The sequence below is a fragment of the Peromyscus leucopus genome, chromosome 20, assembly GCF_004664715.2.
Source record: "Peromyscus leucopus breed LL Stock chromosome 20, UCI_PerLeu_2.1, whole genome shotgun sequence".
NCBI lineage: Eukaryota > Metazoa > Chordata > Mammalia > Rodentia > Cricetidae > Peromyscus > Peromyscus leucopus.
The window spans coordinates 44,414,338-44,485,068 of NC_051080.1; the positions used below are offsets into that span (position 1 = coordinate 44,414,338).

General features: G+C 48.6%; 1 protein-coding gene and 2 long non-coding RNA genes across 5 annotated transcripts; 1 reads left to right on the forward strand and 2 right to left on the reverse strand.

Moving 5' to 3' along the window:
- Positions 1–3,659: 3,659 nt before the first annotated feature.
- On the reverse strand, positions 3,660–5,703 carry LOC119086317 (MAGE-like protein 2). The gene is made up of 3 exons (XM_037197293.1): positions 5,594–5,703; positions 4,841–5,489; positions 3,660–3,722 (listed from the first exon to the last, which is right to left on the reverse strand). The coding sequence occupies exons 1-3, from the start codon at positions 5,701–5,703 to the stop codon at positions 3,660–3,662; spliced, it is 822 nt and encodes a 273-aa protein (XP_037053188.1).
- Positions 5,704–6,837: 1,134 nt separating this feature from the next.
- On the reverse strand, positions 6,838–44,965 carry LOC119086384. Of its 3 annotated transcripts, XR_005089666.1 has the most exons (4): positions 44,232–44,964; positions 19,308–20,915; positions 18,957–19,176; positions 6,838–15,272 (listed from the first exon to the last, which is right to left on the reverse strand). It is a non-coding gene; the product is annotated as an uncharacterized LOC119086384 (long non-coding RNA). The 3 variants fall into 3 exon arrangements; XR_005089665.1 differs by lacking the exon at positions 6,838–15,272 and having other exon boundaries at positions 18,553–19,176; positions 44,128–44,965; XR_005089664.1 differs by lacking the exon at positions 6,838–15,272 and having other exon boundaries at positions 18,553–19,176.
- A 17,720-nt stretch (positions 44,966–62,685) lies between these two features.
- Positions 62,686–65,328, forward strand: LOC119086326. Its single transcript, XR_005089574.1, has 3 exons — positions 62,686–62,871; positions 64,255–64,468; positions 64,997–65,328. It is a non-coding gene; the product is annotated as an uncharacterized LOC119086326 (long non-coding RNA).
- Positions 65,329–70,731: the final 5,403 nt, after the last annotated feature.

Genomic DNA, 70,731 nt, shown 5'->3' on the forward strand with positions numbered 1-70,731 from the left:
ATAGAAAGCCCGAGAGGAAGTACAGCCCTGTGTGTTTATCGGTCCTGACTTAGGCCTCTCTGCCACATTATTACTTCTTTAGGATGTTCAGTGAACAAGCCTGTGTGGCATAGACTCTCCCTGCCTCTTTCCCCCAGGAAGTCCAGTTTCTGCTGGTGTCCCACAGCTAGCTGACCTTGCCAGACTTCCTAGATGCAGCCACAGTGGAGACATTCTTCTCGTGGCAGGCTGCGAGGGTAGACTGGAGTTGAGCTGTCTCAGTACTCCTGTGGACACTCAGTGCTGCGGGCAATCGATGCAGAGGTCTGAACCGGCCTTCACTTATTGACAGTCTTGGCAGCAAGTCCAAGGTTGTGTTCATAATTTAGCATCCTGATTGAGGTGTGCGCTCCTGTGAGTGAATGAGTCACTTGGGTCCCACCGTCTCATTTCTTTTTTCTGATGGAAGGAGACAGGCAGCCTGGCCTTGGGAATTTTAAATTGCATCAGGAAAAAGTGCAGTCCTAATTCATATCCACTTTCACGCTGTGTCTGCTGGTCCTGCTGTTCACCGAGGGCTTGCAGCAATCTTACTTCTTGCTAAGTCACAATGAAAAAGCAGGGCAGGATCGTTGGGACTTAGAAAAGAATTTGCTAGAACATGCAACAGAACTCCTTCCCCTACCCTGTTGGGGCTGGGGGAATGGCGGATGTGTACCAGTGCCCAATGGGAACAAAGCCTCTGCAAAGAGATAGTGCCTGCACCCTGTAAGGTTCCCAGAGGCCCTGGGGGAAGAGTGCATTTGGGTACACCACCAAGAGAAAGTGACTGAGGCCAGCCTGGGTGAGTCCCCAGCCCTTGCTGCAGATGAGCATCCTTGCTGGGTCCAATTACATAAAAATTAAATGAGGATGCCGGGGAGAAGGAAAAGGAGATGCAGGAGACAGCCCCAGAAAATGCTGACTGTCAGGTAGGAGCTAATAGGAAAGTCAGCCACCAAAGACGGTTCCGGGTCAGAACCACCGACAGGAAGGAAGCATTCATTTCTTGGGTTGTTTCCAGAAGTTTCCTCCTTTATCTGGAAGCTTTGCCACTGAGCGCATTCGTCCAGACTAAACATCCTTCCAGGCTGCGGAGTGTTCTTCCCTCAGCCGCGTCCCCACAGGAGCCTCTGGTCAGTGCGGTCTCTGGACAGTCCTGCCCCTGCGCAGTCTCTCTGGACAGTCCTGCCCCTGCGCGGTCTCTGGACGGTCCTGCCCCTGCGCGGTCTCTGGACAGTCCTGCCCCTGCGCGGTCTCTGGACAGCCCTGCCCCTGCGCGGTCTCTGGACAGTCCTGCCCCTGCGCGGTCTCTGGACGGTCCTGCCGCTGTGCGGTCTCTGGACGGTCCTGCCGCTGTGCGGTCTCTGGACGGTCCTGCCCCTGCAGCTCTCAAGGGACAGCTCCGCAGCCTCGTTTGTCCAGCTGGGCTTCCATCAGCCCAGCCCTTGCTTTGGAAGGACCTCCTGACCTCAAGGCCTCTCTCTTCCTCTCCCCCCACTTGCTCTTTCAAATGAGGAAGTGCTGCGTGGCCTTGAGAAAGTGAGGAGGAACTTACCAGGAGGACAAAGGGAGGCCTTGTTCCAGGAAGAGGAAGCAGTAATACAAAGGTCCCAAGAAAGCAGATAAAGAGAGCCAGAAACTGGGCCAGTGTTGAGGTGGGGACCTAGGGCTCTCGATAGCTTTTCTTGAAAATGATTTTTTGTTTAGTCATTAAAATGGTCAAAACACTTACTTTTTAGTTCTATGTACGTTTATACTAATTGTTACTCTGATCATAGACAAAGAACTAATCTTGAAATTGATAAAAAAGTTGGAGAAAAATTAATAAGAAATCAATTTTTAAAATAGTCAATAACCCCACAGGGGAAAAAATGAGCAAAAGACAAGATCACTTCACAGGAAAGAACAACTGACTTAAATACATACAAGACATTTGACCTCAGCTCAATAAGAGAAATACCAATTAATTTTCTGCTGAACTATCATTTTAACCTATTATGTTGACAAAAATTGAAGACTCTGCTAGTGTCTTCTGCTGGCACTTTCAAACACTGATGGTGGAAGTGTAAATTAGCCTGGCTCTGTGGAGAGCAACTTGGCATTATCTATCCAAATTGTAAAGGCTTTGGTCAACAATCCTCCTCCTCTCTGGAGATTTCATTAAAGAGATACACTATGTGTGTGAGAGGTGACGTGTGTTAGGAGTATTAACCACAGCCTGAGGTAACACTAAGTTTAGGCAGCAGCTCAGTGGCCATCTAGAGAGAATCATCAAAGAGATTCTGGCCGGATCATACAGTGGAGTGCTGTGTGGCCAGGCAGAAGATGTGTTCATTCAAACAGAGTTCGAAAACAAGCAACATGCAGAACAGACTCTATAGTATGATGTGTGTACAGTAGAGTTGGAGAAAGGAAAATATGTGCATGTATTTTCTTGTAGAAGTTTAAAGGACATTGGGATGGGTGCAAAAGAGCTAAATGTTCTCTCCTATGAACGAATGTGGAAGCAGGGTGGGACCAGGCAGACGGTGAGGAGACTTCTCGTAGACCCTGCTGCATCTCCTTAGATTTTTGAATCCTGAAAATATGTCTATCCTATTCTAAGCATTGTCCTCCCCATCCACAACGCACACACAAATAAATTCCTTTTCCTGGAGTCTTTTTTCAGAGAAGTTCTCAGTAGCCTGGCTGACAAGCTCACAGATCATCCACTGCAATTTTTTAGTGTAAAAACAAACAAACAAAACCAAATTACTCCAAAACAATTCATAAATGTCTTTGGCAGCTGCTCTGGCTGTAAGTAATTATGACTCCCACTAGGTTAACAAGGGTCCTCCCTCTCCTTGTCATCTCCCCTTTGTCCCTCCCCGCTCCTCCCCTCCTCCTTGTCATCTGTCCCTCCCCCTTCCTCCTCTCTTTCTGTCTTCTTCTTGTCCTCCTCTGGAGGGATTGATTTAGGTTCTCCCAAGCATTTCTTTCCCAGTCTGGTCGTGACTTTCAGGCTCTGGAGTATAGACCGAGTCTGCCCTCACTCTGGTGTCTTTGTTCCTTGGCCATTCCTCCCCTGAGATGACTTGGCCGAGAAGTGTGTGAGAACCGGTCACTCAATGTGCTTTGCAGTGACTCATTCAGACCCTGTACTGTGCTCATGGCAAATGTGTCTGCCCAACACGGACACTTCGGTAAAAACTCTTTCCAACAACTTCTGAAAATCCTTCAAGCAAGGAACCGATGTGCTGGAGAAAGAGGCGGCAAGCTGCTCACCAGTTTCTCCGAAGGATGTTGGGAAGCAGTGTCCAGAGATTCCAGGAGGTGAATGGTGTCAACTCCACATGTGACAGTGGTACTATCAGATGCGCTACTCAATTGCTCTCTGTAGATTCTTAAATTATTATTGTGTGTGCATATGATGAGTGTGTGTGTGTGTGTGTGTGTGTGTGAGTGTGTGTGTGTGTAGATCAGAAGACAACTTCCAAGCATCATTTCTCTCCTTCCGCCATGGGTTCTGGGGATTGAACTCAGGTTGGTAAGCTTGGTGGCAAGTGTCTTTACCTGCTGAGTTATCTCATTGGCCCCATTGCTCTCTTTAGAAGGCACCAGCAAGCTGGTCTGGCGGCACCGGCCTACAGTTCCACTTTTCAGAAGGCTGAGGTAGGATCACAAGGCTCCAGATCAGCCTGGGAGAATTCATGAGCTCCTGCCTGAAAACAAAAAGTCAGAAGAGGGTGGAGCTGGTGAGGAGTGGAACTCATTGGTAGAGCTGCTGGTCTGGTCTTTGAACGCCTGAACACTTAGTGCTATGAAGCCATCAGAAGGTCTTCCAGGAGGCCCTTAAGTCAGAGAGAGAGAGAGAGAGAGAGAGAGAGAGAGAGAGAAGAAGAAGAAGGAGGAGGAGGAGGAGGAGGAGGAGGAGGAGGAGGAGGAGGAAGAGGATGATAGAGATCAATACTGAGTATCTTGGGTCAGCTAGATGGCTCACTAGGTAAAGATGTCTACCACCAAGCCTGAAGCCTGAGTCCAATCTCTAGGACCCACATGGCGGAAGGAAAGAACTGATTTTTTTTCAAGTTGTTCTCTGACCTCCCGATGCGCACCCCCTAATACACCCCCCACCCCGTGTGCACACATACACAAATTTTCAAAATAGTAAGCATCTTCTATCATTCTCCACCTTCTTGTTGGCAATAAGATCTGTCACTCAACCTGGACTTCACTGATTGGCTAGACTGGCTGGCCAGAGAGTGGGAGGGATTCCTCTGTCTCTCTTAAAACAAGGTTTTTGATTTTCCGAGACAGGGTTTCTCTGTGTAGCTTTGCGCCTTTCCTGGGACTCACTTGGTAGCCCAGGCTGGCCTCGGAACTCACAGAGATCCGCCTGGCTCTGCCTCCCGAGTGCTGGGATTAAAGGTGTGCGCCACCGCCCTGCTGCTGCTGGTTTTAAAGCTGTGTGCTATCACCCCACAGGAGGGATTCTTCTGTCTGGGACTCCAGACACTGACAAGCAGCTTTTTACATTGGTGTCTGTGGGAGACCAACCCTCACCACTATTTACCCCAGGAACTCTTGAGGAATGAGAGATAAGAGAGTTAGAAATAGAGAGAAGAGAAACAGAAAAAACACAGGATAGACTCGGGTGGGCCTGGATTTATCCACCACCTCGACTGTCTCCGCCCTAGGGTATTTATAGAATGCCAAGGGGTGGAGCAAAAGCCCCCCCCCCCCAGCACAGCCAAGTGCAGACCATCTCAGACCCCTGCACTCAGGCCCGTGGTCCAATCATTCTCTCCATGCAGACCTGCTGGGTAAAGCCACGAGGAACCCGAGGATGGGTTCCCGCGGGTGTCGGGGAACTGAGAGTGGGCTCCCGGGGGTGTCGGGGAACCTGAGAGTGGGTTCCCGCGGGTGTCGGGGAACCTGAGAGTGGGCTCCCGCGGGTGTCGGGGTCTGAGAGTGGGCTCCCGCGGGGTCGAGAGTGGTCCGGGTGTCGGGTCTGAGAGTGGGCTCCCGCGGGTGTCGAGAGCCGGAGAGTGGGCTCCCGCGGGTGTCGGGGAACCCGAGAGTGGGTTCCCGGGGGTGTCGGGGAACCCGAGAGTGGGTTCCCGGGGGTGTCGGGATCTGAGAGTGGGCTCCCGCGGGTGTCGGGGAACCCGAGAGTGGGTTCCCGCGGGTGTCGGGGTCTGAGAGTGGGTTCCCGCGGGTGTCGGGGTCTGAGAGTGGGTTCCCGCGGGGTGTCGGGGTCTGAGAGTGGGTTCCCGCGGGTGTCGGGGTCTGAGAGTGGGTTCCCGCGGGTGTCGGGATCTGAGAGTGGGTTCCCGCGGGTGTCGGGATCTGAGAGTGGGTTCCCGCGGGTGTCGGGGTCTGAGAGTGCGTTCCCGCGGGTGTCGGGGTCTGAACTCTGGTCCTCATGCTTGTTCAGCAAGCTCTTTTTTGGCTGTGCCGCCTTCCTGGCCCCTGTCAGCCCAGGTGCTCTGTGGATGGCACCTGTCACTCAGCTTTAAGCTCTTCTGTCAAGCAGATCCTGCAGGGAGGGTTGGAAAGCGCACGCCCGGCAGATGACTCACTCAAAGCTAACTTTCGGTAAGAGGTTGGCTCATCTGTGTGCAATGCTTCATCCTCAGGGTGAGAGGTCTGTGTCTGTGATGGCGCTGTGGTCCTCAAGCCCAGCGACCGCCTGCTCAGCATGTTTATTCTCTCACCACACCTAGCCCTTGACTTACTGAATCAAGGAGTGAGCAGATAGTTGTGTAGCTCTCTAGCCCTGGGTTTAGATCATCTGTGCCCCAAAGAACTTTCTGTGATGGTGTTCTGTGGTACTCCAGAGCTGTGCTGCTCAAAGCCAAAGCCATCCCATACTGCAGCCATGTGGCTCCCGAGACTTGAAAAACAGACGTGACTTGTGCAATTGGGGCACCAAATTTTCTTTATCAGTTTTACTAAATGGTCAATTGTGACTGGTGGTTACCATGGTGAGTGATATAGGTTTAGGTCATTTGATATTTTAGTTAGGATTCTATTATGGTAATAAAATACCAGGATCAAAAGCAGCTTACAGAGGAGAGTGCTTATTTCAGCCTATAATTCTCGGGTCACACTCCATCAGTGAGGGATGTCAGGACAAGAACTCAAGGCAGGAACCTGGAGGCAGGACCTGAAGCAGAGGCCATGGAGGAACGTGCTTACTCCCCTGCTCCCCATGTCTTACTCAGCTTGCAATGTTTTTAGCATGCAGGACCACTTGCCTGGGAGTGTCACACACCCAACAGTGGTCTGGGCCCTCTTACATCCATCACTAATTAGGAAAATACCCCACAGGCTTGCCGTAGGCCAATCTGATGGGGGCATTTTCTCTATTGAAGTACTTGATACTCAGGTAACTCTAGCTTGTGTCAAGTTGACAAAACCAACCATGACTGGTGAGTGGCTATTTGTTTAGTCTTGAGAGACAAGGCCTCATGTATCTTAGTGTGGCCTCAAATCCACTATAGAGTTGAGGGTGACCGCGAATGTCTACACTTGCTCTGTAGAGGTGTGCGCCATCATACCTGGTGGCGAGGACTGATCCCAGTGCATCGAGCAGGCTAGGCAGGACTCCGACAGTTGAGCTATCCTCGGACCCCAGATTGCTGACTTAGTGTTTGATTTTCTAAACCGATAAGTTTTTTTTCAAGCTTCCTAAACTAATTCTTCATTTCACAAGGCCCAGAAACTTCCAGCAAGTTTTGGAGGCAGTGAAAAAAACACAGTAGCACTTCCCATGGTCGCCCCAGGCAAACAGAGGCCAAAAGGAGAGAGTGAAGAGATGCTGGTTCCACCTGCTTTTTTTTTTTTTTTTTTTGACAAAGCCTTGAGTCCCCTGGGAGTGAAAATAGTCAGCCTCTTGATTTATGAGTCACCCAAGAGCCACCCGACAACTGTTCCAGGCCCCCGCCAGCAGGCATCACAGAGTCAGGGCTGAGGGGCTGAGTCAGCAGCACCATTTCTCAGAACAGGTGTGCTTTGGCAAAACTCCGGGGAGGGTGCTCCACCCAACCCACCTTCTGTGCAGGGAGGCAAGGCAGCCCAGTGCCCGGGAAGAGGTCCATTCCTGTTGAGGAATGTGTGAGGCGGGGAGTCACCAGGGCCCTAGATCCAGAGACACTGTAAGGTTTAGATCCAGGGGTAGTTTTGTACACTACTTGTCCATCTGGAGACCACTTCCCCTGGCTGTGGGTCAGGAGCCAAGCAGCCCTCCAAACAGACAAACAGACGTGGGCCCTGCTGGTTACACCCATCGTTGCCACCGGCAGAAAGCGAGTGCTGGGACTTCACAGTCACAGGTAGGAATATGCCAGAGAGGACGCACCTGTGTGTGTCTATGCACTGGCCTGTGCCGGCTCCCACAGATGCCACTGTGCTCTGTCGCAGGGTACAGGCAGACTGCACACCCAGAGTCAACAGTGTTTGCAGCAGCCTGCAGAATGAAAGTCGTTCCTCTTTGCTTTCTGAGTTAGAAAATCCATAAAAAGCAAACCCTTGAAGCGCCCACAGCGCCTGAGTTCCCTCAGCTGACAGCATCCTCTGCTCTCATTCCTCAGATCTACAGACCGAAGACGCCTCTCCCTAGCTTGACCCAGTCCTGTGGTAGCAGTGTCTCCTCTGGCATGGCTCAGAAGACTGCGGCACTGAGGCCCTGGTGTAGAACTCTTCAGGTTCCTGAGACCCAGGGCAGGATCTGGGTGAGGCATCATCTGGAGCTCTGAGCTGTTTTAACACATTCAACACACCCCAGCAGGCAGGGTGGGCGAAGCTCATACTGTTCATGATGTGTGGGAGAAACTTTGATAACCAGTTGGATGAACAATGCTTCATCCAGGGCTCTGGGAAGTGTAGAGGTCCCCTGTTACTCACACGGGCACACCTCACTCTGCCTTTGCTCTGGTTCTTTTCCTAACCACATCCTAAAAGCTTTGAGGCAGGGGCAAGCCTGGGTTTGAAGAATTACTGGTGCCCAGGAACCCGATCCTTGCAAGAATAGCGCACAAACCACAGCTGGGAACGAAGCTCCGTTGGGAGAGTGCTTGCCTAGCATGACCCAAGCCCTGGGTTCATACCCAGCACCACGTGGGTGCAGTGACGCAGTAATCCAAGTACTCTACAGGTGGAGCCCGGAGGATCAGAAGTTAAAGGTCAGTGACTCTAAGGCCAGTCTGGGCCCCAGGAGGTCATGGGACCCTGTCTCAAATAGGAAGCACAGACATTGTCAAAGTCCAGGGTCCCTTGTCATCCAGGTTCTGCTTTTGAAATCCCATCTGTGTCCAAAGTCTGTGGTCTCCATCACTGTGTTTTACCTCAGAGCTCTTGGCCCTTCAAATGGCAGGGCTATTTCTGTCTTCTGTGTGACCAGAGGGCTGGAGTGAGCAGATCTCCTGGGCTGTCTGGAAGATTCCTTTCTGGTTTCCTGGAGAAAGGCACTCTCCCCACCTACGGAGCGTGTCTCTGTGTGTATCTTTGGCTGCTGGAGATTAATTCCTGTAGAAATTATTTCCCAAATAAAGAACACATATAAAGGTCATCTCTGTGTGCTGTGGTCACAGAATTGTGGCTTTTGATGCTTACAAAAGAATTAGCTGGGTGGTAGCGGCACACGCCTTTAATCCCAGCATTCGGGAGGCAGAGGCGAGCCCATGGGCCATGAGAGACAGCAGCTCATGGTGATGAAGAGGGAGGCAACCAGACGAGACTAGATTCCTGTGGAAATATGAGCTGGACCTTTCACTTGATATGGATTCAGAATTCTTTTGGTTCATATTTTCCCTCCTCCTCACAGCATAGCACAGCCCAGTTTTTACTGTCTATCAAGCACACTAAAAACCCATCCCCACTTTCATTCTAGAATACTTTGCTTATTCTTTCCCACTAGGCTGCCTAAGTTGGGTTTTCCACTGGACCTCAGCTGACTGGTTGACTAATCACAGGAGAAGCTCTCACAACCACGGTTAACCAGGAGCAAAGCTCACCCACCTCCATTCCCTGGTAATGTCTGGTGATGCCTGGAGATACGCTCTGGGGTACCAGTGAGAATGGGGTGGGATGCTGGCACCCTTATGGTTTGCAAGTTTTGGTAACACGGGCTTCTGTGGCCTGTTGAGAGAAGTCCTGAGCCTTTGCTGTGGAGGAGGGCACACCAGGAAATGAGTGAGACTTTTTGAGTCAGGTGACTCTCTGGAGAGGCAGGGGTCAGCACAGGGCCCCTCAAAGCAGGATCTGATAAAAGGACATGTTAGTGTTTGTCACAGGCTCTTTGCCGAGATTGCTTTTCTTTTTTATTGTTTCGCTGGAGGCCATCCAGTTCTCTTTAAGAAATAGTTGCTGGCTAAGAATCTGGCTCTTCCCCATCCTCAAGGTCAGGCCAGGTCTGTGACGGTAATCTGCTTGTCTGGAGAGGAGGTGGTGTTAAACTAGTCTCTGAGATGGTGATGGTCCATGTGCCCCACTAACCTAACACTAGTCAACACTGGTAAAATTCTCTGAAGATTTCACATATCCTGAACCCACATGTTATGTTGTTTATAATCTCCTGTTTTCCCTTCTAAAGTCTAATCAAAATACATTGCAGTCAATGAACAACTTAATTGGAGTTTTTAAAGGTTTAAGTTATACCCAAGTACACATTTATAATAAAATGCACGAGCTGTTTCTATGTAAAAATATATAGTTAAAATATAGTGTCACTTATTCAAATTAGCAATTAGAAACAGACTAATTTTTCATAAAAATAACTTGGTAAGAGACTGGTTCAAAAGCCCAAACATTTTCAGTGACATCCCTCAAAATATGTGGTAGTCCCCGCGCTGAGGCAGTGGGCTGGCTTCAAAGGCCGCGAGGTTCGCTGCAACATGTGGGAAGGGCAAACAACCCCTCCTGAAGCCCAAAACCACCTTTAGAAAGTGGAGAAGTGCCGCCAATATTGAATACATCCCCAAGAGCAGTAGGTTTACCACCCCAGCACGTGTTAGGAGGATACACAGGGCACAGTGTCAGGTATATGGGCGGAGAAGGAGAAAGGACAATTCAACAGGACCCTCTCGGAGTTCAAGAATAGTGGTCAACACGTGACCAGCAGCCACCATGCAGCATCCTTTGAACAGTGTTGACACACCTCGTCCTGACAGAAGGGGCAGCTGGGTCTCTCAGGGGTGGCTGTTGCCTAGGCACATCTGCTGTTTTCCCAGGTGAAAAGCAGGGTGGACAAACATTCGACTGTAATCCTTTTCACAGCACAGTCCCACCACACTGATGCAGTTTATGATAGAGAGGGCAGAGGGCAGAGATCAAGGGGCAGAGGGCAGAGGTCAGGGACTGACAGACAGGGCAGAGGGCAACGGGCAGGAACTCTAGCTCTGGAAAGCAGCATTTTCTAGGGACAATGAGCAAGAGTAGTTATAATTCTTTAAGTCTGAAATCACTCAGCTCTGGAAGGTTCTGTCAGGGCAGGAAGCTAAGGAAGGATGAAAGGAGGAATTGCTTTTGGTCCTGACACAGATTGAATATCAACGATAACACACACACACACACACACACACACACACACACACACACACACACACCAGTCATCTCAGGGGCTAGAGGTGTTCCTGTGAGGTCACTCATTTCCAGGTTGAGGTTAACCAGTCGAAGCTGTTGCTGGAATTTCTCACTGCGTTTTTGTACAGGGCTTTGATCACGTGGTCAGGCAAGCTCCTGGGGGCACTTTGTCAGTTTTGGAAATCCCTCCTCTACAGGGGTCCTCACGGGTGCCGCCCTCAGGTCCGGTGCCCGGAGACCTCCACATCCCTCTGGCCGGATTTTGTCCTGGTTTCTGGTTGGAGTCCACAGAAGTCTCCATCTTCACCTCTCTGAAAGATTCTGGCAGAACCACCAACAAAAGTACAACACGAGATCGGATTTCTGCGTTGTGCTGCCTTCAGAACAGTGACAACTTCCCAAAAAATGTGTCTGTGGGCTGGGGAGGTGGCTCTGAGGCAGGGCACATGTGTGAGGCCCAGGGTGTTTATTTCCCAGTGTCATGTAAACACAGACACAGGAGCACATCACACACACACACACGCACACACGCATGCACGCACGCACGCACACACGCACACACGCACACACGCATGCACACGCACACACGCACGCAGAGACATGTATACACAAAAGAAGGTGAGTAGGCAAGCCTCCTTCTAACTTGATTCCCATGGTCACAGCCAACTTGGACATGAAAAGACCAGCTGTCTGAGGTTCTGGGTGTTTTCAGGCTGAGGCCACGATTGCCCAGAAAGATAAACATAGGCACAGAAGAAGGTGTGTGTGTAGGCTTCCTACCCAACTCATGGGGTTCCCATCCTCCTTTCCCTGTGGGGGACACCATATCACAAAGGAGGGTGATGGAGCTGGAGGCCCCATCCTGGATGGAGCAGGCCTCCTTGGGGAGCTCGCCGCTGCCCAGTTGGGCAGTCCACGCTGTGTCTTGAGCTGACCTGGCTAAGATGAGAGGCAGAGAGGACTCTGCTGTCTCCATGGGGGGGTTCTGAACAGAGCTGCAGAGCTTCAGGTACTGGGCGCAGACCTGGGAGAGCTTGAATGAACCCTGCAGACCTTCTGAGGCCCTCTCCTGACTCTCCTGCTGGCCTTAGACACATGGCGGACCCTGGTAGTGAGGCTGTGCCCTTTGGGCCTAGTGGTCATCTTTGAACTTCGAGATGAACTTCTGAAATAGGAAATAGATATGCTAAATATCTACCAACTGCTTCAGGAGGGCTCCTGAGGCTTGCTAGCCAGCCAATCTAGCTGACCAGGTAAGTTCCACATTCACTGAGAGACTCAGTCTCAAAAAAGAAGGCAATGTAAATAAATACTCCTTCACTGAGAGCACATGTCTCAAAAAAATAAATAAATAAAATAAGGTGATGTAAGCAAATACTCCCAGTGTGTCTAATAAAAACTAATGTTATCATGTCAAACTGGCTTGCAAAATTCCTAAAAATTAACAGTGGGCTCTTACAACCAAACTGGACTCCAACTCATTACTGACTCTAGCCCAGATCAACAGGATTGAAACTGACCCAAGACAGAATATTTGCTCTGGAGCCAGACAAGCCTGAACAGGATGCCTAGCACATTCCAGTTCCCCCTTCTATGTCTCCTCGATTCAAAACCCATTTGTACACGGGCGCCAGTCCAGGCTCCATCCATGAGGACAAAAGGCTTGCGCTTGGTTCAGTGCAGGAGAGGGAGGTGAGACCCCACATGGGAAGCATTTTCTGTACCCCCGAGTCTGTCCTGAGAGCTGGGACAGACTCAGAGGATCGTGACCTGCTCACACAGGCCTCCAGACTGAGCAGGTTGGAACCTAACGGTCCACTAAAGAAGAAGAGAGCTGAAGAAGAGAGCGAGCGATGTGAAGCAATGCTCTGGATATTTGATCCAACACGGTGCTGAGAAAGGGCAAGGAAGAAACAAACGATGGGGTGTGGACTCAAAGCACCGGGCGTGCACCATGTATTTAACAGACAGCTATGCGTCTTCTAGCAGAAGGGCACACAGCAGGGTTTTTCATAAACCTAATTCACATCTAGGGTCCTTTCTACCCTAAGAGTTTTGCTCCAAGTACAGACGTACAGAAAAAACCTAGATGTTAGATGAGATGTAATTACAATTACCTGTAAAATGGACACCCCAAAGCTGAAGGTCTCTGTGGTGAAGCCTGGCTGACAGAGCCTAGTTGGCTATCCCGGGTTCCTGAAAGTGCTATATGGTTTCCTCCTGTCTGTCTAACTTGAGTGTTGGCCCCTGCACCCCAGTTACAGAATCTAGGGGTAAGAGGTGGAGGTGGGGGTAGGACAGTAGGAGTGCTTACCCAGGGAGGAAGGATGCAGGACGAGGGGCATTTTTGGAAGCAGCCTCCGCACCTTTGCTGATGTCATGCTAGACTCCCTCCCCAGCAAGGATGAGCTGGGACAAGCTCTGAGAGGAAGACATACCAGACAAAATGGCATGGTCCTCTCTCTTGTTTATGGAGAGGGAAATGTGCTGGGGTGCCTCGTGGGAGATATTTTTTGGGTATATGGGGGGCTGAGAAGAAGTAAAGGGTGCAGTGATTAGTGGAGTCCAGGTTTGGGGACACCACGTGAAGGCCCTGAAAAGCAGTGTCTACCCTCACCTTCATCGTGAGATTCAGGCAGCAAGTTCCCTAGCACACCGGGAACTCCTCAGCCCTCCCATGCAGCTGGAGAAGATGTTGCTGCACAGGAAAGGATCTGCAGCCAGTGCAGTCTGTGGCCTGCAGGAGGTGCCTGCCTGCTCTCAGGAAGCAGCCAGAGTGTGGAGCCTGGAATGAGGGGCCAGGAAAGGGTGCTCTGGACCAGGGATGAGGAGCTAGGGAAGGGTGCTTTGGACCTGGGATGGGGGAGCAGGGAAGGATGCTCTGGACCAGGGATGAGGGGCCAGGGAAGGATGCTCTGGACCAGGGATGAGGGGCCAGGGAAGGATGCTCTGGATCAGGGATGGGGGGCAGGGAAGGATGCTCTGGACCAGGGATGAGGAGACAGGGAAGGATGCTCTGGACCAGGGATGAGGGGCCAGGGAAGGATGCTCTGGACCAGGAATGAGGGGGCAGGGAAGGATGCTCTGGACCAGGGATGAGGAGACAGGGAAGGATGCTCTGGACCAGGGATGAGGGGGCCAAGAAGGATGCTCTGGACCAGGGATGAGGGGGCAAAGAAGGATGCTCTGGACTGAGGATCTTTTGAATCCTACTTGGCATGGGGGTGGGGCAGCTATTTTGGGGTGAGAGGTAGATTAAAAGGATGCTTGAAAGAGAATAGAGTAGCTGGTTCATCTGGCTTGTTCATTCTAAGTAAGCAGGAAACAATGATTTGTAAGCTTGTGTGTGTGTGTGTGTGTGTTGTGTGTGTGTGTGTGTGTGTGTGCGCGTGCAAGTGCACATGAATGTATGCATGTGTGTATGTGTGTGTATGAATGTGTGTGTATGTGTTTGTGGTCACAAGAAGCAATTTGAGGAAACAGCCAATCTTATCTTCAGCAGCCTCTATACTAGTCACAAATAATTTGCTTCATGTCATAAGTGGATCCATTGGTTAACTCTGATTTATTGATGAATTGGATTGTTGACTTGCCGTTCTTGTTTGCTGGTTTCTGTTAAAGATGTTGAAGAATGAAATGTGTGATGGACCAGTCAGGACTTCTCTCCTCTTTTTAATTCCCAAACAAAATAAAATCCCGCTCAAAGAAAAGCGGTTCATTCTCCCTTTCCTCTGCTATTCCATTGTCTGTCTCTGCTTCCTCTCCATCCATTTTTCCCTTTTACCAATCTACTATGTTCATTCATTTACCCGAGCATTCAGCTGAGCAGTTAGGCTAGTCTGAGTACATAAGCCAGCCATTGGTGTCTCTGCGCAAACAACCAACTTCCATCTTCATTTAGTTTGGATAAGAATTCTCTAAGCATTTTACCCAAAGGAAGCAGGTGTTTTTCATGCAGGGAAAATGATTAATTTCAATATTCACAGCGGATGAGAACTCTCGTATGACCCTGGGCTTGGCCAACACGCTGCTGCGTGTGGTTTCTTCCATCCAGGAAGGCTTGTGGTCCCTGTTGTGTTTTATCCCTCAACTCCCCGGTGGTGGTCCCATTGAAGTGCACGTCTCACGGGCTCCCTGTCTTCGCCCTAGCACTCACTGCGCTGCTTGAAAGCAGGCAGTGCAGGAATCAAGAGAAAACGCCATATGGACTCTCTGGCGGGGAGGGGGAAGGCAGGGTGTGTCCACAATGCCTCCTGCGCCACCTGCAGAGCGAGTCAGTGGGACCTCACTAGGAACCGAAGGGAATGGTGGAAAATTAAAGACAGGACAAAAAGGGACAGACATAAAACGGAATGCGAGGCGGTTTTCGATTGGAGATCTGGCAGAGCAAAGCGGAGGTTTCCCTTGGCGTCAACTCGATTTGCTGCCCGAGCACATCCCCTGCATTCTTACCACATGTGTCTGTGTCCAGGGACTGTGAGCAAACTCCATGCTGCCTGGGTTTATGGCATGAACCCCCTGCCTGTATTCTGGCTCTGTGTGGGCTTCCGGGGAACAGCCGCTGGCACCTACGGGGTGCAGGGCACCCCAGTCTGCAAGGTTCTCACCCTGCAGCCTCACACTCCTCCACCGCAGTTGCCATTTGCTGCAGGAAAACGAAGGGGTGGGGGCTGGTCTCTCCTGAGTCCCTGTGATGAACATTGAGAATAATAAGTTCTGACTGCAATAACCCTTCCGAAAATGAAGCAATTCTCCGCGGAGCCCGCCCTCCTTTTGATTCTGCCTACAAATTAAGTATAAATTGGAATCTCTGCTCTTTCCTTCCTGGTCCAGGCTAAGCAGCAAAGCGGCACGGAGCAGGGAGATTTGGCAGTGGAGTGTCTGTCAAAGGCCTGTTTACGGTTGAGACCTGCCTGCCCTGGGGAGTGGGGTAATCTCTTCTTAAGCTTCTGGATTTCCGGGAGGAAAAACAAGAAAACAAGGTGCGTTAGCAAAGGTGCACGAGTCTCTGGGTGTTTGCTCTTTGTAAAGAGACCTCGGTAAGGCTGCTGTGTGGCTGAAAACAAGCCTGTGTTGAGGCTTCATTTCAGAAGATTCAAAAACACCAGAGCTTGGGAGAACAAGAGGCAGGAAGAGAGCAGGGAGGGGATGGGATGGAGTCACAGATACAAGCACCAGAAGCTTGATCTCTGGAAAGATGATTCCCGCTGAAGCTTTCTGCAGAGTGAGAAAGAAACCTCTGCCTTTCCCTGTTCTCACCCTTCCCTGCTCTCACCCTTCCCTGCTCTCACCTTTCCTTGCTCTCACCTTTCCCTGCTCTCACCCTTCCCTGTTCTCACCCTTCCCTGTTCTCACCTTCCTTTCTCACCCTTCCCTGTTCTCACCCTTCCCTGTTCTCACCCTTTCCCTGTTCTCACCCTTCCCTGTTCTCACCCTTCCCTGTTCTCACCCTTCCCTGTTCTCACCCTTCCCTGTTCTCACCCTTCCCTGTTCTCACCCTTCCCTGTTCTCACCCTTCCCTGTTCTCACCTTTCCCTGCTCTCACCCTTCCCTGTTCTCACCCTTCCCTGTTCTCACCTTTCCCTGTTCTCACCCTTCCCTGTTCTCACCCTTCCCTGTTCTCACCCTTCCCTGCTCTCACCCTTCCCTGTTCTCACCCTTCCCTGTTCTCACCTTTCCCTGTTCTCACCCTTTCCCTGCTCTCACCCTTCCCTGCTCTCACCCTTCCCTGTTCTCACCCTTCCCTGTTCTCACCTTTCCCTGTTCTCACCCTTCCCTGTTCTCACCTTTCCCTGTTCTCACCCTTCCCTGTTCTCACCTTTCCCTGTTCTCACCCTTTCCACTGTTCTCACCTTTCCCTGTTCTCACCCTTCCCTGCTCTCACCTTTCCCTGCTCTCACCCTTCCCTGTTCTCACCTTTCCCTGTTCTCACCCTTCCCTGTTCTCACCCTTCCCTGTTCTCACCCTTCCCTGCTCTCACCTTTCCCTGTTCTCACCTTTCCCTGTTCTCACCAGCTCTCTCTCGTAGAGATGTGTCTTTGTTTGCTGGAATGCCCTTTCCTGCCCATTGCAAGCCACCTGTTCTTCGGGGCTTATTCAGTGCCCTCTGCCCTGCAAATCCTTCTTGGGTATCCCTGAGTAGATGTATAATTGTATAATTCCTTCACTTTCTGCAGTTTTAGAAGACTTTTTTCATTTATAATTTTTTGTTTTTGTTTTTCAAGACAGGGTTTCTCTGTATAGCCCTGGCTGTCCTAGATCTTGCTCTGTAGACCAGGCTACCCTTGAACTCACAGAGATCTGCCTGCCTCTGCCTCCCAAATGCTGGGATTAAAGGTGTACACCACCACACCTGGCTTCATTTATAATTAAAAAAAAAAAACCCTCTAATTATGGTTTCCTATTATGTATATATACATAACTAAATTTACCATAGTCACCATTTTTCTGTATGTGTACAATATGTGTGTGATGTGTGTATGTGCATATGCGTGTGTGTGCATATGGAGGCCAGAGATCAGTATTGGGTGTTTTCCTTTGTTGTGCTCCACAATATTTTTTGAGGCAGGGTCTCTCACTGAAGCTGGAGTTCACCAATTCTCAAGACTAACCAGTTGGTGAGCTCAGCAATCTTCCTGTTGCTGCTTTCCAGCACTGGAATTAGAGGCACACACACCATGCTTGGCTTTTTATGAGGTTTCTGGGGGTGCAAGCTTAGGTGCTTATGCTTGCCCAGCTGACATTCTGCTGATCAGAGCTGTCTCCCCAGCCCTCCATCTACTTTTAGGGTGCAGTTGAGAAGTGCTGTGCAGAGTCACATCATTTCCAATCAAGCTCCAGATCATCTTAGAAAAAAAAGAAAACGAACCTCTTAACCTATTAGAACCTATTGCGTAATAGGTTTACTTATTAAAGACTTACTACTTAGCTAAGCCCACACTCCCTGGCCCCTCAGCTGGGACAACCTTTGGCTGTTTTGCCTCTAGAGGTTTGGCTGGTCTAAGTATCTCCTAAAAGAAACCATACAATAGCTGTCTTTTGTAACTGGCTTGTTTCACTGCACACCAGTTGTCCTTAAGGCCTAGCCACGCTCTAACATGGGGTAGAATTACCTTCTTTTCCAAGAATGAGAATTGGGCTCATTTTCTAGGGACCTACATAACCTGCTGTCTTATTTTTAAACTATGTATATACATTTTATCTTCTTTATAGGGTTCTAAATTTCTGGAGGAGAAGTGCTGTGGGATGTTCTGTATGTCCTGTGGGAGCCCGTTCTTGGGTTCCTCGTGGCTTTACCCAGCAGGTCCGCATAGAGGATGATTAGGACCACGGGTCTGCGTGTAGGTGTCTGAGATGGTCTGCACTTGGCTGTGCTGGGGGGATGGTCTGTATGGCAAATGTGTTGCTCTGATTGGTCAATAAATAAAACCTGATTGGCCGTGGCTAGGCAGGAAGTATAGGCGGGACTAACAGAGAGGAGAAATAAAAGAACAGGAAGGCAGGAGTCACTGCCTGGAGCCGCCACCAGGACAAGGAAGATGTAAAGTACCAGTAAGCCACGAGCCACGTAGCAAGGTATAGATTTATGGGAATGGATTAATTTAAGCTATAAGAACAGTTAGCAAGAAGCCTGCCACGGCCATACAGTTTGTAAGCAAAATAAGTCTGTGTTTACTTGGTTAGGTCTGAGAGGCTGTGGGACTGGTGGGTGACAAAGATTTGTCCTGACTGTGGGCCAGGCAGGAAAACTCTAGCTACAGAGAAGCTCTCAGTCTGTAGTTTGAGTCTCCACTGCATCTGTTAACCTAATGCATGGCAGAGAGCATGTGCCATCTAAATTTGTGGTGAGAGAATAAAAACAGTTGCTGCTGTAGCCGGGTGGTGGTGGCGCATGCCTTTAATCCCAGCACTTGGGAGGCAGAGCCAGGTGGATCTCTGTGAGTTCGAGGCCAGCCTGGACTACAGAGTGAGTTCCAGGAAAGGCGCAAAACTACACAGAGAAACCCTGTCTCAAAAAACAAAACAAAACAAAAAAATTGCCGCCATCTTGTCTCAACTTGATTCTTCTAGCCTTTGACGCTCCCCATCATCAATAGCCCTAAAAGGCTCAACAGCAATGCAAAGAACTCCAAAAGAAGACAGAGCAGAAAGAGACTGGCTGGTCTCACCAATGTCATTCCTATCTTGTTACCCATCATCCTTGAATTAGCCCCTTGTCTCCTGGCTGGATCTCTCTGCTTCCTTTGGGAAATGTCTCCTTTGAGACTGGAGAGCTGACCCAGTCATGAAGGAACTGGAAAAGCCGGAACGGAAGAGAGAAGAGTGAAGGAGCAGTTCATACAAGCAGCAACACTGGGATTTAGACTTTTTACCCTGCTAATGTTTGGCTATGAAAGTCATTGCTTTTGAGAGGTATTTTCTGATAAAGATGAAGCTGGGGATCGAAGGACTGGGGAGTCTTCCTGCAGCTCCCCATGGTGGAGGTGTCGTCCTCAGTACCGATGTGCAGAGGTGGGGTGGGCACCATCCTCATGACCAGGCTCATGTCACTATGAGAGTAGGTGGTCAATTTCTTATTGTGGGAGGGGGTTCCTGTAAAATAATGAGTTCATGTGGCTGTGTGCTAGTACATGTTTATATGTAGTAGACATGTGCAAGTACATGTCTATATTCATGGTACTTGGGAGGCAGAGGCAGGAGGGTATCACAAGTTCTCAACCTACCTGGCCTGATTAGTGAGTTCCTGACCATCCAGGCTACATCTCAAGACCCTTTTTCAAGGATCAAACACTGTCCAACCAACCAATCAAAGGTGACTGACCACTGTTTCCTCTTCTGTCCTTCTACCTCTTGTCATAGGGATGATGTATCCAAAAAGTCCTTGACAGGTGAGGACCTCTCGACATTGGACTCCTCAGTGTCCAGAGCTGTAGGAAATACAGCACCTTTCTTCATAAATTACCCAAGCTCAGATATTTTGTTACAGCAGCCAAAATGGGCTGATGTTACCTAACAAACAACAGGAATTTTCTCTCCCAAGATGTCAGTCTAAAATTTTGCTCATTACACAATGCAGGAACAATAAGAGAAAAGTTGCTAGAATCTGGCTAAGAGGGATCTTGGAGAACTTAAATGTAACTTCCTGCTTTGTCTATAAGAGCTATTTTTGGAGTTATTTTACTTAGCTCATAACTACCACCCCCCATTGTTCTTCCGTAGTCTGATGCAAGAGGAATCGTGGCGTGCACGGATGGAGTCAAGCAGCCCTGCATTGATGGTAGTGTGACCTGTGGCAGCCACGTCTCCTCACAGAAAATGTGGGGACTACCATCTTCCTGGAAAGGCTGCGTTTTCAGGTCATTCCATGCTGTAGGTGGCTGCCCCTGTGCAGGAGACTGGTGAATCAGCTTCGTTTGGATCCAAGACTCTGTGCCCACACTTGATGCCCAGGCTTGTCCTTCTTCTAGCTTCCCATAGTCCCCATGGACACTATGGTGGCTCATCCTTTTGGAACAGAAGGACTCATTACAGAACAGTATTCTGGTGTGTAACAAGGCTCTTTTAGGCCCAGGGAAGCCTTGCTTGAAGATGGAATTTTCAGATGCACAAGAGAACTCATACAAGAATGAAATACTCAGATTTCTCTCCCAGATGGTTATCTCTGCTGGGAGCCAGTTTCTTTAGTCTGCAATGTTGCCAGGGCTGGTGGAGTTTAGCCTTCAGAAGAGTCTTCAGCTTCTTGACACACATCGGACCCTCATTCTTTCTTTCATGCCCGCACACATGCAGTCATTTTGAGACAACGTCTCACATGTCCCAGGCTGGTACTTGAACTTGCTGTAGAGTTAGTGACATTGAACTTTTGATCCTCCTGCCTCCCAGGTGCTGGGATTTCAGGCTTGCATGACGACACCTAGTTTTGTGCAAGGCTGAGGGAAAAACCCTGCAGGCTACCAGCCTAGCCTCACTCACAGCCCTTCCCATCACTTGTGTTGGAAACGCCTTCTCCTCGGGACTGGCACACAGGCAGGTGCCCAGCTAGCCGGACAGAGACAGAGCTGGGCAATCTCTGCACCAGTGCTGGAGCCGGTGCCTCACCAGTCCTGGACATACTGTTTGTCAACTCTTCCTTCTTGGAGACCAGAGAAGGAAATGGCTGCTTCTCAGCAAAGGAAGTGATTTGCAGAGGCTTCAAGGAAGCAGTTTTAATCTCGCCTTAAAGGATGTGAGGAGGGGCTTAGTGGACCCTGAAGAAGGTGTCAGGAGAAGGAACAGTAGCTGTACAGATGAAGCAGAGAGTCGTGGTGGCCCTGGAAGTCTCAGAAGATCATCTAAAGGACAAGACACAGAGAAGGGAACATAGAAACATAACATGCATTGAATGACATGGTGGCCATTCTCTAAGATGCTCCCCAGTGACCTCTGCCTCTTGCTTTTCATACCCAGTGTAAGGGACCCAGACTCACTAACAATCACATGAGTGAGCAGGGCTGTATCGTTCCCCAATCCCAGCCAAGCCTTCCGATGAGACTGCATAGCCACTGCTTGGTGGCTGTCTCACAAAAGACATTGCCTTATGGTTTTAAGCCACTAAATTTGGGGATAACCTGTTACACTCTGGTAAGTAACTAATATGGACATTTACTCTAATATGTCAGGCACTGAGGCAGCTGTTTTACCTAACTAATTCATCAACAGTGTTAGTCGGTTACTTCTAGTGATGTGCGTGTTAGTTGTCCCCCTGCAGGCTCATGTGTGAACACTTCAGTCCCCAGACAACTGTTTTGGGAGATGGTGGAATCTTTTGGACATGTGACCTCGTAGGCAGACATAGGGCTGCAAGCCCATAAGGGTGGGACTTCCTGGTCATACCCCACCTAGATCTTCCTATGTCTCTTGGCTTCCTGTTCAGTACCATGAAACAAAGAGCTACCACAGATATCCCCCCCGCACACCTTTCCCATCGTGAAGGTCCTGAATCTTCTTAAACCACGAGGTACAATGGGGCCCTCCTCCTCGTATCACTGTGCACCGGTCACGGTGATAAGAAAAGTAACTAACTCGGTACTCGGTATCGGTGTTCCAATGGCTCCAGTAAATAACGCTGAAGTTTAGACGTCAGCGCAGCTCCTGCTCCGTATTTACAGGTAGAAGAATGTGTTCTCATAACTTGGGCACCATATATTCTGGAAGGAGTCCCTAAAGACTGTAGTTAAGAGCATTCCTGCTGTCCTTCTGTCCTGTTCCATACCCCCAAAGTCTTTTTTTTTTTTTTTTTTTTTTTTTTTTTTTTTTTTTTTTTTTTTCTTTCTTTCTGAGTCATTTCCAGGCTGCTCGCTCAAGAGATCGCCTGTCTGTCCATGCTGATTAGCGTCCACACCCCGCTTTCTTTTTTACTTCTTAGTTCTTACATCTCAGCAGAGCTAGACAAGCTTGGAATTCCTCTGCTCCATGATCTTGACAGATTGTGTCATTATCTGCAGACCCATCCTTCACAGAACAGGGACCTGCGCCCCTTGTCCCGCATCTCTTTGCCACACCCTTCATCCAATGTTGTGTGAGAGCCAAAGTTACATTTTAAGTTTTAATTACTCTGCCTAAGAGATCCATGGAACAAAATTGCCTCTGATCTGCAAGCCCCTTGCCCAAGGACAGATAGTTCCTGAAATGCTGGAGGCTACTGTTCATGGGAGATAACAAGCCACATGTTTTCACTCCCCTAAACAAGTTTGTTTGACCCCTCTGTACCAGATGCACTTGTTCACATGTGGGTGTAAAGTATGCTTGCCCCTGGTAGGATGTAGGCTGGAGGTACCCCAGGATGTATGCTTGCCCCTGGTAGGATGTAGGGTGGAGGTACCCAGGATGTATGCTTGCCCTGAGTGGATGTAGGGTGGAGGTACCCAGGATGTATGCTTGCCCCTGGTAGGATGTAGGCTGGAGGTACCCCAGGATGTATGCTTGCCTGTGAGTGGATGTAGGGTGGAGGTACCCCAGGATGTATGCTTGCCCGTGAGTGGATGTAGGCTGGAGGTACCCCAGGATGTATGCTTGCCCGTGAGTGGATGTAGGCTGGAGGTACCCCAGGATGTATGCTTGCCTGCGAGTGGATGTAGGCTGGAGGTACCCCAGGATGTATGCTTGCCTGCGAGTGGATGTAGGCTGGAGGTACCCCAGGATGTATGCTTGCCTGTGAGTGGATGTAGGCTGGAGGTACCCAGGATGTATGCTTGCCTGTGAGTGGATGTAGGCTGGAGGTACCCAGGATGTATTCTTACCTCTGATAGGACCTGGTAGGAAACACCTAAACCACTGCAAAACGTGATTCGGGGCCCTTTTTTGGAGGGGGCAGAACCAGAGATGGACCTGACCAGAGCCCATCCATCTGGCTAGTATTTAATTAAAGCATGCTTCAAATTTGGCTGTGGTAGTGGTCTTGTTCTCGATCAGTGGGATGAACAGTAGTCCTTACCATTCAGTGGTACCCAAGTGGGTGGTGGCATCTTTCCCATTTTCTTATATCAGTGCTAGGTGAAGCCAGAGGGCCCTGTGTTCCCTGTGAGGAATGGGGGACTCTAGCCCTGAGTATTCTTCCCTGGTCTCTGATAAGGAAACAGAAATCCTCCCAACCTTACTATGCCTCTCACACAGTTTCATTGGAAGTGAGGCCTTTGCAGGGCCAGGAGGTGCAGACCTGCCGGATGCTGAGTGTTCCACCTGGGAACGTTTCTCTTTCCTCCCTCTCACATCACCTGCTGGCAGTCTCAGACCTTTGACACAGCGGCAGAGTCGCGAGAGGTCTGTCATGAATGATTACCTTTGGTGAAGACGAAAAACAACTAATTCAACAGGAGAGTCATAAAGGACCTTTGCACCTCAGTTCTCGGTTAACCCTCGGTTAACCCTTAGTTAACCCCCAGCAGGAACGAGCAGTGACTGCCAGCGCAGAAGGGTTAGTCCAAAGGCTACCACTCCCTGGTGGCAGGAGAGCTGGGCTCTTGACCCAGCATGACATCCAAGGACTGGTGGACCCTGGGCTGAGTACCTGGTTTGTGGGGGCTGCTGACTGTTTACTAAATAAGGGATCTAAATTAGAGCGCCCCCAAATTCCCTTCTAGAACCATCTTTGTAGGGCTAGCTTCAGAGAGATATGCCCCTTCCTGTTTCCTTGGCCTCTGTTCACACTGGACCTCTCTGTTCCTGGTGATGACTATGATATGACTAACTGGTACAGAAGTTTCATGGATCGGAGGCTGAGGCACCTGGGGCCCCGCCCCTGGTAAAGAAGCAGAGTCCCCTTGGATCTGAACAAGCCAGGAGCCTTACAGGAAGAAGCACAGTACAGTGTTTAAGAGCCAGAAGCAGCCCACTCACCACCCCCACCTACCACCCCACCACCTGCTGGCAGGTGGGGAGTGGGTGGGACAATGACCTGGGGAAGCAAACGCCCTGGCAGCCTCTCCTTCCAGGAACTGGGCTCCCTCCATCTATACCCGGAACTTGGCGGCTCTATGGAGGCTCACTTTACAGAGGTGGGAAAGTCAGACAAGGCTAAAATCAAGACTCAGAACTCAGCTCTGAGCCGGGCTCAGGAGACACTGGCATCTCCTTAATCAACGCCACAAACATTTGCTAGGGTTAAAGGGGCCTCAGTAGGCCACCAGCGTTAGCTTTCCGGTGCTTCACTCGGCATCGACCTGACGTGACTTGCCCAGGTCCACAGTAAGGGCATGCATTCGGCTCCCACTATGCAGCGGCGATCTCCCACCCCACCAGCCGCTTTGCAGGGTGGACCCGCCCGCAGGAAACGGTAACTGTAACTGCTCCGCCTTGTGCCTGCTTTCTCTAGAACTTCCCTTTCTCTGGAGATGCTTTTGACCCCCACAGCAGGGGCCTCGGCTGGCGTGGAAGGGTGGACACAGGCTCCCTCTTACCTTATCCTGACCTCTTTATCAGGGGTGGCTCACTCCTGAGAAGACCAGGACTGAGCAGGACCTGCCTCTCCACCCCTGCACCTCCTCCTCACCTCCCCTGCCCAGCTCCTCCTGCCCTGCCTCCAGGCAGCTCTGGCCCTGGGGCACTTTTTCCTGTCAGTGGCTTTTGTGGACAAATCACTCTGAGAAAGCCAGGCAGCTGGACTGAATGTGTGCACGCAGAGCACAGAATCGGGGCTGGTGAAGGCCGAGAAGAAAGGAAATTCATGAAACCCGAGCCAGATGACCAGCCTCCCACACCAAGGCGGGACTCAGAGAATATGGCCTTGCATCCTGACATTGGCTGCTTCAAGACAGTTTTGGCCAGGCGGTGGTGGTGCAAGCCTTTAATCCCAGCACTTGGGAGGCAGAGGCAGGTGGAGTTCAAGGCCAGTCTGGTCTACAGAGTGAGTTCCAGGACAGCCAGGGCTACTCAGAGAAACCCTGTCTCGGCAGTAGGGGTGAGAGAGCAGTTTTGAGAAAAATACAGCGTGATCATTTGGTTCCAGGAGACCATGGGGTCTGGAGTTATTAGGGTCATAGCTTAGGCTCTGGTGGTCACAACAAGCAAGACCCAACCACCTTGAATAAACAGAAAGCAACAGTGAAGAGCAGAGCACAGAGATTATTTACTCAGTGTGCTCACACTGGGAAGAAAAACAAGTAGGGGTGAGTTACCCCCACCCCAGCACGTGCACGCACCCTCCCACTCCCACCCATTATTGATCCGACCTTGTCTCTGGCTCCAGTCTGTGGTCCAGAGACACATTCCCCCTCTGGCTGTCCTCTGGCTGGGGCCAGGCGGTTCCCCTCCCCCAGTGTGGGATTCCCGGGAAATTCCAGTTCCTTGAGCTCTTCTGTTTCAGTAGTCTGATGGCCAAAGGGCAGGTTCTCTCTTTAGAATGCATCTTCCCTCCTGCCTGGGCATCCTCAGCATTTTCCAGTCTTCTTGGCCTTGGGGTCAGATGGAGTTGCACCGGTTACTTTCCCAAGCGGGCAAGTGGAGAGATCCCTCCCTCCTCGTGTCCTCCCTCCCTCTTCCCAAGGACTTCCTGCCAGATACTGGGCATCTGTGGAGATCAGAGGCAAGGCTGGGCACTGCCCCTCTGGCTCTGGAGTCCCATGGGAGAGAGAGGCACCCTGTCTAGATACAGCAGTTCTGAGAAAGGCTGCCATGCTGAGGTTCCTAGGCCTTGAGACATGATGTGGCTGAGCTGGAGGACAGGGAAGGCTTTGCAGAAAAGAGATTCTCAGGTTGATCCCTGAGGGGTGCAACCATGGATGCTCGGAGTGAGACTTGCAGGCAGAGGCTAGGGCAGGAGCAGAGTGGAGGTCAGCACAGAGCACATGAGCCACGATCACGTGCTTCTGTGCTGAGTGCTGTGTGGCCTAGCGGTGAGACTGCAGAGGAAGGACTTTTAAAGTACACTGCATGCATATTAGGACATCTTGCATGGTGGTGGCCGTGGAAGGGGCACCTCCACTCCCATAGATGGGGTCCCCAGGTTCAGCCCTCAAGCAAGAATGTATACCTGAGGGAATGCCTGAGCTCAGGGCAGGGACAGGGCCAGAAGGCTGAAGGATGGCTCTTCTCAAATGCTGCACGTCCCTTCTGGAGCTTGAGAAGGCAGATCACCCCAGAGAGAGGCTTCCTTGTGCCGCCTCAACCCTGCCACACTCTAGGTAAGGTGAGCCACCCACCTGAATGATGAGTCAGGGAAGAAGCCTGGACAGGCGGGTGGGTGGCATGGCAGGGCACCCAGCATCCCGAGGGATGGGAAAGCCAGCTCTCCACTAGACCCCCTTTCTCATGAGTATCTTTCCCAGAGACCCACTTGCCCATCCTCTGCAAGCTGCCTGTACTACCCCCCTTCCTGGCTCCCTAGCTCTCTGCAGACTGCCACCATCACCATGGCTACGCCTGCTTCTGCCTCTGCTCTGCTCTCAGCAGGAGTCAGAGCTGGGGGAGGGAGGCTGTCTCAGTAGTCTTCCTATTGAGCTGGCATCTCTTAAAGTCAGCCCAGGGCTACACCAGGCTCAGCCCTTTCTTTGAAGGCTCACCTTTCACAGAAAAGATGGGACCAACTGAACAGGATATCCTAGCCCAGGGAAGCTTAGTTATAGCCTGAAAGGATGTGTGTGTGTGTGTGTGTGTGTGTGTGTGTGTGTGTGTGTGCGCTCACACTTGTTAGACAAGCACTTTACCAACTGAGCTGTCTTCCCAGCCTGGCTTCTTTTTAAAGTATTGATGCATGCTGGCTTCTTTTTAAAGTATTGATGCATGGTGTGTGTGTGGATGTGACTAATGTTGCAGGTCACGTGGAGGCCCACAAAGTGAGATATGTATGAGCTTGCTTTACCCAGCAGGGCTGCATTAGAGGATTACTTGACCACATGAGTGATTACCAGGTGACTGGAAGGGTCTGCACTTGGCTGTGCTAGGGGGAGGTCTTTTGCTCCATGCCTTGGCATTCCTATAAATAGCCCTTTAGAAGAGACAGAGGGGGCTGGTGGATATTGATCCAGGCCCTCCCAAGGCTATTCTATGTTTTCTACCTGTCTCTCTCTCCTCTAGTCTATCTAGTATCTCTTATCCCTCACTCCTCAAGAGTACCCTGTCATAACGTGAGAGCTGATCTCCCACAAATGGTGCCAGTAACAGGGATGGGACTTGGTGAAAGGAGTGTTAGGGAGCGTCGTGGGTGTAAGGGAGCATGCCTGATAATGGATTAAAAATAAAGGCGACAGTATTTTATTCTCGGGATTGAAAGTAAAGTGGCTGAAAGAAATGCCAAAATGAAAAGTGAGACTGCAGTGAATCTCTCTCTGTTTAGGTTTCTTCCTCTCTCTCTCTCCTCTCTCTCTCTCTCTCTCCCCTCTCTCTCTCTCTCTCTCTCTCTCTCTTTCTCTCTCTCTCTTCTCTCTCTCTCTCCTCTCTCTCTCTTTCTCTCTCTCCTCTCTCTCTTTCTCTCTCTCAATTACTATCTATAAAAATTTAGTAAAAATATAGGATTAGGTATAAGGATATTGGGTAAGAAAAAACTTAGGGTAAGATAGGTAAGCAACAAGACAGAAGAGCTGTGTTCTTGATTTTCCAACTATAGGACTATGAATGCAAACTTTAGGAAAGAATTGGAGTCATGAAAAAACACCATGAGAAAAATGGGCAGAAAGATTCCTGTGGAAGCTTTTGGGCTGTGGACAGCTTAGATTTAAGCCTTTAGTGGCAGGGAAAATTTTCCCCTGAGGTGGATGTAGGTGAAATAAAACCCTTCATTTTCTGGCAGTGCCCTGTATGAAAACATCACACTATCAGAATCAGTCTCCTCTTGGCCATGAAGCCAAGTTTAGGTAACAGAAGTTTTGGGGAAAACTTAATAATCACTCTCTCAAACAAAAAAACAAAAAACTAAAAGCTTTTCAGGTTTTTCCTTCAGATTTTTTTTCTCTTTCTGTAAGGGCAAAAATTAAATTCACCTGGAAAAGACATCTATCAGAATGGAAGAGTCAATCATAAAAGTCCTAGCACAGAAAAAGCAAGATGGCAAATTGAGCATAAAATAGGTATTCTTTATAATCCTCAAAGACAAGGCATAGTGGAAATAGCCCATGGCAGCCTTAAAGTGCATCTTTAAAAATTAAGAGGGGTAAATTGTACCCTAAGAAGCTTGATGACTGTCTTAGCATTTGGTACAATGTGTGGAAAAGGGAGGCTCGGACTTCAAACTGTCAGGAAAACTTTCAAAATGATATCAAAGCTGATCATGAACTCTGAACTTTCAGAAATAAAGCAGTGTTGAGTTCACTTATAATTTTTACTGTGGTAACTCATGATTTGTGTACTCTCTGTCTTGTTGAAAGAAAATGTAATAGTTCAGTTAAGAGATTTCTTCTAGATGTTTGCTAAAGTAGTCCTATAGAGTTTGTTTTTCAGTGAAAAATAGTTCTGTTAAGAGATTCTTTCTAGATGTTTGCTAAAGTTTGTAAAGTAGTCCTATAGAGTTTCATTTTGAATATAATGTTTGTAAAAACATGTAACTATGTATAGTGGAGTTTGCTTTTGAATGTTAGTTTGTAAAAAGTGTAAATATGTTTAGTGATATTCATGTTAGTTGTAAATATGTATAGTAGTGTAGTGATATTCATGCTAGTTGTAAATATGTATAGTAATGTTTACAGTAGATGTATTTGAACACTTTTTATGACAGCCCAAAATATAATTTTATGGTTTCAGTGGCCCCTGGAAAACCATAGGCAAAGGTGTCATAACTAGAGGAGCTTTTCTGTCTTCTCCCTAAAAGTTTCCACTCCTTTTGTTTCTGTTTAGAAAGGGGTAGGCCTCTCACAATCGAGTTAGTTTGTACAGAAATTCTACTGTTGTGATAAGAACACATGTATATATGAGCTACTTAAACAGCTAAAAGTGTTTTTATAATTAGCATGGGTTGCTGTTTGTGATTTAAATCACTTGCTGAAGTGATTTAAAATGACTGCTTTCTCCTGGGAATCAAAAGTGTCTTGAAATTTTTATTGAACATCTGTTTGGAGAGAGTTTTGATTTAGAAAAGGGCTTGGTGCAGCTAAGACTGCTGTAGTCACCTCAGACCCATTCCAAAAAGAATATTCTATCTTTATTATCCTCTACTCCTTTACTGGGAGGTGTGGCAGCTGTGAAGTTCACTGTAAGTATTTGCAACTTCTTTGTAGGGATCTGAGTCAGAGCTGAGTTAGGTCTGTACCCACTCCTGCCAGAGGCTGATAGTCAAAGACAGGCAACTTTCTTCTTGATAGCTTCCAACTAAGCCAGAGTATGCTTGATGGAAAGTGTATCTCCATGACAGGTAAGGAAGATTATTCAAGAAGGATGACCTAAGACAGGCACCATCTATCTGAGGGGCCTGGGAGGGCCTTTATTATATCAAGAAGGGGGAATTGTGGAGGCCCATAAAAGTTTCCTAGTGAGATGTGAGTTTGCTTTACCCAGCAGGGCTGCACTAGAGGATTGCTTGGCTATGTGCATGGTTACCAGGTGATTGGAAGGGGCCACTGGATATTTATCCAGGCCTCCCAAGGCTATCCTGTGTTTCTATCTGTTTCTCTCCCCACTATCCTTCTATCTAATATCTCTTATCCCTCCATTCTCAAGAGTACCCTGTCATAAATGTGGGAGCTGGTCTCCCACAAGGTCACCCACTGAGTGATTAAGGTAGGCTTATACAAGTTGAGTATATAGAAATGGACTCTGGAATCCGGTGCCTTCAAGTTTTCAAGAGGATAATGTAATACAAATTATGTATGGAACCCTGCCAAGATTCAGTTTTCTTACTTGTAAAACAAGGACAAGAATACCCACTTTTCAAATTAAATGTAATTCATGCGAAGTGTTTGGTGCACAGTAGGTGCTATGAAATGCCTCATGCCCTTATTGTTGTAGGGTCCTGGGCCCTTTGAGAGGCCACCTAGCATGAAAGGCAGTTTCCCCCAACTTGAAGATGGGCAGGCAGAGCAATGCCCAGGCTCACCTCTGGTTTCCACCAGGTGGGTGTAGCCTTGAGCCTCAGTGTGGGAGGACAGTGAAGAGGTAAAGGAACTAGCAGAGAAGACACCAAGCTGAAAGCCTGCATTAGAGAGGCAAGCTGCTCAGGCCTGGAGGATCTTGGAAAGCCTCAGGAATTGGGACATGTGGTGCCGAGGAAGGGAGCAGATGGAGCCTGAAACAAAGGGGTTATTTTGAAGTACTTCTAACAGCAGATAGACTTGCAGGGGCCAAATTTCACTCCCCTCCAGCAGGAGAGGGGCTTATTCTCTAGAGACACTGGACCAGAGAGACTTGTGCTGGTGATGTCTAGTGTAGCGGGAAGCTGGGGTGAGGCCAGAATTCGCATACTAAGTGAGCTTTCTCCCCTGCCTCAGAACAACAGGAGCAGGGGACTGTTGGGGAATATTCCTTCACACTTGCTGCAGAAACAGCTAGATCTATGCATGTATGCACTGACATGGAGGTGCCTAATGACCCTGGAATACCAGCACACACACACACACACACACACACACACACACACACACACACACAACTTCTGATGAGCTCTTCAAGGTAGCATGATTGTTCTCTTCCTTCTGTTCCTGCACCTCTTCTTCCTGAGACAGGGTATTGCTGTGTAGCCCAGGCTAGCCTTGAACTCACCTTGCAGCTCAGGCAGGCCTTGAGGGTTTCTTTTAAAAAATAAGATCTATTTATTTTATTTTGTGTCTGAGTGTTTAGCCTACATGGATGTGCCTGGTGCCTGCAGATGTCAGGAGAGTCAGATGCCCTGGAACCTGAGTCATGGATGTTTGTGAACCACCATGTGGGTGATGTGAACTGCACTGAAGTTCTCTGCAAGAACAAGTACCTTTCTCTTTTAACCCTTACCATCTCTCCCTCACTCTCTCTGTCTCTCCCTTTTTTCCTTTCTTCCTTTGTTTCTTTCTTTATTCATTTATTTATTTGTATTTTTGACATGGGATCTCATTATGTAGCTTTGGCTAACCTGGAACTCACTCTGTAGACCAGGCTGTCCCCAAACTCACAGAGATCTGCCTGCTTCTGCTTCCAGAATGCTAGGATTAAAGGAATGCACATACCACCACACCCAGCACAAGTACTCTTAACTGCTGAGCCATCTCTCCAGGCCTGGTCTTGAATTTGTACTGGATTCCAGGCGTGCATCAGCAGCCCTCTCAGAGCATTAGTCAAGGATCTCTACAGATGACAATGTCAAAATGATGGAGAAGAGTGCTATGAGGTGGGAAAGCAAAGGAGACAACGAACAAACAGAAGAAACTGAAAACAAATTCAAGTTGTTATCTTGAGAAGTAGCAAGATGCGCCCACGAGATATGTGTAATAGTGTAAGTAGGGCAAAAGTTACTGGAAGTTAAAAATACAAGAGGAAACCTCAAAGTCTGTAGAATAGCATTGGAAGGTAAAGTTGATGAAATGTCCCTGGCCTAGTTTCCTCTCTCTCACTGTGAGAAAAACCATGGCCAAAGCCAAGTTGGGTGAGGGGGGTTATCTGAGGGAAGTCAGGGCAGGAAGGAACTCAAGGCAAGACCCTGATGCAGAAGTGATGGAGGGATGCTGCGTTCTAGTCTGCTCTCTGGTTCATGTTTACGGTTTTCTTTCTTTTCTTTTCTTTTTTTTTTTTTAGACAGCAGTCCTTTTATTAGATAAACAATTCCACTTTAGACCAATCCTCACTGTAGACTCCCGTCTATACCCAGGAAAGCAGACGTCACTGTCCTTCGGGAACCATCTTCTGCTTGGCCTGACACTCAGGCCTCAGCCAGTATCTATGGGTTTCTAAGAAGCAAAGTCCAGCACCTCAGAGAAAAGTGCTGTGAAGCCTAGGGGTCAGCACCTGGCCCCCTCACACAGGCCCCTATTCGACATAGATATGTCTGTGAATGCTAGACAGATACATGTAAATCGTTTTTTACAGAAATAACACAGGGTTTGCGCAGTTCTATCAGTTTTTAAAAATCACACAGGCAGACTTGACACTTCAGCATAACCATTTTTTACTTTGGATTCCAGTGGGAATTTTAGGTCCCCGAATAATTTACAATCACCAAACAGAGGTCGTGCAGTGACACACTTAGGCATCCTGAGTCGCACACGGGATGGCGCCATCACCCTGTGCCGGCCACTACCAGCCCCCATCGCTCACAGCTCCAGGAGCCAAGCCGCCATCGCGTTCTGCCCTCTCGCGTCAGCACATACACCAGGGCTCGCTAACTGCACGGGGATCTCCGTTCCCAGGCTGTGTGGTTAGCATGTGCTCATATGACGCCATTGAATACCGTCCCCAGCCAGGACACAGAGAAGTAAAGTGCGAAGGCAGGGGTGCAACGGAGGAGAGATCCCGACACACAGACAGACAGACAGACAGACAGACACACGCACACACAGAGCTAATTTGCGGCCACATTTCAGGTACAGGTTGATCCGAAGGAATACATTTGGCTACAATGACGTGGAAAACAAAACTGTAATTCTAGTCTTTCTACTAGAATATTCCAGCAGTTTTCTCGTACAACCTAGACCCAGTGTGCTGGGGAACGGCACTGCCTATGGTGGTCTGGGCCCCCTACATCAATTAACAGACAATGCCCGCGGACGCCTAGGCCAGTCTGAGGGCCGCCACACCTCAGGTGAGAGCCTTCTTCACAGGTGACTCTAATTTGTGTCAGGATGACAAAACAAACGCCCTGACCAGCACAGACGCTTGAGGATAAACTTCATAAAGGATGATAAAAGGCAAAATGTAAGAGGATAGGAAAAGCATTTGGGATGTGGTTCTGCTAAGAGAAAATGGGGGTAAGGAACTCAGCAAGCAAATAATGTAAGAAAAGTGGCTGGTCGGGGAGGACTGTACTGCCCCAGGTACCGGGAACAGTTGACCGCGGCCTCTGTCAAGATGCACCATGTGACAGAGGAGAGTTCAAAACAGAAGAAAGACCCTGAGAGGTTTCCAGAAAAAGAAAAGGTTACACATATGACACTGAGCTTCCCACCAGTAACATGGAGAATAAAACACATGGGAGATGTGTCCTCAGTACTCAGGGGTGCTTTTTCACCCAAAATTCTGTCCCCGATCACTCTACTTACAAAGTGTGGTTGCTAGCACCCGTCCTCATCAGTCTACAAAGACACACAAACATGAAGCACGCACAGAATTTACACCCAGTCTGTGCTGTGTTGGGAGCTGCTAAGGACTCTCCATCACAAAAGAAAGGCTGACCCGGCATGGTGCTGCCAGCACTGGGGAGGCAGGGGCAGGCAGATCTCTGAGTTCAAGCACAGCCTGGTCTACATGGCAAGTTCCAGGTCAACCAAGGCTACACTGTCTCAAACAATACAAAACATAGCAACAGTAAAAAATCCACAAAAATAAAACAAAAGAGGAAGGCTTGTGATCTAAGGGGATGACAGAGAGTTCCAGAAGACAGCATGATGCAGGGCCCGGAGACTCCGGGAGGCACCACACTAGCAAAGATCTCAAAAAGGGTGTAACATTGACCTACAAGACCTGAAATACTCAAAGATTCAGATGCTTTAGAAAAACAGAAAGCAAAACATGAAGGAATCATCCACAGCTGAAGAAGGATGCTCTGAGGTATGGAATGGAGGAAGAAGGATGCTCTGAGGTATGGAATGGAGGAAGAAGGATGCTCTGAGGTATGGAATGGAGGAAGAAGGATGCTCTGAGGTATGGAATGGAGGAAGAAGGATGCTCTGAGGCAGGGAATCTGCTCTCATTTTATGACTTGGTGCAGCAGTGAATAATGTTTACTTCACAAAATCATAATAATGAAATTTTACCAAACGTTCATAAACAGTTAGGCTGGAAGGATAGAGTGTACAGGAAGGAGAGTGTGGGTTGTCTAAACTATTTATTTGTGGTGACTGTGGTGGTGTACCTTGTGATCTCAGCATCCAGGAGGGGAGGCAGGAGGATAGAGAGTTCAGGGATTGCCTGGGCTGTGTGCCAAGCTCCACTCCACTTTGGACTACACACCAAGCTCTAGGCCAGCCTGGGATACATAGTGAACCCCTATTTCAAATAGATATATAAATTTAGGAATATTAGTTTGTTATAGTGAAAAAAATTTAAATAAGTTCCTCGAGAAAGGACAGTGTGCCTTCTTCTTAAAACAAAACTAGCAGTGTTGTAAGTGTTGCTTCTGGGAACAAAAGGAAGATGGGGAGGAGGTGTGGTCAAGAGACTACATTTTGTGTATAATTTGACAACATTAGTTAAGAATAAACTGGCTGGGCGGTGTTGTTGTTGCAGCCTTTAATCCCAGCACTCTGGAGGCAGAGGCAGGCGGATCTCTGTGATCCAGCCTGGGCTACAGAGAGAGTTCCAGGACAGCCAGGTGTAGCATGAATCCTAATTGGTCTTAATAATAAAAAACCTGGGGTCAGATATAGGAGTAAATATCAGAAGAGACAAAAGGAGCAAGCCCCAGCCACCTCTCACCCCGCCAACTCCTCAGCCTGAAAGGGGTGAGCTCCTGTCTCTGCCTGCCTTCTATTCCTCTCTCTGCCCAGCCATATCATTTCCTGTCTCCACTTCCCTAGTGCTGAGATTAAAGGTGTGTGCCACCACTGCCTGGCTCTGTTTCTCTTTTAGACTGGATCAGTCTTGAGTAGCCCAGGGTGGCCTTGAACTCACAGAGTCTGTCTGCCTTTTCTTCCCAAGTGCTGGGGTTAAAGGTGTGTGCCATTACTGCCTGGCCTCTATGGGTAACTAGTGGCTTAGCTCTGCACTCTGATCTTCAGGCAAGCTTTATTTGTCAGATCACAAACAAAATATCACCACAGCTGTTACAAAGAGAAACCCTCTTTTAGAAATAAAACAAAACAAAACAAAACAAAAGAATAACCTGCAGCAGCTGGACAGTGGTGGCACACGCCTTTAATTCCAGCACTCAGGAGGCAGAGCCAGGCAGATCTCTGTGAGTTCGAGGCCAGCCTGGTCTACACAGCGAGATCCAGAACAGACACCAAAACTATACAGAGAAACCCTGTCTCAAAAAACAAAAAACAAAACAAACAAACAAACAAACAAAGAATAAGTTGAGGCCTGACTCTGTGGTAGGCAGATCAGCATGAACAAGGCCTTGGGTTCAGTCCCCAGCACACCAACAAACATACATGTTACTTAAGATCCAATAGAAGGAAGGAAGTGGGTCTGCCTTGGCCAATGGTCTTCACCTTCCTGAAGACAGGGTGCTTTGCAACCCCTTCAGTCAATGCCAAGTCAGAAAATTCCCAGTGGAGGAGTGTGCAAACCATCCTAATGTTTGGACTGGGGCTGCCTTTCCTGCCAATAGTGACGGCCAGAAAGGGTGGGGGCACCCCAGCAGGCTAGGAAGCAGCCTACTCCCTGCTTTCAAAGGTGAACCCCAAGACCTGGAGAGGCTTACAGTTCAACAGACTCTCTGAGGAGACAGACACCCAAGTAAGGGAGCCACTGTGTTGGACACCCAGTCCAGTTCAGCCTTCTGCTGACTCTAACCTTGTCATCACTGGACCATTGTTGGGGACTATTGGGGTCCAGCCCCTAATAGTCTCCTTTCCAGGGTCCGCGGAAGGATCTATCAACCAGCTGAGAATCTATTCTTTAAGGTCGGTAAATCAGTCTACGCACGCAGTTCTTTGGTCCATTCGCTTTAATTCCTCTGGCATAACATCCTTTATACACAGCTTCAGTTCTGTTCTCATGTCTAGCTCCTTTCTTGCCTGATTTCTCTCTATATTTATCTACTGTCCCCTCAAGGTTCTTTCTTAATTCCTTCATCTAGTTCTGTCCCTTCTAGGTTCTCATCTATCTAGTTCTTTCCCCTATCAGCTCCTCTCCCGTCTCCTTCTCTCATCTGGCTCTTCCTCATCTTCCATCTCGTTCCTCTAGTCCTCTCTTCTAGCCCTTCAATCTAGTTCTTCCCCATCTCAGTTCATTCCTCTCAGGTTCTTACCCATCTAGTTCTTCCATTCTCTTCTTTTTTCTCCATCTGTCCTCTGCTTTACAGTTATATATCTCCCCAAAATCACAATCCTCCCCTCCACCCAGGACACTCAGCCTGAACTTCCTCAGGCAGTGATTGTCCGCTATCAGGATCAAATGGAGGGTTGATAAGAATTACAAAGAGGGGCACTAGTTGTTAATTACCATTTGTGACCCAAAGGGGAAGTGACTAATGAATTAACTAAAGGCTAAATATGGGTAATATCTAAGAAGAGGGATCTTACGTGCACAACTATAACCTTAAATGTGTTTGGTAAAGGATGTTAAAAATCCATAAGTTGCTAGGTCAATGGGAGAAAATAAAACTGTCTTCTTTTTTCCTGTTGCTCCTATCTGTTCAAGCTGTCTGCCGTTTTCTGCAGGGTGGGGAAAAGTGTGCTCAGTCTCTAGGCAACCTGTGTACAGCTAGATGCCTCTGGTGATAGCTAAAGGGAGATCTGGAACTAGAGGTAAGGTTTGGGAAAGGAGGAAGTTAAGCTTAATTAGCACATCCACCAGGCCTTTTCAAACAGGTGGCCTGGATGCTTAAGTCTGTTCTTAGAGAGTACAGAGGTATCTCTGATAAGGTACTTTCCTCCATCCGGTGATGGACCTGGCCGGATGCTACCAATAGTGATAATTACAGGGAGGCTTGAACTGGGAGTTCTGGCTGAGCATAGCTGTTAGCACAGAAGGTTATCTAAATATTCCTAGAAGTGGTTAGGTAAGTAGTTAGAGGTCTATAAAGTTAGTAAGGCTGTAAGAAAGGAGGGGTCTGAGCTAAATTGTGTAAAGCTATTACTTAATGTCTACCTGACTTGGGCAGTGTCTCCTTGTGGAATTTACCTTAAGTCAGGAGACTCGCCTGTGGGCTGTTATCACTGTTAATCCTTGGAAATTGGGTGACCACCTGGGTGATGTCTCCTTTAGTCCTTGAAAGTGGCTAGGGGAGATATTTGATTCCAGAGAAAGCCTTTCCTGAGGCTGTTCTCAAAATGCCTGGAATGTGTATGTCCAGAGAGTGATCAGTCCACACTGTTAGCTCTTCTTAGGGAAAAGTCAATTGGGAAAACTATGAAGGCACACATGATTTTCATAACAGAAGACAGCTGATATATAACAAGCCAAGTAACACCAAAAACTCCTTGGGATTTGGCTTCCTCTGGAGGAATTCCCTGATCCCTCCAGGTAGTGACTTTGCCGTAACCAGCTGAGTTCTTATGATGTATTCCCGCGGCCCGCAGCAGACCATGGCAGCATCAGGGTCTCCAGGTCGAACCACCCACCTGAAGCACCAAGGCACATTCCGGTGAGACAATGAGACAGCTGAGTTTTGGAACACATACACACACGCCTCCAGCTGAGCGTGATGGGCTCAGTTCTGTTCAGAGCACTTTCAAGGAAGAAACGGGATGATTGTGACCACAGTCAACTTAGCAAGACCCTATCCAAACAAACAAGCGAAAAACAAAACACCCTAAATAAACAAATAGAAACAATCCTACCCTGACTTCATACTCTTCCCTCAACACCACCTTAGTGTTTCTTAGCAGACATATTATTGGAACTGGGTAGGACAATTTTCAATTTTCAGGACCTGCCTGCACATCAGGATACTGTAGCATCCCTGGCCCCTACCAGTGTATCCGATACTCCCTCCCCTTACCACTGTGACAACTTAAACTGCCCTTGGTTTCCCCGGGTGACTCCCAAGGACATCCCCAGGAGAGACCTCCAGGTAGATGAAGCCACCTCGGGATGGCTTACAACTCAATTGCAAATATGCCAGCGAAGAGAAGTCAGTGTGGAGAGACAGGGAGGGGAGATACAGTCACTTAAGTTAAGTGCAAGGCACCTCTGCAGCCTCCTCTGACACATGGCATCCTGGGTGAGACCTCAGCACTGATTCCAGAAGCATTGCTGTTGATGGGAAACATGCACACTGGGAGAGAGCGTGGGAATAACAGAGCTCTAGTGGAAACAGGGGAGGGAGCTGACAGGCCATCTCTCCTAGACATTTCCCACACCACTGAAACTGCAGAGGGGATATGCCCAGACACAGCCCAGGACGCCGTGCTAATGCCACATTCTCCTATGTGTCTAACGGGAAATGACTGTGGTGGAGGCTATTTAGTCGGCCAAATGGACAAATTTATCTTCGGCATGCAGAACCTAGTTATCCAAGATGACCTGGCATGGCTGAAGTCTGCACTAGTTTGCTAAGGATACTGTAACAAAGCACCTCAAACTGAGTGGCTCGAACAAGACAGGTCTGTTGTCTCACTGTTTTGGTGGTGAGTTGGCAGGGCCCGTTCTCACTTCTGGTAGCTTGCTGGTGTTCTCTGCCATGCTTACGCTTATGGACCTTTTCCTACATTCATACACAAGTATCGTTCATGTGTGTTCCTTCCTCTTTTTATAAGGGTATTGGCAGCACTGAATCAGGGCCCACCAAACCTCAGCATGCCCTTAAATAGTTGCATCCACAAGGACTTCATTTCTAAACAAAGCCATACTGTGAGACACTGGGGATGAGGGCCTACAAAAGAATTTGGGAAGAGTCACACAGTTCAGCTCTCTTACAATGAACTGTCATCCTTTGCTCCTTGAAAGAAGAGTTAATTTCGAATTTCCTTAATTCACACCTCAAAGAACTCTTGAGTTAAAGCTCTGCATAACAATAGAGGTACGTGAAAACTCTCACTAGCCCATGGAGAGAAAGGCTCTCCCCATGGCAGCATGTTGCAACTTGAGATTCCTATGGCAACAACAGAAAATATTTGATGTGTCTAATCTGCTCCAGTAGACACAGCTGTGGCAGGTGTGACCTACCTTCTGAGTCACATTTTGCCATCAGAGGATCACAAAGTACATTCGATGACTAAGAACATCTTGGCACCCAGGCCACCCTAGGGGCTGAGGCATCTGCCAGGTTTAGAAGCACAAGGAAGGTGTTTATAGAAAGGTAATGAATGACATTTGAGAGAGTATGGGGTCAGCCTAATGCCATTGGAAGTCTGGGAAGATTCATTCAGTGGTTGATCTGTTCATATAACCTTTGGGTAAGTTCTTCTTTAGCATTTAAGATGAACAGGAACCAGGGAACATAAAATCTCAAGAGAAGAAAGATAGACATACAAGCCATTGTGAAGAGTGGTCTGAAGGCGGCCAACGGTCTGCCTTGACAGTGAGCAATAAGGTCTGAACTTGTAGGGTGATGGACGCTCTCTGATGGGGTGTGGTTGGAGCTGAGCCCTGAAGGATTCCGACAAGAGAGGAGGCAAAAGCGCTGAGCTGGGCGTGGCTTTGGTGTGCTTAATGGATAACTGGAAATGTTCTCTGGAGGAGGCAAGAAAGAGTCTGGAGGGACAGACGTGGACACAGTGGGTTGGCATAGGGTGACAGGCTTGCCACCAGACGCTTCGAGAAGCCACTGAGGAATTACAAGCAAGAAAGTGAAAGGGTCTGATTTCTGCTTTTAATCAATGAATTTTGTTTATTTTCAGGCAAGGTCTCCATGTATAACTGAGGCTGGCCTCCAACTTGGCAAATCTCCTTCCTCAGCCTTCTGAGTGCTAGAATTATAGGAATGTACCACCACACCCAGCAGCTTTTTATTTTAAAGCAACCACTCTCCTCACAGCTCAGAGTGGCAGAGAGTCATGGTGAAACGTGCTTGTAATCCTAACTCAGGAAGAAGAGGTAGGAAGATTGCAAATTCAGGGTCTGTGCTATCCAATAAACCTCAGAAGAAGAAAAAAAACTTGAAAACACACAGTGTTGGCAAAGATGTGGGAAACAGAAAATGTGCATTTTTTATGGAAATATAATACAGACCTTAAGGGGAGAAATGTGGCAATATCTCTCAGAAAGAAAAATGCACAAACCTTTGACCTAGTACTTTTTTCCATGAACTTATCCACAGTATTTCAAAATTAGTACGGATGAAGTTATTCATGGAGACTTTGCATGTAATTGCCAAACCCTGAGATCTGAATGTTAAGGAAGGACTAACAAGGACCTGAGGTGTCCCCTGTCCGCCTGACGCACTGCCGTGCCATTACACTTGTTCAGACGTGCACGGGCCCCTGAAGAGCACACGCAACACTTTCTGCTGTTGCTGCCATTTATTTTAAATTTTTATTGCATTTAATGATCGATTGATTGATTGATTAACGTATGTGTGAGCACATGCCACAGCACGTGTGTGGAGGTCAGAGAACATTTGTGTGGGCTGGTTTTCTTTTCCCATCATGTGTGTCGTGGGGATGGAACTCAGGTCACTGGGGTTGGTGGTGACTGCCTTACCCCACTGAGCCACCACGGGCCCCATTGTTGCGGTGTTGGTTTTGTGGTCTGAAACAGTCTCATTCTGTACACAGGCTGGCCTGGATTACGTTATGTAAACCAAATTGGCCAAAGTTCATAGCAATCCTCCTGCCTCAGACTCCTAAGTGCTGGGATTGCATGAGCCACCATGCTCTGCCTTACAAATGCCATTTTTAAGTCAAGGAACATGTGTGCAATGTGCCATCTGTGTGGGTACAGTGTGTACACCTGTGTGTTTTCCTGTGTCACTTTGGACCCTCTGGGAAGCAGACACCAAGGTAGAACCAGAAATGGAGATTTATTGGGGAAACTTCAGCTGCATTGTCCAGTTTGGAGAAAAGCCAACTCGCTAAGAGGAATTAACAGCTGGTCTATTAATGTTAAACAGATTTTTCTCCATCTCCACAGGGGAAATCGCTGTATTGATATGTAAGTTCTTTTCCCCATGGTTTTGTTTATAGAAGCTGATGAAGTGTTCTCAAAGTGTAAAGAAAAATGTCCTGGGGAGACAAACGCAGTGGACAGAGTTGCTGAGTGTGAGCACGACTGTGTCAGGGTCCTCTACAGGGAATTAAGCTACAAAAGGAATAAACGTTAGGAGGGGCTTAGACTACAGGATTTGGGTAGCCCACAACAGCTGTCTTTCTACTAGAGAGGATGAGTAACTAGCTGTTCTGTCTGCCCCGTAGGCGCCTTGGTAACACCAGCCAGGTGCGGAAAGGTTATCGGAGAGCACTGGTCTTTAGCCCACGGTAGAAGACTGAAGAAATGGGTTCTGTTATCAGCGAAGGACAATAGCAGTCACTACAGTACCAACAGAGTGGATGAACTTGCCAGCAAGACACCAAGGCAAGCAGGCTAAAGGTCAAAGCTTTTCTCTTAGACCTCTTTCTATTTTGGCTGCCATGGGAAGACGCCATCCACATCTGGGGAGGGTCTTCTCACTTCAGTAAAACAAAAACAAGAAAATAGGAAACCCCTATGGGTGTTCCCAGAGCCCTGTTACCTGGTTGATTCCAGATCCAGGCGAGCAAGATCAGCCATCACAAGAAGGAAGGAGAAAGCTTGGAGAGAAGGGGAGGGAGGGGGAGGGAGGGGGAGGGGAGGGAGGGGCAGGGAGAGGGGGAGGGAGGGGGAGGGAGGGGAGGGAGGGAGAGGAGGGGGAGGGAGGGGGAGGGAGGGGCAGCCCAGTGCAGCCCAGTGCAGCCCAGGAATCTGAGCTGTGGAGCCCAGAGGCTCTGCTCCAGGAGCCCACATTAGGCTGCTCAGGCTCTGGTGAAGCTCTGTCATTGGCTGAGGGCTCCCTGGGGAGGGCAGGGACAACTGCTAAGATTGAAGGCGGAAGAAGGCGGAGATATCTGTGGGGATAAGAACCCTCACGTTTAATACACTGATTTCCCCGTACAGATGGGAAATCGGTTTAACATTATGAGACCAACACGGCTGCTAATTTTTGCTCAGTGACCTTTCAGCACATGGACTTTTCCCCAGACTGGACAACAGAGCTGAAGTTTCCCCAACTGAGAACACTCCTCAAAGCAGGCTGTCTTGGGAAGATAAATGAAACTGAACTACTTGGAAATAAAAAGGGTCTTTAATCGGGGCATTTATAACAGGTGAGCAGAAGCCAGGAAAACAGCCAGCTGTCACCAGATGGCGACTGAGACACAAGAGGGACAGTGGAGGTTGAGGGTATGATAAAGGCCAGGGAGAGAGGGGGGGCTCTTTGTGGATGGACTTCCTGGGCTGGGGTGCCTCTCACCCACAGGAGGGGCAGTTTCCGGGCATGTGTAGAAGGGAGGGAACTGAGAGCTTGGTTTTGGACATGATGAGTCCGAAGTTCCCATGAGTCATTAAGTCTGAGGCCTCATGGGGAGTGTGATCTCTGAGTCTAGAGCTTAGACTTCTACTTAGCTTTTCCTCTCAGGATACTGCCAGATTGCAAAGAACAGCTGATCACTGTCAGGGGAAGGAAGGAGACAGGTGACCTCTAGCAGGAGAGAAACCCATGCAGAGAGGCCTGGCGGGTAGAAGTCCAGAGAAGCCACAGAGAGCTCTAGCCTGAGATTGGCACGGCATTGGCATTACATCTAGAGAGATCTCTGGTACCAGCACAGCAGACAGATCCCAGGGAGGCCAAACAGAGTCAACTCTGATCTATTTTCTGCTGATGTAAGTGAATATCATGGACTGGATAATTTTTAATGAAGGCTGGGAGGCACAACAGTGTAGAGATGAGAGCCTTCTCGCAGATGGAGACTCTCTGCAGAGTTCCCAGATGGCACAGGAAACCTGTGGTTAGAGGGGTGCATACGTGACAGACCTACCCTAGGGAGCACCTGGTAACCATGAAGCCACGATGGGACCAAGTCCCTGGTAAGGACAACACCCTAGGACATAATTACCTCCAGTCTAAGTTAGGTTTCTATTACTGTGAAGAGACACCATGACCAAGGCAACTCTTATAAAGGAAGACATTTAATGGAGTGGCTTACAGTTCAAAGGTTCAGTCCATTATCATCATGGTGCGACATGGTGGCATGCAGGCAGACACGGTGCTGGAGGAGGAGCTGAGAGTTCGTACATCTTGACCAGCAGGGCACAGGAAGTAGTCTGAGACACTGGGCGTGGCTTGAGCATATATGAGACTTCAAAGCCCGCCTCCACAGTGATAAACTTCCTTCACCAAAGCCACACCTCCCAAAGTGCCATTCCCTATGAGCTTATGGGGGCCAATTATATTCAAACTACCACACCTCCCAAAGACCTCACCTCTTTTTTTTTTTTTTTTTTTTTTTTTTTTTTTGATTTTTCGAGACAGGGTTTCTCTGTGTAGCTTTGCGCCTTTCCTGGAACTCACTTGGTAGCCCAGGCTGGCCTCGAACTCACAGAGATCCACCTGGCTCTGCCTCCCGAGTGCTGGGATTAAAGGCGTGCGCCACCACCGCCCAGCCATACACTTTTAAATATACCTTTATTTTTCAAACTCAAAGCCTTATTTCATCAAGTTCTAATACATTTGCACTGATAAGAAATCTCATCGGCATCACGTAAGAAGGTGAGTGACCAGTACCAAGGAGGAAGCCCGTGCTTCTAGGCACTGCTAAGGAACGCTTCAAGCCTATGCAAGGACAGAAATAAGAGCTTCCGATGTAGTCCAATGGGCACTTTTATTTTTATCCATATTAATTTGGAAAAAAATAGATGCTTCCAGAAAATCAAGTTTTCACTCACACACACCAAAAGGCCAGGCGGCTGGCTTCTCTTTTGTAAAGACCATGAATGATGTTAATTGGCTCCTTCCTCTTTAGTGGGCGGTCACCTCACCTTCCTATGCAAACACACATGAAGACCTCACCTCTTAATACCTCAGACGGGCTTGAATTTCAACATGGGTGCTGGTGGGAACATTCAAGCCTCAGCAGAGGCAGAGAGAGAGGAGTAAGGGAGCTAAACAAACACCGGGCTGATAAGGGCGGAAGGAGGACTTGGTTTGAACAAGGACAGAGGAGAGCGTGTAGACAGGCCTAGATAATAACACCCAGTTTCCAGGTTGAGCGACTGTATGAGCAATGGGGTCATGTCTCCAAAGCATGTGTAGGAGGAAAATCAGGGCTGTGTTGAAGGAGGAAGGAGAAGGCAGATCCTCGACTCACTTAGACTTGCCCGTTCCCAGAACACTTCACTCACCTGTCATTGGCTAGGTCACACAGCAGCCTCGGGCTGGGTCCACAGCCCGAGGTTCCTCTGCCATTGTCAATGTTGACTCTTCTCTGCCCCCACCCCAGACTCACCACCAAAGTTAAATGTGTGGCCATGACACCGCCTCCCTCTGTCTTCTTCGTTCTTCCCGTGGGCGCCTCGTCCTCTTGACTTCAGTCTTGGCCTTCAGTCTCTCCTAAGAGCCATCCTTGACATTTCTCCGTAAGTTTCACGATGCAGCTCACTGTTCTGAGAAGTGCCGGTGACCTGCTGCCCGGGGGTTGGTGTCCAGCTCCTTAGTCAGGCTTCACAGTCCTCACGTTCTGGTCACCGACTGAAATATTTCTCCTTTCCAATAGAAGTCGCTTCCTTACCGAACAGACTCCTCCCACAAGGCGTCCTCAGGGTGCTCCAGCCACCTGGCTCCCGTTCTGAAGCCCGCACAGTGCCTGAGGGCTGTTGTCTCCAAGTAGCCCTGCTGGGCTCTGGTCTTCTTCACTTCGCCTTCTGAACCTGTTGTCAGAACAGACACCGAGGCGCATGTCTCGGGGATCCTTCAGGGGGGCTGCCAGGCTGCCTCCGCGGACGCTCAATCTGAGCTCTATGACTGAGGGCTACAGTGGTTGGAGGTGGCTTGGACCGCTCTGGAGTCCCGGAGGCTGGCAGTGGCCTTGCACCTGCCTTGGGGCGTCTTACAAAGGCATCCTGTTTGTAACAGATAGTACTACCGCAGACAACACAGCACGTCCTCGTGGGGCCCACAGGGGCTTCCTAGTGACACCTTACTCAGGGTCAGAGAATCTGAGGGTACTTTACCCAGCAGGGCTGCATAAGGAGGTGATTTGACCACAGGCGTGGTTACCAGGTGTTTGGAAGGCTCTATGGTGTGCTTTGATCTTGAAAGGGGGAGGTCTTTTGTCTCTCCCCTTGGCATATTATAAAAAGCCCTTTTGAATAAACGAAGAGGCTGGTGGGTATTGACTCAGGCCCTCCTGAAGCTATTCTGTGTTTCTGCCTTTCTTCTCATCATCTAGGTCTCTCTTGGTGGGGGCAGGTCGGAGCTGGACTCCCACAGGCTCCCACACATCCTAAGCAAGTGTTAGGACTACCTATCACCATGACAGCATTGTCTCCTCCCGTGGATAATGCTGGCAGATCTGAGTTCAGAACGGAGTCCCCGATTGCTCAGACTCTGAGGACCTGCCCACTCTGAAGGTTGAAGAGCTGGACTGTTCCTCAGCTCCCTGCTTTACAGTCAGGTAAACTGAGATTAGTTCTGAGGCGGCGAGATTTTTCTGTTTTACCAGCCCAACAAAAAGATGTGTGTGCAAACATGCACACGCTTGCACTATGTGGTCAGGTATGACTGGGTAGGGGTTTTCGAGGTGGCAGGAGCTTGAGAGTTAAGAGTGTTTGAGAGATGACTCAAGGGTAGGCTGTGTCCATGTGGGCCGTCAAGGCCAGGCTGTCAGATGCTTTCCCAACTAAACTAAAAGAATAAAGCACAGTCTCCTACAGTCCCAGTGATCCTAGGCTCCACTGAGGTCACTATGTGCTGTCCATCAAATGTCTTAAGCAGAGCCCTGGCCATGATAGTCTGTGTTTCTACAGCCCCGGAATGGAGGTTGCATTCTGGTGACTTGGGGCTTGAAAGAGAGTCTGCCCCTCCCAGCTTCTTTAGTTCCTTTTCTTCGCTGACAGGATTTAAAGGAGGAGGAGTTTGGTCTTGACGTACACTGTGAAAAGATGCAGTCTGTCATGGCGGGGATGCGGTGGCAGGGCCATGAGGCAGCCTGTCACACTGCATCTGCAGCCCGGTGTCTAAGAGAGATTGGCCCTGGCGCTCGGTCCAGGACCCACTGAATAGTGCCCCACCCCACTCGGGTGGCTCTTCCCTCTTCAGTAAAACCACTCTGGAAACCACCTCAGAGACACACCCACAGAGGAGTTCCCATGGTAATGCAAAACCCAGTCAAGTGGCAAGGGCACCAGCCAAGACACCTGTGTGTCCTCTTCAGAGATTAGGAAGTCCGGGGCGTGAGCTGTGTGAGACGGTAGAAGCTGCAGGATCGCGGGCTGCCCGCCATTGTCTGGATGGGCAGAAGTGTGCAGGCAAGAGAGCGACGCGGCCTGCTGAGGGCCGGGTGGAGCATAGCCTGTGCTCTGTGTGCTCACAGGATTGACTCCCTCTGCCAGCTAGCAGCCGCCTCAGTTTCTCAGGATTCTCCAATGGTGGTCTGGAAGGCAATGAGGAAAGAGGAGGAGGAGAGGGAGGAGGGGAGGGCAGGGAGGATGAGGAGGACGGGGAGGGGAGGAGGGAGAAGAGGGGAGGAGGGAAGGAGGGGAGGAGGGAGAGGAAGGAGGAGGGGAAGGGGAGGAAGGGAGGTGGACAGAGGGAGGAAGGGAGGTGGACAAAGGAGGAGGGGGAGGAGGAGGAGGTGGAGGGAGGAGGGAGAAGAGGGGGAGGAGGGAAGGAGGGGGAGGAGGGAGAGGAAGGGAGGAGGGGAAGGGGGAGGAAGGGGAGGTGGACAAAAGGAGGAGGGGAAGGAGGAGGTGGAAGGGAGGAGGGGAGGAGAGGAAAAGAAGAAAAGTTTTGCCTCCTTGCTGGTTTGACTCATGGCTGTAACTTATCAGCACACTGACAAGATTTTTGTTTTTCACTGAAATGAAACTTTTGTTGAATGCTTGAGTGCAAAGTATGATACACTCACATAATCAAAACCTACTGCGTTCAGGGAGTGAGAAAAATCAGATTTATTGTGTGAGCAATTGTATATTCCTGAAAGCCAGAGAGTGCAGTTTAAGGCAGAGAATCTCGAGTTAAATAGACTTATCATACTGATTGAGTGTCTCTGTGTGTGTGCGTGTGCGTGTGCGTGTGTGTGTGCGTGTGTGCGTGTGTGGTACAGGGGTGTCGGGAGAAGCGGAGCTGGAATCGGGGTAGTATGGGCCTGGGGCAGAGCATCCTCCCAGGCAGAGGCTCCTGTTCTCACCTCTGGCCCCCAGCAGGTCCGGCACATTGCAGGGCACATCCTGGGTACCTTGGGGGCAGGACTCAGAAAAGGCTGGATGAGCTGTGAGGGCGGTCCCTCTGAGCCACAGCAAATGGGGAAGCTGTGTGACTGGTCACCTGTGAGCTTTCTTGTCAGTCACAGCAAGGATTGCTGACTTGGAGCTCCTGCCTTTGAGCCTACACCTAGATTCAGGTGCCCACTGGCCCACTCACACACACACACACACACACACACACACACACACACACACACACACACACCCCGGATGCTTCCCTTAACTCCTAAGGCTTGATCACCCGCTGTCCTGTTAACCACCACAACCACAGGGCTTTGACAGCGTTAGTACCAAGAAATGGGGTGTGTGTTGCATGTACGCACGTATGCACAGAGAAGCCAGAGTTCAGCCTCTGGCGTCATTCCTCAGGAGCTGCCCACCTTGGTTTCTGAGGGAGGAGCTCTCATGGGCTTGGATCTGGCTGGGTGGCCAGCCAGCCCCAGGGACCCTCCTCTGTCCCAGTGCTGGGCTTGGAAACTCCACCAGGCCTGGCTCTTTACATCAGCTCTGGAGCTGGAGCGCAGGTCCCTGTATCCGCAAGCGAAATGCTTCACCAGCTGAGCTGTGTCCCCAGACGTCGCCCTCTGTTACTTTATCTCCTCCCCTCATACACTCAGGACCTTTTTTTTTTTTTTCTGAGAATTGCAAAGTGTCTACACCTTCTTCAGCTACTCTTAACTTCTCAGCAACTCACTTCCTCTAGAGCAAACTCTCGATATTCCCCACGGAATGACTATCTAAAGTCACCAGCCCTACTGTGTCTTCAGTTTCCCTCGCCACCTTCATGAAATCTCTCTCCTCCTAGTCCGGCATAAATTCCACGGTCAGCCAGTATGTTACACATTAACTCCCTGCCCTTTCCTGCTGTGCGCCTGTAGTTTAGGTCTGGTTGAATCCAGCCACTTGTTTACTCCATACCTGCCCCTCCCCCATCTCAGCAGCTCCACCCACGCACTTCAGCACAGATGGAGAATACAAGTGCATGTCAATGTTGCTTTCCAACTCCTGCGGGTCTTCAGTGCTCACAGGAAACACAATGTATCCTCTGTCCACTTGTTCGCTCTCCTACTTCCCGTTTTCCCTTTCTCTCCTTCATCATCTCCATCTTCCCATCCTCTGTTGGGTGATGTGACTTCTGCTCTCACTTAGAAAATAGGAAAATCAGAAGAGGATTCAGCAGACCCTGTGACCATGCCTACTCCTCTAACAGCCCCAAACCCACATGCTATTCCCTGCCACTCACAGAACAATATCTGTACCCCAATGCCTAGAACCTACGACTAGTCTGTCTCCATGGCAGAAAGAAGTTTGCAGCCATGCATAGGCTCCAGAGGCAGGAGGATGACCTTGGGTTATCTGGGTGATTCAGTGCATCAGAAAAAAACCCTTATAGGAGAGAAGCAAGAGGTCCTGCCCGAAGAGGTGATGTGTGGAGGGAGGGAGAGGCAAGCCCTGTCTCCATGGCTGGCTTTGAACTTGAAGAAGGGGGCCAAGAGGCAAAGGGCAGACAGGCTTTGGCACAGCACAAGGTGAAGTCACTCTCCTGGCCTCCAGAAGATGGATTTTCGGGAGTGTAGCCTTCAGAACTGTAAGACAATGAGTTTGTGTCGCTCTGCGATCCTGAGGCAGGGTCTTGTCCAGGCTTGGCCGGCTTGGACCTTGCTGTGGAGCCTATCTACCGTCTAACTTGCGATCCTCCTGCCTCAGCCTCCTGAGTACTGGGATGACATGTGTATCCCACGCCTGGTTTGCGTCTCTGTTAAACCACTTCGTTTATACTGATGACACATCTAAAATCAGTGCCTTCTCCCGTTCTCCAGCCCAAGTCCCCTGTGTACACTGGCAAGTTGTCCCCTCTCTGGATATTCTCATTAACACATAAGCACAATGTGTTGTTTTTCTCTTGTCTTTAGTAAAAAAGAACGTATAAAACCACGATACTATTCTGTCTTAGCTTGGAGTCTGATTCTCCGCACTGAAGTGTCCGTCTTCACTCTCATTCTGTTACACACACTGGAACGAGGCTTTTTACTTCACAGTCCTCATGCTATGGAAGTTCTCCTGCCAAGGTCACAGATGAACCACGGTCACCACATCCCTCAGTCTGCGCTGGCTTACCTTTCAAGTGAGCCACCGGAGCGTTTAACATAACCGCTCAGTCCTCAGACATTATACGGTCAGTTTCCCCCTGCTCTGCTGGTTCCTCAGTTTCCCCCTGCTCTGCTGGTTCCTCAGTTTCCCCTGCTCTGCTGGCTCCTCGTCTGCCTCCTTTGTCTTTGGAGGTCTGCACATGTCAGAGCCCCAGGCCCTGCCCCCTGCCTCTTTTACCTATTGCCAGTGGTTCCATCCAGCCTGTGGCTAAAAATGTCATCAACAGGCCAATTACTCCTGGCTAGTTTTCATTATCAAGCTGACTGGACTTAGGATCACCTAGGGGACCTAGGATCACCTAGGGGATGTGTCTATAAGGCTCTCTCCAGAGGTTTGACTGAGGAAGGAACCCCTGAAGGTGGGTTCCCAGTTGAATATAAAGAGAAAAAAGGAGAAAGATTGCAGAGCACCGTATCTATCTTCCTCGCCTCCTGAGTGTAGGCGAACTGTGATCCGCCTCATCACGATCTCACTGCCAGACTTTCCCTGCCACGAAGGACTGCGTCACCCCCAACTGTGGGGCAAAGAAGCCCCTTCGTTCCTTAAACTGCGTTTATCAGGTATTTCGTTATGGCAGTGGGAAAAGTAACCAATACAACTCCCGACTCTGACTTTCTAGCCAGCATACCCAACTGGCTGGCTGTCCAGTCACGGACCAGTGTGCCTGACTGAGTGTCAGAGGCTGACCCTGACCCCCCAGAGGCTGCACCTCTTAGTCTACACACTTCTTCCCACAGACTCTTTCGTCTCAGTGAATGTCACACTGTCCTGATTTTCCTGGTGAAACCTTGGAGTCATCCTTCTCTGTCACCTCGATGGAGCTCACCGCAAACCCTTTGTCTCTACCTTCAGAGTCTGACCTTCTCCCTAATATCGCTGCCACAACATTTCCAGCATTTTTATTCATCTGGATCAAAATGAAGCTCAGACCATGTTGCTCTGTTTATTTCCCATCTGACTGAGCAAAGGCCAAAGTCCTCTCAGGCCTCTGTGGGGCTTTTCTAGATCTGGCCTCACTCCGCCTCCTACTTCTTCCTCCACTTAACTCTGCTTCCGACCCTGCTGCCCCTCCACACCTGCCAGTTCCTCCAACACGAGCTGCAGAGGACTGAAGTGCGGCTGCACCTGGGCAGCATCCAGAGCTCAGTCTACAGCAGCGTCTGTCCATCAAAAAATCCAAGAACAGCCTCCCCCGGACCCCAGATCATTCATGCCAACAACCTCCTAAAGACAGCCAGTTACACATGATAAGATGCACCGGATCCCTCTGCTCCAGGCCTCACAGAAGGCCTTGTCCCTGGACACCCCCAGAGAGCCCACTCCTAGGCCAGCAGCAGCCCTCACCCCATTGGTCCTCCAGGATGTCCGAGTCTCTCAGAGAAGGTTTGAATGACCGACCTAAGCCCTGCAGTCAGCTCTATTGCAATTCCAAGCAGCTTTGATTTTTTCAGTCACATCCCTAAATGCCACCCGAACACAAAGAGAGAATGGGATTCTTGAAGGTCAAATGGTTTATTGATCTGGGTTGGCAGGACCAAGGCTGGGGCGTCCGGAAGTTTCTGAGGTGGGCTAGGGAGGTAATGGCTTCGCTTCTACAGAGGCTGAACATTCAGTCCCCAAGGGGAGAAGGGACTCCCAGGCACTCTGAAAGGACATTGACTGTCACTTCCTGCTCATAAACTAAATTGTGCTGGGCCATGAGACTGAAGAAGCAGTTTCTGGGTGCTCACAGTTTTATGAATTCCACCCCACATCCTGCTTCATTCTGGTGTTTATTTATTTCCCTAAGCTGCAAACTTCTCCAGCTTGTGACTGCAGTCACCTTGAGACAGAAGCCTGGAATAGTAACAACCAATTAAAATGCAGGAGCACCGATGACTGGCATTGATTAAAATCACAGGGACACAAGTGACAAAAGATGGCCTCCTCTCAGGCGCAAGCCTGTGCCTTTCCTCTGCTGTGTCTCAGAGAGTCAACCAACACTCTTTTTCTAAGAGAAAGAGACTCCAGATTTCCTTGCTATATTTTTTTTTTTTTTGTGATATATATTTTTTATTTTACAATACCATTCAGTTCTACATATCAGCCATGGGTTCCCCTATTCTCCCCCTCCCACGCCCTCCCCTTACCCCCAGCCCACCCTCCATTCCCACCTCCTCCAGGACAAGTCCTCCCCCGAGGACTGTGATCAACTTGGTAGACTCAGTCCAGGGAGGTCCAGTCCCTTCCTCCCAGACTAAGCCAAGTGTCCCTGCATAAGTTCCTGGTTTCAAACAGCCAATTCATGCATTGAGCACAGGACTTGGTCCCACTGCCTAGATGCCTCCCAAACTGATCAAGCCAATCAACTGTCTCACCTATTCAGAGGGCCTGGTCCAGCTGGGAGCCCCTCAGCCTTTGGTTCATAGTTCATGTATTTCTATTCATTTGGCTATTTTTTTTCAATAATTGAGTAAAACTGAAATTTATTATATGCCACAGTCGTCCTAGGGACCTCCATGCTATATATATATATATATATAGCATTTATGGTTCTATGGGTTGTGGTCTGATTGTTCATTTTATATCTAGAATCCACCAATGAGTGAGTACATACCATAACTGTCTTTCTGGGTTTGGGTTACCTCACTCAGGATGATTTTTTCTAGTTCCATCCATTTACCTGCAAATTTCATGCTTTCATTGTTTTTTCTCTGCTGAGTAGTACTCCATTGTGTATATGTACCACATTTTTTTCATCCATTCTTCCGTTGATGGGCATCTAGGCTGTTTCCAGGTTCTGGCTATTACAAATAGTGCTGCTATGAACATAGATGAGCATGTATCTTTATGGTATGTATCAGCATTCTTTGGGTATATGCCCAAGAGTGGTATGGCTGGGTCTTGAGGTAGTTCGATTCCTAATTTTCGGAGAAACCGCCATACTGATTTCCACAGTGGTTGTACAAGTTTACATTCCCACCAACAGTGGAGGAGTGTTCCCTTTGCTCCACATCCTCTCCAACATTGGTTGTCATTGGTGTTTTTTGATCTTAGCCATTCTAACAGGTGTAAGGTGGTATCTCAGAGTCGTTTTGATTTGCATTTCTCTGATGATTAAGGATGTTGAGCATTTCTTTAAATGTCTTTCAGCCATTTGTAGTTCTTGTTTTGTGAATTCTCTGTTTAGCTCTTTAGCCCATTTTTTAATTGGACTGTTCAGTGCTTTGATGTCTAGTTTCTTGAGTTCTTTATATATTGTGGAGATCAATCCTCTGTCAGATGTGGGATTGGTGAAGATCTTTTCCCAATCTGTTGGCTGTCTTTTTTGTCTTATTGACTGTGTCTTTTGCCCTGCAAAAGCTTCTCAGTTTTGAGAGGTCCCATTTATTAATGGTTGTGCTCAGGTCTGTGCTGTCGGCGTTTTATTTAGGAAATGGTCTCCAGTGCCAATGCGTTCAAGAGTGCTTCCTATTTTCTTTTCTATTAAGTTTAGTGTAACTGGATTTATGTTTAGGTCTTTGATCCACTTGGACTTGAGTTTTGTGCATGGTGACAGATATGGATCTATTTGTAATCTTTTACATATTGACATCCAGTTATGCCAGCACCATTTGTTGAAGATACTTTCTTTGTTCCATTGTATAGTTTTGGCTCCTTTGTCAAAAACCAGGTGTTCATATGTGCATGGATTAATGTCAGGGTCTTCAATTCGATTCCATTGGTCCGTATGTCTGTTTTTATACCAGTACCAAGCTGTTTTTATTACTATAGCTCTATAGTAGAGTTTGAGGTCCGGGATGGTGATGCCTCCAAGGGTTGCTTTATCATATAGGATTCTTTTAGCTATCCTGGGTCTTTTGTTTTTCCATATAAAGTTGAGTATTTTTCTTTCCAAGTCTGTGAAGAATTGTGTTGGGATTTTGATGGGGATTGCATTGAATCTGTAGATTGCTTTTGGTAAGATTGCCATTTTTACTATGTTAATCCTACCTACCCATGAGCATGGGAGATCCTTCCATTTTCTGATATCTTCTTCAATTTCTTTCTTTAGAGATTTAAAGTTCTTATCAAAAAGGTCTTTCACTTGTTTAGTTAGTGTTATCCCTAGGTATTTTATATTATTTGTGGCTATTGTAAAGGGTGATGTTTCTCTGACTTCTTTCTCAGCCCTTTTATCATTTGTGTATAGGAGGGCTACTGATTTTTTTGAGTTGATCTTGTATCCTGCCACTTTACTGAAGGAGTTTATCAGCTGTAGAAGTTCCCTGGTAGAGTTTTTGGGGTCACTTATGTATACTATCATATCATCTGCAAATAGTGAAAGTTTGACTTCTTCCTTGCCAATTTGTATCCCTTTGATCTCCTTTTCTTGTCTTATTGCTCTAGCTAGAACTTCTAGTACTATATTGAATAAATATGGGGAGAGTGGACAGCCTTGTCTTGTTCCTGAATTTAGTGGTATCGCTTTGAGTTTCTCTCCATTTAATTTGATGTTTGCTGTTGGCTTGCTATAAATTGCTTTTATTATGTTTAGAAATGTTCCTTGTATTCCTATTCTTTCTAAGACCTTTATCATGAAGGGTGTTGGATTTTGTCAAAGGCTTTTTCAGCATCTAGGGAGATGATCATGTGGTTTTTTTTCTTTCAGTTTGTTTATATGGTGTATTACATTGACTGATTTCCGTATGTTGAACCATCCTTGCATCCCTGGGATGAATCCTACTTGGTCGTGAATGGATGATTGTTTTGATGTATTCTTGGATTCGGTTTGCCAATATTTTGTTGAGTATTTTTGCATCAATGTTCATGAGGGAGATTGGTCTGTAGTTCTCTTTCTTTGTTGCATCTTTGTGTGGTTTGGGTATCAGGGTAATTGTAGCCTCATAAAAAGAGTTTGGTAGTGTTCCTTCTGTTTCTATTGTGTGGAACACTTTGAAGAGGATTGGTATAAGTTCTACTTTGAAAGTCTGGTAGAATTCTGCACTGAAACCATCTGGTCCTGGGCTTTTTTTAGTTGGAAGACTTTTGATGACTGTTTCTATTTCTTTAGGGGTTATTGGTCTATTTAAATGGTTTATCTGGTCTTGATTTAATTTTGGTATGTGGTATTTATCCAGAAAATTGTCCATTTCTTCCTGGTTTTCCATTTTTGTGGAGTACAGGTTTTTGAAGTATGATCTGATGATTCTCTGGATTTCCTCATTGTCTGTTGTTATGTCTCCCTTTTCATTTCTGATTTTGTGAATTTGGGTGCTCTCTCTTTGCCTTTTGGTTAATTTGGCTAGTGGTTTGTCTATCTTGTTGATTTTTTCAAAGAACCAACTCTTTGTTTCATTGATTTTTTGTATTGTTCTCTTGTTTTCTATTTCGTTTGATTTCAGCCCTCAATTTGATTATTTCCTGGCGTCTATTTCTCCTGGGTGAGTTTGTTTCTTTTTGTTCTAGAGCTTTCAGTTGTGCTGTTAATTCATTGGTATGGGATTGCTCCATCTTCTTTATGTGTGCATTTAGAGCTATGAATTTTCCTCTTAGCACTGCTTTCATAGTGTCCCATAAGTTTGGGTATGTTGTACTTTCATTTTCATTGAATTCTAGGAACTCTTTAATTTCTGTCATTATTTCTTCCTTGACCCATTGATGTTTCAGGTGGGCATTGTTCAGTTTCCATGAGTTTGTGGGTTTTCTATAATTTTTGTTGTTATTGAGTTCTAACTTTAAGGCATGGTGAGAGTCAACCAACACTCTTTTTCTAAGAGAAAGAGACTCCAGATTTCCTTGCTATATTTTTTTTAATGTTTTTTTTTTTTTTTAATGTGTATGCCAGTGTAAGTGTATGCCACATGAATGCAGGTTCCTGCAAAGGCCAGAAGAGGGCATTGAGTCCCCTGGAAGTGGAGGTAGAGGTGCCTGTGAGCCGTGTGGGTGCTGGGAGCCAAGTCCAGGTCGCCTGTAACCCCGAAGCCATTTCTCCAGTCTTATTCTTCCTGTCTTAAGAAGGTTCCTTCTTACCATCCAAACCATTCGGGCGGCACCATCAGACTGTCACCTGCCTCTCGGCTTAGGCTCTCTTAGGTCTTCATGGTTTCCCTCTTGCTTTTCCTATTTTATTATTATAAGCCTTTCTCCACACATTTTTCTCCCTCTCTCTTTCTCTCTCCCTTTCTCTCTCCTTTGTTTTACTTTCTCCTTTCTTATCCTTCTACCTCACACAGTGACAGGCTCCTTGTCGCAGTACCGGTTCACCTTAGTGAGGGTTACACATATGTCTTATCACATGACCACTGCTGTCTATGCAGCATTTACTGTGTGGTTCAGTGACACACACCTTCAATGCATCGCTCTGAATAATATCCAAAGTTACTGTATGAAATTGTGAGGGGCTAGAACCACAGGGAACCACGAGGGACACCTAGTGGGCAGCATCTGAGTCATCTTCAGGCCCTGTGGGTGCAGCCTCAGCACCGAGAGTGCCTGCCTTGGTCCCGGGCCTTCTGGAATTGTCGTTTCCATCATTGTTTTAACATACAAGGGAGCAAGGCTCACAGAGGGCCGGTCACTCACCCAGGGCCACAGAGTCCAAGAACCAATAGGTTGAGAACACTGGACTAGTTGACGCCAGACCCAAAGTCACAGGAATGATAACAATACACATGCTGAGCATCCATGCGGCTTTTAAGGGCACCTTGTAAGATCTTAAGGGCCAGTCCGAGGTTCAGACCCTCGAGGAAAGTATTTAACAAGTTTAGCCAGCCAACACAGCAAGCAGGAAACTCCAACTGTCTCAAAGCTGAGACAATGCAGAGCAGAAGCAAGCTTCTGACCATTGAAACTGATCTCCTGGAAGGACAGGAGTGGGGGAAAGCCAGCATTCAGAAACTAAGAAAATGTTGGTAGAAATTATGTCCATGGTAGAAATGAGTACTGTAGTCATCCCTTATCCACAGGGGCTATGCTCCAAGACACCCCCACCCCAGCAGACCCCTGGAACTGCAGATAGTAGCACCCCTGTCCATACATGCCTGTGATAAAGTTTAGTTTATAAATTAGGTACAGAAGGACATTAACAGTAACTGGTAATACAACAGTCGGGTTGTAATGGCATGCTGTAGTCCACATTAGTGGAGCGTGCTGTGTCTCCCTCAAAATGCCTACTCTACTTACTCCCCTCTTATGATGACAGATGATGCGATGTCTGTATGATGACATGAAGCCAGGGTGAATGAAGAGAATAATGGGAGGTAGCTTTAGGCTCCCAGCAAAGGGTTGCTTAGGAGCTGCAGGGTCATGTCTCAACCGTCAATCTAATCACTGAGATGGCTTACTAAGTGACTATATACAACATGTGTCTTTTGCTGGGAAAAGATACCACGATCACAGCAACTCTTACAAAGGAAAATATTTAATGGAGTGGCTTACAGTTTCAGAGGTTCAGTCCATTATCATCATGGTGGGACATGGCGGCGTGCAGGCAGACATGGTGCTGGAGCTGAGAGTGCTACATCTTGATCAGCAGGCAACAGGAAGTGACTGAACCACTGTGTGTGGCCTGAACATACATAAGACCTCAAAGCTGGCCTCTACAGTGACACACTTCCACCAACAAGGCCATACGCACCTAATACAACAAAATCACATCTCCAAATAGTTCCGCTCCCTATGAGCTTATGAGGGCCAATTACGTTCAAACCACCACACCATGCATATTGAAATCTGAAATGGTGCCCACGGGGACATACTTTGGGCATTGGGTACAGCTGGTTGAGGTGGTTCACTGGAACTGGGTCTTTGGGTGTCACGGCTTTGGCTCCACACACACTGGTCTTGTTCTCTGCTCCCTCTCCACTATGACATGAAGAAGAAAGGTGTCACTGCCAGGAACGGGGCAGTTCGGACATGCCTGCCCACCATGATGGACTGATGCCCTTGAAGCCATGAGCCAAAGTCACATCTTCCTGGATTCCCTCTAAATCCTGCCATAGCCATGGCTGCCACCGCGATGCCAAAATGAAAAGATCCAACAGCAACCGCTCCCATTGCTGCGTCTACTGCTCAAGAAGGAAGAGCCTGGAGAGCAGGGTCCACTGCTTCTCACGGAGGTCGCTCAGGATCAAGGTGGCCACTCAGCACTGCAGAATTTCAATCCTTCCCCATGGTAGAGGCTCTGTGTGGGGAGACCTTGGCCCCAGGTCTGGCCCATATGGTCATGGTTGGCATGTGTGGGGTGTCAATGCTGGACCGCCTTTTCTTAGACCAGGCCATGGGGCTCCCTTCAGGGAAAGCATTTACAAAAGCAGAGAAACTCCAAAGGCTCAAAAGCTGCTCTCTTGTCGGCTAAGGGTAACCCACCTGTGGTCCTTTTTTTTTTTTTTTTTTTTTTTTTTTTTCATTGTTGCTGCCTTTTAAGCCACGGCTGTCCGAATCAGCAACTGGCTGGAAAGGCTGAAGCCAGAAGGGATTCTGTTCCCTCAGGCACCGACTCTTTCAAAGCTACCAAGGGAACTCATCTAAATCTCTGTCCCTCTAAAGAACTCAAGACTCAAAGGTTGAGGTGGAATTCTGCTCCTCAGAGAGGTTGAATAGCAATTCACTCACCTCCCTCTCCTTGCTTGTGTCTTCCTGGAAAAGCCCTCCTGCTTCTCCTGGCCCCTCCTTAAAAACCCTTCTCTACCTGGCTCCTTCCTACCACTTCCTGTCAGCTAGTTGCTGACTCAGCCTCCTGACTGAAGGTGAACTTTATTTAATCAAACAAATGTAACATATCTTTCCACCATTAAACAGATGTTCCAGAGCATAAACAAAAGTAACACACCTTAAAAATAATGTTCTACAACATTTCCCCCTTTTTGTCTAAACAAAACAATGAAAGGTTTTAACATAATAAGACTGTACACAATAGGAACAATTATCAAGTAAAGACTGTATTCACAATGTAATGAATTCCAGTTCATTTGTGTTTGGTAACTTAAAAGAAAATACTCCACTATCTATCCAATCTTAATGAATCTAAGGTTTTATACCTAATTTACTTTCTATCATAACTAAGGAAAACTACAACTATAACTATCTAATCTTCAACTCCATCAAAGGCCCCAGAAGGATAATATTATTTAAGTAAACAAAAAGTGCATTGCAAACAACTTCCAAAACTCCAGCAACAACAGACACATCTGACTGCCTGGACAGTCATTCAAAGTTCCTTCTGCAACATTGGGGCATCCATCTTCAGCCTACAGGCCCAGAGTATCTGGCAGACTTCTCAGTGAAGCAGGAAATTTGAAGGACTATCCTGACTTGTATTGTAAAGTTCATTAGTTGCTTTTCTCTGTGTCCGGCAGAATATCTGACAGACTCTTCTGTGAAGTAGGAATTTAGAAGGACTGTCCTTATTTGTATTGGCAAAGTTCAACAGTTCTTTTTCCTATGTGTCCTGCATGTCCAGTCTGCACACACATTGTCAGCAGTCAAAAGCAAGAACAGTTCCTTTGCCCAGTGGCTAACTTTGCCACAATGAAAGCAAATTCCATAAGGAGTTTCTTCAATGCCCATCACCTTCTGAAGTAAATTTGCTGCACAGATGTTCTTGTCATGAAAAAAAGTAACAAAACATTGGTGAGACAGTCGTGTAGCTGCCCCTGAACCGCTTGAACAGGCGTCGCACAGATCGTGTCTCATTGTCATGAAAAACCTTAAGTTAACAAAACATTTTAAATGCCATATTCTATATGGTTTTTGAAGTGTTTGGAAACCATTTATCCATCTAAAATATATCTCTATATGATCTTGAAAACATACTTAATGTATATACAAATTTGATTGTTATAAATGACTAACTACTAACCTGTGTTTCTTGATTATCCTAAATAGTTCATAACAATAGCTTTCAAAAACTAGAATTTTACCTTACATTTTTAAATGAACTGCACAGGCACAATACCTCAAACAAGAGTAGAAATATGCCTGGTGGTGGCAGCACATACCTTTAATCCCAGCACTCGAGAGGCAGAGGCAGGCAGATCTCTGTGAGTTCAAGACCAGCCTGGTCTATAGAACAAGATCCAGGACAGACACCAAAACTACACAGAGAAACCCTGTCTCAAAAAAAAAAAGAGTAGAAATGAATATACAGTGTAATAAAAATAACTTTAAATTTTTATCAATATACCATATCCTCCTAAATGAAAACAAATATCCATAACCCACCAAATAATCAAAAATCACCTCCCTCAACTCTTGGGAATATGGGCATAGTTTTCTCTAGATTGCTTCCTGCTGTCTGTGGACAAAAGCAGCTTTAGGTCCCAGAGAGAAAATTTGAGATAATGGCCAAGTCCTGGGAAGACCAGCTATAATCTCTGTTGATATATAACACCTGTCAAAATTTAGGAGATCTCATCTGATCAAACCTGATCAATATTAACCCTGAAGGAATCCACAGCCTCTCATCTCCTGTGGAAACAAAACTCCAACGCATTTTTTATTTCCATTTGACAAATATGTGTTTTTTGACTTCTTCTTTGAAGTTAAGGCAATCCCAAAGTTTCTAGACTGGTTCAGTTTTGCAGTCCTGTTCACAATCCCAGCAGCCCTCTTTTGCTCTTCAGCCTTCAAAAAATCAAAATCAGCACGATACTATGCAGGATCCAGATTCCCTGTGCATTTCCACCTTATGTGACTGTTTTCTTTTACTCTCTTTAAAGACTTTATTCTACAAACTATTGATCCCCCCATGACTATACCCTTTTTCTGTTCTTAAGCCTATGCACATTGTTAAACACACTGTAGCCTGTTTAGAGGTTTTTCTGTCTGGACCTCTTTTACTGCATACCTTTTAGCCTTTTTTTGATCGTGTGAGCAAACCTTTAAACTGCTACCAGCAGGCAGAAACTCTTAAAGGAGCCGTATCCTCTATTTCTTTTTTTCTCACAGCTTTCTTAAGCCCTTTGTGGAAATTCGGGTCCATGTTGGAATGCCAAAATGTTGTTGGTTATTTTAGTTCTTTTAGGGGGCCAGCCACCCAGCTCCCAAATAAATCACATGGAGGCTTATTCTTACTTATATATGCTCAGCCTTATCTTGGTTTGGTTCTTGCCAGCTTTCCTTAACTTTAAATAATCCCATCTATCTTTGGCCTCGGGGCTTTTCCCATTCTCTCACTTCTGTAAATCTTACTCTTACTCTGTGGCCTGCTGTGTAGCTGGGTGGCTGGCCCCTGGAGTCCTCCTCCTTCTCTGGCTACTTCTTTTTTCCTCTCAGATTTCTCCTTTTATTTATCCTCTCTGCCTGCCAGCCCCGCCCATCCTTCCTCCTGCCTCACTATTGGCTGTTCAGTTCTTTATTAGACCATCAGGTGTTTCAGACAGGCACAATAACACAGCTTCACAGAGTTAAACAAGTGCAGCATAAACAAAAGTAACACCCCTTAACATAATATTCCCCAACCCATGTTAAACAAGACAAATCTAATTGTCATATCTGCCGACGTGTTTCCAAAAGGGCCACTGCTGACATGAAGCTCTCCATGCCTTCTGTGTGGATGTCAACAGACTTCCTCTGTGAGACTGTGCCCTCCCTCTGAGACCCAGGGGACCACCATACTTCCCTACTGTCCAGTTATAGCTACTGTGGCTCCTCTGCACAACACCAGCAGTCGGTGGCGCATCCACCCTCACCCTCCAGGTCCCTCACCCTCCAGGTCCTCACCCTCCAGGTCCCTCACCCTCCAGGTCCCCGATCTGGAGCTTTTTCATGACTGGTGCGTGGTGTCTTCTGACCCAGGCTCCTAAGGCTCACCCTCAACTCCATCTTGTCCCTCTCACTTGTCTCCTGGAACTTTCTCCCCTTCGCCGGTTGACTTCGGAGTGGGAAACCTTTGGTGCAATGTCTTGGGCATGTCTCCTTTGTCCCCATGTCACTGCCAACTCTGGTGAGATCAGGAGCAGTCTGCTGTCTCTAACTATTGAAGTCCCTCTATGGGACACCCCAGGTTCTCAGCTCCCAGACACCCACAAGGCTTTCAGACAGAGGCATGAGTTTGGGTGAGTCATCGGGTTTGGGTGACTGGTACAGAGCTGATCCCTGAAAGGGCTCCCCCTGCTTCCAGGTTCCTGCAGTTTCTGGCAGTAGTGTGAGCCCTGTTGCTGTGGCCTACGGTTGCTACTTGTGAAACGTGCATTTCCTTTCTCACCATCTGGCATCTTTGTGACCTTTCCAACACTCGAATAAGGGTTTTGCCCTGGCCCTTTAGACTTGACTGTTGTGGTTTGAATGAGACCAGCCACCATAGGCTCGTATATTTTCATACATGGTCTCCAGTTGGTGGAACTGTTTGGGAAGGACTAGGAGGTGTGGCCTTGTTGGAGAAGATGTGTCACTGGGGGTGGGCTCCTCCTTAGACCATTTTGGTGAGACTAATGGCTATAAGGCCACTGGCTTTGCATTCAAGCCTGTGATTTTCCAGTTGGCCTGCATGGAACCCGGACAGGAACCCTCCTCTTCTGAGCCTCTTCCCTCACGTCCCTGGCACAGGTTGTTTCCTGTGAAAAATGTAGTTGACAGGTTGGGCTTTGAGCTGTTCCTGAGGAAATCAGCAAGGAATTGTGTGGGCAAGTGGGAGAGATGTGTGCTAATGGAGATCTGAGAATAAGGTTTTTAAAAACATTTTTATATTAGTAATAAGTACAGTGGAAACCAAATTAACAACTAAGTCCTTCCTCCTTACACTGCTTCCGCCAGGCATTTTTCACAGCAAGGGGAAAGTGATGCAATGTGAAAGGAAATATGGTAAAAGTTAAGGCTTAATTATGAACAATACCTAATGGTAGTCATTATAATATATTAACATGAATTATGAGTATTAATGTGTCCAACATGTGAATAACATAGTGAAGAATGAGTTTGTGTATGCATGTTCTTACACAACATAAAGGCTAAATTCTATTCTATAGAAGGAGGTTAATATGTGTCTAAAGAATCAAGAGCTATACTACTGAAAGAAAATGCCAAACACCTATCTAAAAGGGTGGACAGTACTTTTCTCTGAAAAGATGTATTCCGGGTGACAGGAAAGTGAGACAGGGGATTTCTCTTTCAACCTTTATTTCTGTCCTATTTTGCCTCCCTGTGCTGTGATAAGACACTGCCCCAAAGTCATTGATGGAAGAAAGGGCTTATTCAGCTGATAGGTCACAGTCCATCATGGAGGGAAGCCAAGGACGAGCTCAAGGAAGGAGCCTGGAGCAGGAGCTGAAGCAGAGGCCATGGAGGGGAGCTGCTTACTGGCCTGCTCTGCATGGCTTGCTCAGCCTGCTTTCATATACCACTCAGGACTACCAGCCCAGGGGAGGCACCACCCACAGTGGACTTGGCCCTTCACATCAACCAATAACCAAGACAATCCCTCCAGACATGCCTACAGGCTCATGGGATTGGTCGAGGAGACGGTCCTTCAGCTGAGACTCCCCCAGACAGATGGGTCAGGTTGCCAGTTGGAGCTGGCTAGGAGAATTGCTGTGACCAAAACTGATATTAAAGGTAAGTTCGGAATCAGCTGACATGCTTCTTTTTCCCCTCATAAAACTAGAACAGGGACATTTTCACCTGGCCGGGCACTGTGTCTTTGGATGGGGTGTGTTGTCCGACTCCGTCCTTCCCGTTAGTATAGAACAGTCGCTTAATAACCCCGCATAGCACAAAAGTCCTCAACCCAATATTTGATTTTGAGATTAATTATATGGTTATATTTGACATAGGTCATCAATTATATTGGAGAAGTCCACTGGGAACAAAGTTTAATATTGCCCCCGGTGCCCAGACTGCCTCCTACTTTACTGTTTCCTAAGCTGCATGCCCATGGGAACTCCCATTTGGTCCTTTTTGAGTTCTCACATGTTGCTTGGACTCAGCTGTCCAACTCCAGGGTTCCGCCCCCACTCGGTTAAACACTAATTCTGTGAGGACTTGCTTGTTTTTGGTTTTTGTTTGTTTGCTTTTTTAGTCTGCCTGTTCATTTGCCTTTCGAGGCTGCTTTTCTATGTATCCCTGGCTGACCTGGAAACCTCTACATAATTCCAGGCTGGCTTCATAGCAATCCTCCTGTCTCAGGTCACAGTGTGCTAGAATTACTGATGTGTGCCTGTGTAAGTGTTTATCAGGCATTCTGGTATACTCAACGCTGAGAGGAGGCTGGGGGAAGAGTGGATAAAAAATCCTCTCTGCCTTGAAAGAACTCAAAAAGCCAGTTAAAAAGAGGAAACCCAAGCCAATAAAACCCAAACAAGGACAAAAGAAACCAAAAACTCAAGTGAACAGTGTGATGGGCAGGAGGCTGCCCTGTCTGCATCCTGAGCCTGGGAGAGCAGGGTGGAGGCCAGCTACAGGGGTGAGAAGAGGCCCCGCGCTCAGACTTCTGTTCAAACTGTCTTCCTGAATCCTCGCATGGCTGCTTCTCCCTCTCCTGCCTCTCACCTGCAAGGTGACCCGGCCTCATCAAGTCTGTGCTCCAGAAGTCACCTGACCCAGCTGTCAGTCTGCGGCGTGGCACTTGCTGACTGCTGCCCCCCACCTGCAAGGGAGGTGTATTTTGGCAGCCCAGCCCCATCCTCCACCTGTGTTCCTGTGTGTGAGCTGAAGCCAAGGGTACTGCTCACTACACAGAGGAAAGTGTCTGGAAACAGGGCCTCCCTTTCCTGCCCTCCCTGAATGTGGAGGAGGAGGATGTGGGAAGGACTGTGGAGGAATGACTCAGAAATGCAGGCAGGATAAGAAGCCAGACCACCCTACAGGAAGGAGAGGCTGAACTCTGACCTGGGCACCGTGGATGCCCAGAGAATCCACGTTTCCTCCTCTTGGGCCCCACGTGTGGGTGACCATGCAAGGCCTGCCAGGTGGATTGCCTTCTCCTGCCTTCTTCTCCAGCCCACAGAGCAGAGCAGCAGTGGAGGCTGGCTTCGGTCCCGAGACCTCCCAGGAGCTAGCAAAGCACACCTACTCCAAGGCAGTCCACAGCTGTGACCCTGCAAGGCTGGCACACCGTCCCCCGGCACTCCCTGAGGAAAACAGCGACATCTGTCACTGCTCAAGTCATCTGTACAGCCTCCTTTGAGGAACACGAGGAGGCCAGGCTGAGACGGTACAGAAACAGTCTCCTCCATGCCGGGCATGCTGAGGGTCCCAGGGTTCAGTGGTCACTGAGCTGCTGCTACTGTCCCATCCCCCTGACTGCAGGACAGCAGAGGACAGTGGCATCTTCGAGAAGGACAAGCGCTCTAATCATGACTTGCATTATTTTTATAATTCCTTTTTTCTTTTGACCTAGTTTTTTTTCTTTCTTTTTCTTTTCTTCTTCTTCTTTTTTTTTTTTTTTTTTTTTTTTTTTTTTTAGAAAAGGTTTCCAGCCGCCTTTCTCTTAAGCACAGAGGTCGGGCTGGTTTGCTTCCGTGTGGGCAGTGTTTGAAGCCGGCCTGGGAGGGCCTTGCGCTACCCCAGGGTGTGTGCAGGAGAGTCAGCTTGCTCAGGCCGTGCCTGGGGGCGGGGCTGGAGCCGAAGGGAGGGAGGGAGGGAGGGGAGGAAGGGGAGGAAGATGGGTAAGGGCAGCCCCCCCCCCCTCCGCCACAGTTCCCTGCGCCTTCCTGTCCATTTTCCCTCCTGCTCACTGCAGCTGGCCTACCTTCCTGAGATGTTTCAGAAGACATGGCTGCCCGGACCCCACTACAGGCAACAGTCCCCCTCCCTTGGTCTGGGAAGGAATGTTTTTGAAGATTGTCTTAGGGCCTGGAGAGATGGCTCAGGTGTTGAGAGCATTTGCTGCTGTTCCAGAGGACTTGGGGGTTCAATTCCCAGCACCCACAGGACAGTTCACAGCGATCTGTAATTCCTGTTGCAAGGATCTAACGCCCTCTTCTGGCCTCCATGGACACCAGGCCCGCGAGTGACACACTTTCATGCATGCAGTCAAACACTCATAATTAAAATAATAAATAAAATCTTTACACCTTCAAAAAAAAATCCAGGGCATGGTAATATACACCTTTAATCCCAGTACTTAAGAGGCAGAGGCAGGCAGATTTCTGTGAGTTTAAGGTCAGCCTGGTCTACATAGTGAGTTCCAGGACATCCAGTACTACGTTAAGATACCTTGTCTTAAAATATATATATATATATATAATCTTTCTTTTTTAATTCCTCTCATGACTATCACGAGCTGCCGGGAGCAGATGCTCTGGCCTAATGAGATGCCAGAGCTTGCCTTTTCTTGGAACGTGAACCTGCTTGACAAGCTGCCCTGCATGTCGGAGGCATGCGGCGAGAACCTAGGGACGCAGGCATGCAACTGGCTTTATACTCCAGGCTGTGTGTGAGCCCGGCACCCCTGAGCCCCAGTTCCCACATCTGTAACGAGAGAGAACAGTGCTGTTCCTTTTCTCAGAGCATCCTGGGGAGCACTGATGAGGTCAGGCCTGCACTGGGGATCTCCAGGGAAGCACATCCATTAGATAAGGGGGCAGTAGACAGAGTACTGGTTAACTCGTCATCCTTGTCACCAAAATGCCTGATGTGGACGTTACAAGTTTTGGTTGGAAGTCTAGAGAAGACAGCATCCTGGCCGAAATCAAGCAGGAAGGGTCCTTCACCCTTCTTGTTAAGTGCGGACCTTCATCTGATTGGATGAGGCCTCTCATCTCAGGTTACACTATCTGCTGTACTCAGTCCACCGACTCAGACGCTACCCTCGTCAGAAACGTCCTCACGGGCCACATCCAGAACAATGCTTTACCCAGTGTCAGGGCACAGACAAGTTAACACACAAACAGCCAGCGAGCACACGGAGCCGGTTAGCACACCTGACCCGTCATTACTGTCCGTCATCACTGGCCGTCACTGGCCGTCACTGGCCATCATCACTGGCCGTCATCACTGGCCGTCACTGGCCGTCATCACTGGCCGTCATCACTGGCCGTCACTGGCCGTCATTACTGTCCGTCACTGTCCGTCACTGGCCGTCACTGGCCGTCATTACCGGCCGTCATTACTGGCTGTCATTACTGTCTGTCACTGGCCGTCATCACTGGCCGTCATCACTGGCCGTCACTGGCCGTCATCACTGGCCGTCATCACTGGCCGTCATCACTGGCTGTCACTGGCCGTCATCACTGGCCGTCACTGGCCGTCATCACTGGCCGTCATTACTGGCCGTCATCACTGGCTGTCACTGGCCGTCATCACTGGCCGTCACTGTCATCACTGGCCGTCATCACTGGCCGTCACTGTCTGTCATCACTGGCCGTCATCACTGGCCGTCACTGTCTGTCATTACTGGCCGTTACTGGCTGTCACTGTCTGTCATTACTGGCCGTCACTGGCCGTCATCACTGGCCGTCACTGTCTGTCATCCCTGTCCGTCATCACTGGCCGTCACTGTCCACTGCCATCACTGACAACGCTCCCACTTGGACTCACTGCCCTTACTTCCTGCCCAGTCTTACAGGTGGAGGAAGCCCTGGATCTCTTGGAGATCCTCACCAAAGACCAGTTCAAGACCTTTGTCTTCCTGTGCCAGAAGAATCCTCCCATTGGCCCTGAGTTCCCAGAGGTGACAAGAATTTAGCCCCGACACACAGTCTCCAAACGTTTCCCATGTCCTCCCTTTGGAATTGACCCCAGTCTCATGAAGGTCAGCCTGAGCGCTTTCTCTGCCACAGCCCGGGACAGGCCCGGCCACCCCGGAGTCAGCTCTTGCTTTGAGGGATTTGAACCTTAGGCAGATCTGAGGCGCCTGCTCACTCTCGCCACCACTGACACCCGTGCAGTCACCGTGCTTAAAAAGGTTCTCAGTTCCTCTCTGGAGGGGGCGAGCCTCCACACCTGCCTCCCCTGCAGCCTCAGGGGCTGAGGAGGCCTGGGCCCAGCCCCTCCTGCCCCATACCTGCAGTGCTGGGATAGGACGACGGGGGACCCGGGATGCCAGACACCAGGTCCTCAGGACAGAGGAGAGTGTGAAGGCAGGAGTGCACCCAAACTCACCCCTCCACACGGCCTCACCCTCCACAGCCTCACCCCCCACGCCTCCCCCCCCCCCCCCCCCCCCCCCCCCCCCCCCCCCCCCCCCACACGCCTCACTCCACAGCCTCACCCCTCCACAGCATCACCCTCCACACAGCCTCACCCTTCCACATAGCCTCACCTTCCACACAGCCTCACCCTCCACACGGCCTCACCCCTCCACACGGCCTCACCCTCCACAGCCTCACCCTCCACAGCATCACCCTCCACACAGCATCACCCTCCACACAGTCTCACCCTCCACACGGCCTCACCCTCCACACGGCCTCACCCCTCCACATGACCTCACCCTCCATAGTCTCACCCTCCACACAGCCTCACCCTCCTCACAGCCTCACCCATCTAGAGGGTCTCTATCTGATAGACGGGAAGATTCTAGGGCAGGATGTTGTCTAAACAGCTCTCTCCTGGGTTTTGGAGAGTTGGTAGCAAGGCTGATCAGGTATCACTGGTTGAATCAAGTATGCATGTGGGGTGGACGGCAGAGTGGCTGGCACAGACAGCAAGGGTAGGAATGGACTAGTGGGGCACCTGTGTGGGCCTGGGGTAGTGGGAGCAGTGGTTTCCCATTGGCTTTGGAGTGAAGAGACCCAGGAGAGAGCTGTTTCGGCAACATCCTGGCGCTGGGCGCGCAGTGGACAGCTTTCTGCTTTATGTTTATACTCTTCTTCTTTCCTTTAGAAGTCGCACTTCCTGACACAGATGCCCCCCCCACACACACACATCCTACAGGTGTCAGGAGCTTACAGAGCACCAGGGCAAGCATTTTGTACTGGACCTGAACTAGTTTCCCTTCTGGCCACCTGGAAGGCACCAGGTTCTCTCTCTGTCCAGGATTAAGGTGCCACGTGTTAACTACAGACACTGGAGAATAAGCCAGACCCACCCCCTGTGATCTCACTTCCAACCTACATGGGATTCAGGGTCCTCAGAACCAGAAGGGCCCCTGACAGCAGATGCTGGGAGCTGGAGGCCAACAGGAAGCAGAGAGAGACAAATGCTGGCATTTAGCTAGGCTTCTCCTTTGTACTCAGTCCAGGCCCCCAGTTCATGGCATGGTGCTGCCCACATCCAGGGGGATCTTCTTGCCTCAACCCAATCTAGAAATTCCTAGACAGACATATGCTGTCTGTCTGTTTTTACTCTTTTGGGGGCCCCACCACCCAGGTCCCAAATAAATCATATACAGAGATTTATCCTTAATTATAAATGCCCTGCCTTAGCTTGGCTTGTTTCTTGCCAGCTTTCCTTAAATTATTCTGTCTACCTTTTGCCTCTGGGCTTTTCCCGTTCTCTGACTTCTGTAAATCTTACTCTTACTCCATGGCTTGTTGTGTAGCTGGGTGGCTGACCCTGAAGTGCTCCTCCTTCTCTGGCTCTTCCTTCTGCCTTCTCTCCTCCCAGATTTCTCCTTCTGTATCTTCTCTCTGCCTGCCAGCCCACCCATCCTTTCTCCTGCCTTGCTATTGGCCTTTCAGGTCTTTATTAGACCATCAGGTATTTTAGACAGGCAAAATATCACAGCTTCACAGAGTTCAACAAATGCAACATGAACAAAAGTAACACACCTTAAAATAATATTCGACAACAGACATGCCCGGGTCTGTGATTCTAGATCCTGCCACATTGGCAATCAGTCTGAACCATCACAGGGGGCAGGTTGAGAATGTACACACAGGACAGAAGGAACAGAAACCAAACCACAAGGGGACTGAGGACCAGCAAGGGCTAAGAGAGGCAAGAGACAGGATAACAGATAACAGTGCTGGATGCTGGGAGATTTGGGTTGTCACAGCAGGAGGAACTGCCTACCACCACAGCAGGATGGGGCGTCACAACTGTCATCCCTGGGGTCCTTTAGCTTCTTTCCATTCCCAGAAGAAGGCAAGTCTATGGGGCATTGGCCAAGGAGGCAGCTGAGCACCCTCTGGGGACAGGGAGGAAAGTCCCCCACAGAGGACTCTCTGGTGTAAAATGTCGTTAGGAGTGAGGCCAGCGGGGCTGTGGGAGAGAGCCCTGCATGAGGCTAACTTAGAGCCAGATGCCTTAAATCCTAGCACTGGGGAGGGAGAAGGCAAGAGAATCTTAGGGAAGAGGGCGGAGGGCTTTGTAACGACCCAGCCTCCTGACACCCTGCCTACTCCCCGTGAAGACACTATGCTGTTCTTGGGGGCTCTGTCCCACCGCACGCCCCTCCCCCGGGTCCTCTTCCCAATACCACTGCACTGGGGACGTTTCCAGAACGCGGACAGAAAGGAGGGAGCAAAACCACAGCAAGCAGAGTGGCGGCAGCCGTGTCTGAGTGTGCGCGCTGCTCCAGGAACAAGATGAAGGTCTCGTAGCCCAGGCTAGCTTTGAACCATAGGCTAATGAACACGACCTTGGACTCCACCTTCCAAGTTCTGGGGTATTGCCACCACACCTGTGGTGCTTTTGTCCCTCAGAGATGGCACAACCCAGGAGCAGGGGCTGGAAGCCGAGGCCAGGGCAGTGTGGAGAGGCCCGGATAGCAGTGCTTAGGGGACCAGAAATGAGGTCACCTGGACAGGCTTCTCGGGAGATCACAGTGGTTACGTCATTGACTTGGATTCACACGGTGATCAGAGGGACAGTCACCATTTGCTGCCCCTCCACTCTGCTGGGCACATCTTGTTATTAGTCAACAGGCAGACAGCTGACCCCACCATGGGGAGGGGCCCTCCCCAGATCAGGGAGAGGCACAGCTCTCCAAATGCAGCCCAGAGGTTACAATGACTATGCCCCTGGACCACTTGTGTGTTCTCTGCAGACTCACACGACTCCGTGATTTTCTCTCCTCATACACTAGGTGGATATCTTTCCCAGAATGCACTTACTAGCATGTCGGTTCGTGTTTCATTGACTTACACAAGCCAGAGTTACCTGGAAAGAGGGACCACCAATTGAGAAAATGTCTCCATCAGGTTGGTCTAGAGGCAAGTCTATGGGGCCTGCTAATGGAAACCAGGATTGTTTCTGGAATCCCAGCATTCTGGAAACTGAGGCAGAAGAAGCATGAGTTTGAGGCTTGTCTTGGTACATGAGCCCAGCCTCCAAAACAAAAACCAAACACAAAGCTCTCAGGAGAGCACAGGACTTCTAAGTCCTGCTCACCACACTGCTAATGGATTACTCCATTCATCGCCCCGTTCACTCCCCGTTTCATAGATTTCATCATTAGTTCATTGCTGCAAGACAGTAAGTAGTTCTAAGCCTGGACCCTGAGAACCATTACCTATGGTCAGATCCTCAGTCACCCACTTGGAGCTTTAGAAACCTCATCCTCCTGGAGGGCAGTTTCCCCATTGAAAATGT

Excerpts from the sequence above, each read along its gene's own strand:
- LOC119086317 (XM_037197293.1), bottom strand. The coding sequence starts at position 5,703 with ATGCTGAGCAGGCGGTCGCTGGGCTTGAGGACCACAGCGCCATCACAG. Across the intron at positions 5,490-5,593 it reads GAGCCAACCTCTTACCGAAA|AGCACCTGGGCTGACAGGGG; the intron begins GTTAGCTTTGAG and ends TGCCATCCACAG. Across the intron at positions 3,723-4,840 it reads CCGCGGGAACCCATCCTCGG|GCAGGAGCTCATGAATTCTC; the intron begins GTTCCTCGTGGC and ends TTTTGTTTTCAG.